Here is a 72,089-nt window from a genome sequence, read left to right as displayed (position 1 = left end):
GGAATCAACCTCAACCCTGTATAGCTAACTCCAACATTCACATATAGAGTGTCTATGGTTGTTCCGAAATATATATAGATGTGTCGACATGATAGGTCGAAACATTGTATACGTGTCTATGGTATCTCAAGATTACATAATATACAATACAAGTTGATTAAGTTATGGTTGGAATAGATTTGTTACCAATTTTCACGTAGCTAAAATGAGAAAAATTATCCAATCTTGTTTTACCCATAACTTCTTCATTTTAAATCCGTTTTGAGTGAATCAAATTGCTATGGTTTCATATTGAACTCTATTTTATGAATCTAAACAGAAAAAGTATAGGTTTATAGACGTAAAAATAAGTTACAAGTCGTTTTTGTAAAGGTAGTCATTTCAGTCGAAAGAACGACGTCTAGATGACCATTTTAGAAAACATACTTCCACTTTGAGTTTAACCATAATTTTTGGATATAGTTTCATGTTCATAATAAAAATCATTTTCTCAGAATAACAACTTTTAAATCAAAGTTTATCATAGCTTTTAATTAACTAACCCAAAACAGCCCACGGTGTTACTACGACGGCGTAAATTCGGTTTTACGGTGTTTTTCGTGTTTCCAGGTTTTAAATCATTAAGTTAGCATATCATATAGATATATAACATGTGTTTAGTTGATTTTAAAAGTCAAGTTAGAAGGATTAACTTTTGTTTGCGGACAAGTTTAGAATTAACTAAACTATGTTCTAGTGATTACAAGTTTAAACCTTCGAATAAGATAGCTTTATATGTATGAATCGAATGATGTTATGAACATCATTACTACCTTAAGTTCCTTGGATAAACCTACTGGAAAAGAGAAAAATGGATCTAGCTTCAACGGATCCTTGGTTGGCTCGAAGTTCTTGAAGCAGAATCATGACACGAAAACAAGTTCAAGTAAGATCATCACTTGAAATAAGATTGTTATAGTTATAGAAATTGAACCAAAGTTTAAATATGATTATTACCTTATATTAGAATGATAACCTACTATAAGAAACAAAGATTTCTTGAGGTTGGATGATCACCTTACAAGATTGGAAGTGAGCTAGCAAACTTGAAACTATTCTTGATTTTATGTAACTAGAACTTGTAGAATTTATGAAGAACACTTAGAACTTGAAGATAGAACTTGAGAGAGATCAATTAGATAAATAAAATTGAAGAATTAAAGTATTTGTAGGTGTTTTTTGTCGTTGGTGTATGGATTAGATATAAAGGATATGTAATTTTGTTTTCATGTAAATAAGTCATGAATGATTACTCATATTTTTGTAATTTTATGAGATATTTCATGCTAGTTGCCAAATGATGGTTCTCACATGTGTTAGGTGACTCACATGGGCTGCTAAGAGCTAATCATTGGAGTGAATATACCAATAGTACATACATCTAAAAGCTGTGTATTGTACGAGTACGAATACGGGTGCATACGAGTAGAATTGTTGATGAAACTGAACGAGGATGTAATTGTAAGAATTTTTGTTAAGTAGAAGTATTTTTATAAGTGTATTGAGGTCTTTCAAAAGTGTATAAATACATATTAAAACACTACATGTATATACATTTTAACTGAGTCGTTAAGTCATCGTTAGTCGTTACATGTAAGTGTTGTTTTGAAACCTTTAGGTTAACGATCTTGTTGAATGTTGTTAACCCAATGTTTATAATATCAAATGAGATTTTAAATTATTATATTATCATGATATTATCATTTATGAATATCTCTTAATATGATATATATACATTAAATGTCTTTACAACGATAATTGTTACATATATGTCTCGTTTAAAAATCATTAAGTTAGTAGTCTTGTTTTTACATATGTAGTTCATTGTTAATATACTTAATGATATGTTTACTTATCATAGTATCATGTTAACTATATATATATATCCATATATATGTCATCATATAGTTTTTACAAGTTTTAACGTTCGTGAATCACCGGTCAACTTGGGTGGTCAATTGTCTATATGAAACATATTTCAATTAATCAAGTCTTAACAAGTTTAATTGCTTAACATGTTGGAAACATTTAATCATGTAAATATCAATCTCAATTAATATATATAAACATGGAAAAGTTCGGGTCACTACACTATTTATATATAACGGTTCGTGAATCGTCGGAATTTGGTCGAGGTTATAATGAATGTATGAACACAATTTAAAATTCTTGAGATTTAACTTAACAAACTTTGCTTATCGTGTCTGAATAATATAAAGATTAAAGTTTAAATTTGGTTGGAAATTTCCGGGTCGTCACAATTGATTCGTAGACTGGGTGCTTTTCATAATTTCAGATATGAAGGTCAAAATTTCCAGGAGTTACACGTTATATGTATACATATAATTGTTGAAATGAAAATGCTACGAGATTCCAGATTGATGATTGATGATTCCCGGTAGTTGGTATGCCAATTATTGTTACAGGATGTAGGTGAGTACATGATGGGGTATCATGAATAATAATGATTTTTCGAAAAGTCAAAGATCAATGAAGTTGTTGGTGAGTTTACTGCTAATGTGGCGGAATATAAAATGTTCCCCGGTAATAATGATGGAAAGGGTAATCGTATATATCAGTGTTATAATAGAGTTACTCTGGAGGAAAAGTCGAAGTTGTCTTGTTGGAGCTGTGACAAAATTGGCTAATTTGGAAAGAGATTGCAAAGTTATTTTCGGTAATAACAACGCCAAGGAATTATAAATTTGTTTTAAACTTCTACTTAGGTTTCAAGAGTTTTCCAGGTGCATGCCCATATGCATCAGTTCTTCCTTTCGTAGATAATGTGTGGTTGGATCATCCTCTCGATTGAGGTGTTTTCAAGATTCATGAAAGGTTTGAACGCAAATTGGAATTGTCATGATACAAATGAGGTTTAAGATGAAATCAAGTGGCAAACTTGAAGAAATGTTTAGTTTCATATGTTATAATCAATATTTTAATTCATTTTAATTGTCCAATGTTAGTAATGCACAGTTAGTAGTTCAATAATTCATATATAATATTCGAATTAATTAATACGTATCGTGACCCATTGTATACATGTCTCAGACTCGATCACAACTCAAAGTATATATATTATTTTAGAATCAACCTCGACCCTTTATATGCTAACTCGAGCATTACCGCAATATAGAGTGACTTACGGTTATTCCAAATAATATATATAGATGACGTTGATATGATATTTCAAAACATTGTATATGTGTCCCGATTTATACGACGATATTTAAAGTGCGTAAAATAAATAACAGAAATTAAATGACGAATAATAAAATTGCGAGAATTAAAATTGCGATAAATAAATTGCGATAATTAAATTGCGATAATTAAATTGCGATAAATAAATGTAATAAGGAATTAACAGTTAGCTAGGAACAGTTAGCTAGGATTTTGTTAGCGTGGATTTTTAACAAAATTTCTCATAGTTAATTTGTTTGTTTCTAACAAATTTTTTCTTGTCCAATGTTTTCTTCATTATGCCACTTGTTGGATTCTGATAGGTCAAAATCTAAATATAAAATTGAATGAACATGGTTATTCTGTGGTGAACGGATACGTATATCTGTGGATGTAAGTAGGATAGTAAATGAATGTTGAATCAGATTCGAAGAATGTACAGTGTAACTTATTAATGAGAAATCTAAATTTTCTTCGGGTATTACCTACCCGTTAAAATATTTTCACCATTAACAGTTTGTACAAAAGAATTTTTAATTACAATCTTTATGAAAACATATATACATATATATTTTCTTCAGATGTAATCAAGGATTTAATGAGTTAATATGATATTAATCTCATTTGCTTTTCAGTTTGAGCTAGAATAAATAATCTCTAAGACTTTAGAGATTACATAATCGCCATGTTCAGTGAAGATAATGATATAGAACGATTATGTAGAACGAAGAAAATCGATGTAGAACCGATACGTAAAATACATAATCTCTAAGACTTTAGAGATTACATAATCACCGCCTAATAGTTCTCCAATGAAGTTATGAATCAATACTTCATCGTTGATTTTTATTAGTACTCCTTGGTATATATGGTGCGTACGACGTTGATGCTCGTGGGACAGATTATGAAGTTGAGGTTTGCGGTGCGGATGTGGTTGTTGATGGTACTGGTACTGATGTTGGTGGTGTTGCCGGTGTTGCCTGTGATGCCTGCAAGTTGTGCATCATATTCTCTAAAGTTACTATTCGTACGCGAAGCTCGTTGACTTCTTCTATTAATCCGGGATGATTGGCGGTTCGGGCGAGCGGATGAATAAGATCTAGAATCTGAGACAGTATATAATCAAGACTATATACTCTGGAAATGAAAGAGAAAATGGTGTCTCGAACAGGTTCGCCGGTAAGTGCTTCAGGTTCTTCGCCAAGAGGGTAATGTGGTGGATGAAAGGGATCACCTTCTTCTTGTCTCCATTGATTAAGTTGACTACGAACCCATCACCAATTCATCTAGAATTGATGATGGCTGATTGATTGATTCATTCCGGTGACGCTGCTTTTGGTGCTCAGGTGAATATCCATATCGGAATAACTGTCGGAATAACTATCGAAATAGTTATCGGAATCCGAGGGACTCGAACTAGTGATGAGTTCCATTTCGTACTTTCGAATAAAGGATTTTTCAATATGAAATGATTTTCAAATATTAGATAATATTCTAACTACATAGAATACTTATATATAGCATAAAGATTTCGCAGATTACGAAGAAAATTTCGAAAGCTGTCAGGCAAAGGTAACAGTAACAGATACGCTAAGATATGAATTTTATCTATACACTACCGATGCACTAACTGCAGTAAGACATGTCTAGACTAAGAATGATAAGCAGGTAATTTCTGACAAGAAATGATAAGCAAAACTTTTGACATGCAGACACGGTCGAAGTCCAGACTCATTAATGCATCTTAACAACTATCAGTTAGATACACTAATGCAAGACCTGGTTCGCTAAGACCACCACCCTGGTACCAACTGAAATGCCCCGTTCATATTGATTATAAACGTTACATAGTAATTGATTTCATCGCGAGGTATATGACCTCTAAATGATACATTTTACAAACATTGCATTCGTTTTTAAAAGACAAACTTTCATTACATCAAAAGTTGACAGGCATGCATACCATTTAATAATATATCAAAACATCAATGACTTAATAATAATCTTGATGAACTCAACGACTCGAATGCAACGTCTTTTGAAATATGCCATGAATGACTTCAAGTAATATCTCTAAAATGAGCAAATGCACAGCGAAAGATTTCTTTAATACCTGAGAATAAACATGCTTTAAAGTGTCAACCAAAATGTTGGTGAGTTCATAAGTTTATCATAAAACAATAAAATTCTGAAATTTTGATAGACCACAAGATTTAAATGTGCATGGTACAAATGGGCCCGAATCCTATACCCACCTGTAATGTACATAAGATTGCTTTTAAATACAGTACACATATCTCGTGTATGAAACCATTTTTCAACAATTCTTTATAACCGTACACATATCTCGTGTACAAAATATCATACACATAACCTTTATATAAAAATCATTCTCTCGATATATAACATTCACTTTGCTTTCTTTGCTTGGCTTGGTAACCGACCTTAATATTTAATACGCATCATAAATATCCCCAAAAAAATAGAACTTTAAGTCTGTAATAAATATATAAACCTCGAAGTACTAAACACCACACCCACTAGCTCTTCCGTCTAGTGAACATTCTGGGTGGGGGTGTTAAACCCGGTAGATAACTTTAGGATTCGCGTGAATTAGGGGCCATACCCGTTTCCTAATTCTTAGGTTACCAAGCTATAATAATCAAGAGGAAATATTCACATTAATTAGTGGCAATTATAACGTCCAACTAATTCAATAATAATCAACAGAACTTCTGTCTGTATAATAATTCATTCGAGGAATGTTTTGCTTGTGTCTATCTCGTCAAACATTTATAAAAGCATCTCATGTATTCTCAATCAAAAAATATAGATTTCAAAGGCATTTAATAAAACAGTTGTAAAAACAGCGCATGTATTCTCAGTTCCAAAAATATAAAGAGTAAAAGGGAATCAAATAAACTCACAATATTGTATTTTGTAGTAAAAATACATATGACAACATTGAACAAGTGTAGGGTTGGCCTCGGATTCACGAACCTCTATTATTTGTATATTCATTAATACATATAATCTTAATCAAATGAATATATATATATATATATATATATATATATATATATATATATATATATATATATATATATATATATTTATTAGTTACACTATTTTTATATTAAGAACATATATTTTTAATTTGTGTATACATTCAAAAATGGTTAATATTTTTATAGTTATATTAATATATATGTATATCTGTTTAATGTTATATTAAAAATACCAAAATTGTTATATATGAATATTTCTAAAATAATTTGTTAATATAGTTAATATATACTTATAATCTTAATAATAATATTTTTGAAACTTTTATTTTCATATTCATAATACTTTTAATAATAATGATATTGATATTACTAATAATAATAATACTTTTTGTTTTAATGATAACTTTAAATAAATTGTTAGTAATGATAATAGGTTTTAATAATAATAGCACTGATAATGATAATCTTAATAATAATAATAATAATAATAATAATAATAATAATAATAATAATAATAATAATAATAATAATAATAATAATAATAATAATAATAATAATAATAATAATAATAATAATAATAATAATAATAATAATAATAATAAGATAGTACTTATAACAATAATAATGATAATAATGATATTACAAATTTTAAATATGTTAATAATACTAATAGAAATGATACAATAATAATAATATAAATAATAATAATAGTGTTAATACTAATAATATTAATAAATGATAATAATTAGTAATATAATAATACTAGTAAGTAATAATAATAACATAACAATAATAATAATAATAATAATAATAATAATAATAATAATAATAATAATAATAATAATAATAATAATAATAATAATAATAATAATAATAATAATAATAATGATAATAATAATAATAAAGGTGATAATGCTAAAAATGAACATATATTTCATAGCATTATCCTTCAAGAAAGACAAGCTTTTAGTTGCAATTGTTCTATTTACAAGTGATATTCGTTTAAATAATAAAAAGGTGAAGACAAAAGACAGATCTGACGAATTGAAGACGCATATGACCAAAACGCTAAAAAGTACAAAGTACAATCCAAGAGGTTCAAATTATTGATGAGAAACATCTAAAAGTTACAAGAGTACGAGCCGCGAAACACAAAGTACAAGATATTAAATAGTACGCAAGGACGTTCGAAAATCTGGAAACAGAACATGAACTAACTATCAACGTGCGACACAACGGGCCTAAGATTACAAGTCAACAATGCACAAGAATATAATATAATATATATATAATTATATAAAATTATATATATTATATAATATATATTAAATAATACGAGCAGCCCACGTTTTGGAATCACATGTGACCAGTGGAAGGCGGCCATGCGATCGCATGGCTGTGATGAAGAAACTTCATGCGACCGCATGGAGTACTGTTGCTGAACACATCTATAAATTGAAACGAATTCTGGCCGAAATATACACACCATATATTATCTATCTCTCACTCTCTTAAATATATATTTATATTTATATTATAATTTTAATATTAAAGTTTAATAATAATAAGGTTATATTAGCGAATGTTTTATGTTTGTAAGTCGAAACTCTGTCCGTGTAACGCTACGCTATTATTAATCATTGTAAGTTATGTTCAACCTTTTTAAATTAATGTCTCATAGCTAAATTATTATTATGTTTATTTAAGCATAAGTAATTGTGATGTTGGGCTAAATATTAAGATTGGGTAATTGGGCTTTGTACCATAATTGGGGTTTGGACAAAAGAACGACACTTGTGGAAATTAGACTATGGGCTATTAATGGGCTTTATATTAACTAAACGATACCTCGTTAATTTAATATAATGGTTACAATTTGACATATCTATATATAACCACATACGCTTAATCGGGTACGGTGGGTGGGATATTTATAAATATAAATTATTGTTCATTTGACCAGACACGGGGATGGATTAATAGTTAATGGACTCATTAAAACAGGGGTGGATTACATTCAAGGGTAATTGGTGTAATTATTAACAAAGTAGTAAAACCTTGGACTACACGCAGTCGATAACCCGGTGTATTCATTAAACAAAGTATTAAGACTTTATTACAGTTCGAATCCCCAATTAGTTGGAATATTTGACTTCAGATATAAGGTTAATTTGACGAAGATCCTCGCACTTTATAATTATGACCGATGGACTATTATGGACAAAACCATATGGACATATCGAATAATCCAGGACAAAGGACAATTAACCCATGGTAATAAATTAAAATCAACATGTCAAACATCATGATTACAGAAGTTTAAATAAGCATAATTCCTTTATTTTATATCTCATCGCACTTTTATTTACTATCATTTTATTTATCGTACTTTAAATTATTGCACTTTTATTTATCGCACTTTTAATTATCGTCATTTACTTTACGCTTTAAATTAAGTTATATTTATTTTTAATATTTTACATTATGTTTTAATTGTGACTTAAGACATAAAATCGACAAACCGGTCACTAAACGGTAAAAACCCCCTTTTTATAATAATAATAATAATATTACTTATATATATATATATATATATATATATATATATATATATATATATATATATATATACACAAATATAGTTTTAAAAATATAGCGTTAAACTTAGCTAGCTCCCTGCGGAACGAACCGAACTTACTAAAAACTACACTACTCTACGATTAGGTACACTGCCTATAGTATTGTAGCAAGGTTTAGGTATATCCACTCTCTAAATAAATAAATAACTTGTGTAAAATTGTATCGTATTTAATAGTATTTCGCAATAAAAATATAACTATTTCGTATACACCTCTCATAACATCAAGTATTTTTGGCGCCGCTCTCGGGGACTTCATCAACGCCGAAAGCGAAACGCTATTAAAAAAATATTAGTTTTTAAGCTATTTTTGTAAAAATATAATTTTATATAAGTTTTAAAATACAAAAATATAAAAGAGAAAAATATATTTCTATATTTTTAAGTATTTAAATTAAAAAGTTTATATTTTTATTGTTAAAAGTTATAAAAACTAATAAGTAAATTATTGTTTTTATAAGTTTTATTTAAGTTATTTTATTTTTATTTTATAAAAAAAAACAATTAAAAGATTAAACGGGCCTGGTACTGTAGCAGCCCATAATCTGGCCTGGAACTCGACTCCATGCGATCGCATGGCCATAACAAGGAAACCTCATGCGATCGCATGAGGTGAAAAGACAGGTCTGATCATTAACTGAATCGAATTAGGGTTAGTTTTATTATATAATTAATTATAATTAGGGTTTAATTAAAATATTAATTAGTTTAAATTAGTTTTATTTTTAGTTTTAATTAGTATTATTAAGTTTTATAATAATTATTAAATATATAAAACAAATACTTTCATATAAATAATATAAAAATAATATTTTTATAAAAATTGCATTTTTATAACTTTAGTTTTATTTTTAAATTTTTTATCTTTTCAATTGTTTATTCGTATATTGTATATTTTATCGTTCATAATTAGTTATAAGCTAGTTTTTGCCATAGTTTATTTTTATTTCTAGATTTTTTGGCTTTGCCGTAAAATCCCTTAAGTGCTTTTTCTTTAGATTAAGATTTAGGCACTTTAGAATTCTACGACTTCGCTTATCGCTTTAGTATTTAATAGATTTTAGTGCCTAATTAAGTTATTACCGTTTTGGATATAGAATTCCTTTAAGTTTTAATTCCTTTAGACGCAACTTTTAATTCTTAGTTTTTAGGCTTTTAAGTTTCGACGCTGCATTTTATTATTTTTCGACGCTTATTTTTCGACCTTTTATTTTTCGACATTTTTCGACGCGCTCTTTTTCTTCCTTATTTCTCGACGCTCTAGTTCTTTAGGACATAGAATTTTCTTTATTTTCTTTAAACTTCGACAAAAAATTATTTTAAGTGGTTAAATTGATAGACATCCAAAATTTTCTGATTCGTAGTAATAGTTGGATTTGTTAGTGGCGAGTTGTGGGCTTCCGATTTAAAGGGTCCTAGCTACCTGCTGCATCTATTGGCTATTCAAAATGTGGGCAAAATCAGAAAAGTCTATTAATTTGATAGCTTTAATAATTTTTATCTTTATAACTAATAGGATATTCAGTGAATGCACCGAGCAAAATGTTCACCACCTTTCATAAGTTCACCACCTGTTACTCGATCAAGACATCTAGCCAATATTGTCGCCGTTGATTTTTCTTTAGAATCGTCATCCAGTCGACCAAGTACTCCAATTCAAATTTTCGATAATCCATTTTTTGAACCCGACCTCACAATTGAGAATCCGGAGGATATTCAGGGACAATTTAGAGATCCTGAACCACTAATCATTCCTCCTGAACCACAAATCACTCATCCAGAGATTGTCGAGGAAGAAACCATTAAGTCAGAATCCTCTAGTGATTCAGATTCAACAATTTCAATCATGGAAAATCTGGAACCTCTAAGTATGGAAGACCGAATGAGAGCTAAACGCACTGGCCAAGGTCATGCCATTACTCAAACAGACATTAATGCGCCAGATTATGAAATTAAAGGACAAATTCTACACATGGTAACTAATCAATGCCAATTTAGTGGTGCACCGAAGGAAGAACCAAATGAACATCTTCATACCTTTAATAGGATCTGTACTTTATTTAAAATCCGAGAAGTGGAGGATGAACAGATCTATCTCATGTTATTTCCCTGGACTTTAAAGGGAGAAGCCAAAGATTGGTTAGAATCGTTACCTGAAGGGGCGATTGATACATGGGATGTCTTAGTTGAAAATTTTCTTAAACAATTCTTTCCGGCATCTAAAGCCGTGAGACTTCAAGGAGAAATAGTTACGTTCACACAGAAGCCAAATGAAACTCTATATGAGGTGTGGACAAGATTTGGAAAGTTGTTGAGAGGATATCCTCAACATGGTTTAGAAACTTATCAAATAGTACAAATATTCTACCAAGGATGCGATATTACTACACGAAAAGACATCGATATAGCAGCTGGTGGTTCCATTACGAAGAAAACCACAACTGAATCTTACAAAATTATTGATAACACAGCTTCCCACTCACATGAGTGGCATCAAGAAAAAGACATCGTTAGATCATCTAAAGCTGCTAGAGCCGATTCTAGCCATGACTTTGATTCCATTTCTGCAAAGATAGATGCTTTCGAGAGATGAATGGAAAAGATGACTAAAGATATTCACAGAATGACTAAAGATATTCACGAATGGAAAATAGATGCTTTCCAATCAGGTTCCATGGGTGCATAATTTTCCATAGGAATGTAATAATAACATTCGCATGTTGAATGATAATCTCCACAGATTTCACAACCAGCTATTGTTTCGTCATTCGTGATCCAAGATTGACCGAATAAATTGTCATCAACACTCATTTGAGAATATTGATTTAATTGATTTTGGATTTCAAAAAGAGTTTCCATAGCCTTGTTTTCAAAATTTTCCATTTTATTGCAATGGCCAAATTTTAGCTACAATGTGGTGCATTCACTAATTATCCTATTAGATATAAAACTAAAAATTATATATAAGTTATCAAATTAATAGACTTTTCTGCTTTTGCCCACGTTTCGAATAGCCAAAAGATGTAGCAGGGAGCCAGGATCCTTTAAATCGGAAAATCCACAACTCAGCCACTAACAAATCCAACTATTACTACGAAGCAGAAAATTTTGGATGTCTATTAATTCAATCGCTTACAATAATTTTTTGTCAAAATTTAAAGAAATATAAAGAAAATTCTATGTCTTAAAAACTAGAGCGTAGAAATGAAAAAGAAAAAGAAACGCGTCGAAAAATGTCGAAAAATAAAAATAAGAAAGAAAAACATCAAAACTTAAAAGTCTAAAAATTAAATCTAAAAAGTTGTGCCTAAAGGTATTAAAGCTTAAAAGGAATTCTAAACGGGAAACGGCAATTACTTAAAAAGATACTAAAATTTATAAACTTAAAATAGCGTCGCAAAATTCTAAAGCGTCTAAATTCTAAATCTAAAGAAAAAGCACTTAAGGGATTTTACGGCAAAGTTTTAAAAGTTAAAAATCTACGACAAATCTATAACTATGAAACTAATATTACGAACGATAAATATACAACTTATGATTAAACGATAAAAAGACAAATTATAACTAAAATGATAAAAATACAAATTTTATAAAATAATATTTTTATATTATATTTTATAAAAGTATTAAACTATAAATATAAAAACTTAATTAAAACTAAATTTATTAAAACTAACACTAATTATTATTAAATTAAAACCCTAATTATAATTAATATTAAACTTACCCTAATTTCGCATTAAATGCGTTTAAGGTTTCCAGTCCGAAAGGCTCACGCGATCGCGTAGCTTATTGCTTGCTTTTCTCCACGATCGCGGAATAACACAGTACAGGGTTCGATTGTTAGGCTTAAACACTATGGCCCAACTTAATTTAGATATTATTTTGGGCTCCGAATTATTTTCTGGCCCAGTTACGAATTTATAATAATTTTTTTTTAGATTTTAAATTTTATAAAATAATAGATAGCTAAATTTTATAAAAATAAACTTATATTTTAAAAACTTAAAATAAAAATAATTTTATAAACTAAATCTTAAAAATGTAACTTTTTTTTTATCTTTTTTTAACACTTATTCAAAATATTTTTACTAAATAAGAAATTATATATTTTATAAAAATATAGTTTAAATAAAATATAGCGTTTTTCACCGAGTCCCCGATAACGGCGCCAAAAACTTAATGTGCGAGCAGAGGTGAATGAAATACTATATTTTTTTACTACAAAATACGACGCAATTTACACAAGTTTTAATTTATTTATTTACAAATGGGATATACCTAAACTCTGCTACAACACTATAGGCAGTGTACCTAATTGTAGAGTAGTATAGTTTTTAGTATGTCCGGTTCGTTCCACAGGGAGACGACTTATTTTACACTATATTTTTATACAATTATATTTGTACAAATTATATATAATTATTTATAGTAATAATATATAAAAGGGGGTTTACCGTTTAATGACCGGTTTGTCGATTTTATATTTTAAGCGTAACGTAAAGTAAATGACGATAGTTACCTAACGATAAAATAAATAACAATAAATAAAAGTACGAGGAAATATGAAATAAAATATATTATGCTTATTTAAACTTTCGTAATCATGATATTTGACATTTTATTTTTAATTTATTACTCTGGATTAATTGTCCTTTGTCCTGGTTTATTTAAAACCTATCTGGTTTTTGCCCATAATAGTCCATCGGTCATAATTATAAAATGCTCGTCAAATTAACCTTATTCCCGAAGTCAAATATTCCAACTAATTAGGGATTCGAACTGTAACAAGGTTTTAATACTTTGTTAATAATTACACTAGGTTATCGACTGCGTGTAATCTAAGGTTTTAATACTTTGTTAACAATTACACCAATTACCCTTGAATGTAATCCACCCCTATTTTAATGAGTCCATTGACTATTATTACATCCCCGTCTCTGGTCAAATGAACAATTATTAGTATTTATAAATATCCCGCCCACCGTACCCAGTCAAGCGTATGTGAATATTTATAAATACGTCAAAATGTAAATCTCTATATTAATCAAATATAAAGTCCATTAATAACCCATAGTCCCTTTTCCACAAGTGTTGGTCTTTTATCCAAACCTTAATTTTGGTACAAAATCCAATAACCCCGTCTTGATATTTAGTCCAACATCACGATTACTTCGATTCAAATAAGCATAATAATAACTAAAATATGAGACATTAATTTAAAAAGGAAGAACATAGCTTACAGTGGTTATTTATCGCGTAGTGTTACACGGACAGAACTTCGACTTTTTAACCCGTAAATAACCGTTACATTACCTAAACTAATCTAATATAAAACTAAACTAATAATAAATATATATTATATATATATATCGATAGAGAGATTGATGGATGGTGTGCAAAACTCGGCAGACTTCGTGGCTCTTCATAGGCAGAGTATGCTCCGTGATCGCGATGGAAATAGGCAGAAGTACTCCGCGATCACGAAGGTCAGGAATCCAGCTCATTCATTGAATTTTAAACGTGGGCGGCTTTGTATAATATATATATATATATATATATATATATATATATATATATATATATATATATATATATATATATATATATATATATATATACATATTATATAATATATATAATTAATAATTAAATATATATTATATTATATTCTTGTGCATAGTTGACTTGTAATTTTACCTCCGTTGACTTGCGCGTTGATGCTCGGTTCATGTCTCGGTTCCGGATTTTCGAATGCTTTTTCGTATGCTTAGATATCTTGTACTTTACGTTTCGCAATTTATACTTTTGTCATTTTTAGACGTCATTCATCAATAAATTGAACCACTTGGATTGTATCTTGTACATTTGAGCATTTTGGACGTTTTTGTCTTCAAATCTTCATTTTCATCTTCTGTCTTCGCACTTATTTATTTAAACGATTACAACTTAAAAATATAACAATTACAACTAAAAACTTTACATATTGGAATGATATTGCAACTAAATATATGATCATTTAGAACACTATCATAACCCTAAGAAGAAATTGAGCTGGTCAAGTTTCATGACCTGTCCTAATCCATCCGGACGAAGTCCATATCGATTGTAAACGATTCATAATAGTTGATTACATCGCGAGGTACTTGACCTCTATATGATACATTTTACAAACATTGCATTCGTTTTTAAAAGACAAACTTGCTTTACATCGAAAGTTGACGGCATGCATATCATTTCATAATATATCCAACTATAATTGACTAAATAATAATCTTGATGAACTCAATGACTCGAATGCAACGTCTTTTGAAATATGTCATGAATGACTTCAAGTAATATCTCTAAGATGAGCAAATGCACAGCGAAAGATTTTTTTCGTACCTGAGAATAAACATGCTTTCAAGTGTCAACCAAAAGGTTGGTGAGTTCATTAGTTTATCATAAATAATCATTTCATAGCTTTAATAGACCACAAGATTTCATATTTCCATTTCTCATAAACATACGTCCGATGCATAGAGACAAAAATATCATTCATATGGATTGAACACCTGGTAACCGACATTCACAATATATATATATATATATATATATATATATATATATATATATATATATATATATATATATATATATATATATATATATATATATATATATGAATATCCCCATCATTCCGGGATCCTCCTTCGGACATGATATAAATTTCAAAGTACTAAAGCATCCGGCACTTTGGATGGGGCTTGTTGGGCCCGATAGATCTATCTTTAGAGTTCGCGTCAATTAGGGTGTCTGTTCCCTAATTCTTAAATTACCAGACTTAATAAAAAGGGGCATATTCGATTTCGATAATTCAACCATATAATGTAGTCTCAATTACTTGTGTTCATTTCGTAAAACAGTTATGAAAGCAGCGCATGTATTCTCAGCCCAAAAATATAAAGGGTAAAAATGGCAAATGAAACTCACCATACTGTATTTTGTAGTAAAAATACATATGACGTCATTTAACAAGAGTAGGGTTGACCTCGGATTCACGAACCTATATCATTTGTATATTTATTAATACACATAATCGTAATCGAACAACTTAATTTATTATATCATAATTTATATATTATATATTTAATTTATATATATAATCAAAATGTTTACTATCCATATAGTTATATTAGTATATATATCTGATTTGTAATATATTAAAAATACTTAATTTGTTATTTATGAATATTTATATAAAATTGTTAATATGATTAGTACATACTTATAACTTTAATAATATCTTTAAAATTTTCATTTTTATAATAATTTTAATGTTAATAATATAAAATTTACTAATAATAATAATAATGATGGCTTTAGTGATAATAACATGATGTTTGCTAATAATGATTAAAATTTTTATTAATAGTTTTACTAATAGTGGCAATTATATTAATAATCATAATGTTAATATTTAATGATACTTATGTTTGTAATATAAATAATAATTCTAATAATTATGAAATGGTATTAATACTAATGAAAATAATAATACTTTTAATATTCATAATCATAGTGGTAATGGTAATATCTATATTGCTAATACTAGTGATTCTAATGTTTTAATAAAAATACTCTTATTGATTTTGATATAAATAATAATAATAATAATAATAATAATAATAATAATAATAATAATAATAATAATAATAATAATAATAATAATAATAATAATAATAATGTTAATGAATATATAATAATAATAATCTTAATCATAACCATAACTAACAATGATACTTATTCTATAAAAATAACTAAATTCAAAATACTCATAATAATAACATTAATAATAATAACAATAATAATAATAATAATAATAACAATAAAGACTACCTTAGAAGAAATTGTCCTAAAAAATTATGCTGCAGCTCCAGGGACTCGAACCCCCGACCTCTCGAAACCCGACACCATCACCTAACCATTAGGCTACTGCCTGTTTTCTGGTTATAATTACTAACCTAATAAATATAACCTGTCCTATTCTGTTTCTTGTTATCTCTTCTTCTCCAATTTATCAGTCGACTAGGAAACCCAAAATAAAATCAAACTAACGAAATTAATGTTGGAATTAAGGTTTGAAAATAATACAGATCATTTAGAGGTTTAGTATATAAATTAAAATATCAAAAAGTAAAAAAAAAAAAAATAGAACTCACTGTACAGGCCCGATATGAACTCCAATTCAAGTTCGAAGTTTAAATGGGTTTTAGACAAAACTTAAAACACCAAATCGGTTCTAAATTGGTTATATAAACTTTCTGGGTCTTCAATTTTAACAGAAATCATAATACGAATTCAAATTTTGCCCAAGAATCAAACATTTGACTTTTGACATTATATCTTTGACTCATAAATTCATGCTCGATATAATGAATTGGAAGCCAAAACTTTGCAAAAAGATTCACTAGATGTTTCCTAACAAAACCTCATTAACAATTTTTGAAATTTATTACGAAATCATACTGAATGAATTATGAAACGAAAACAGAGCTGTACCCGTTTGTTCATCAGTTTTTCCAATTAATCTCGATCAATTAGGAGCTGTTATAAAATCCTGTGACTTGTATTTGATAGTGTGAAGTTGTGTGATATCAGTTATCAACTAAAACGAATTTATCTGTAATAATTTGGCTGACAAGTTTAATAATAAAAAAAATAAAAAAACTAAAGAAATATAAAATATGGATCGAGTTATTCAACAGATTTTGTAATGTTGTGAATTAGATGGTATCAAAATCACAGAATGGAAACAAGAATCTGTACTATGTGATCGTGATGTAAAACCTACTCCAATTATAAAACTGATTTTATAATTTACATAATATATTTAGTATAAATAAATAAATAAGTGTAATAAGAATAATAATCCTAATTATAATAATTATACTAATAATAATAATTAGTAAAAAAAATAATAATAATAATATCACTAATGATAATAATATTATTAGTAATAATAATAATAATAATATGATATAATGACAAATAATAATGATTTAAAAAAAATATTAATAATTCTAATGATATTACTTATTATAATACTAGTTATAGAAATACTATTATTAATGATAAAGATAAGAATTCATTTATAACCAGTTTCTTATCTATAGATAATAATATTAATAGTAATAATATCGAAATACAAATAACTATAATACAAATAATTTTGTTAGTAGTAACATTAATGATAATTGTTAATGATTATGTAATAATAATGTCTACTGATAATATAATTAATAATTAAGTTATATTAAGTTGTATATATCCATTTTTATAAAACAATATTAGTAATAAATGTATTGATATTAGTAATAATAAAAGTAATGGTAATGATTTTATAACAATTATATTTTCAGTTCTAACGATTAAATCGTATATTATTATTTTTAGTTATTATATATACATAAAATTATATTTTTATTTATATCTATATTTATATTTTTATTTATATCTATATTTATATGTATACACATTTATTTACAATTAATGGTTCGTGAATCGTCGGAGATAGTCAAAGGTCGAATGAATTCATAATACAGTTCAAAGATTTTGAAACACAATATTACAGACTTTGCTTATCGTGTCGAATCATATAAAGATTAAGTTTAAATTTGGTTGGAAATTCTCGAGTCATCACAGTACCTACCCGTTAAAGAAATTTCATCCCGAAATTTGAGTGAGGTGGTCATGACTAACACCAAAAATGTTTTCATGACGAATATGAGTTGATAAGTAGAGTTTTATTACTGTTGAGTAATATGAATAACATAATTCGATTACTCGAAGAGTACGAGTGAAGCTATCACTAAATAGTGAAATGAGAAAGACATGTGTCATCATAACTTTTCACTAGTCATGGTTGAATTTAGAAAATAAGGTGCGTCTTAACTTTTGACGTAGAGGGTTGAATTCCGGAATTCAAGGGATTAAAGAAAATCTTCGAAATCTAAAAGATTTGATTCTTCAGCGAATAAGGAAATTAAGATCTCTATAATTAAATACGGTGATCCGCCTCGATTACTCTGTCTGATATTTCCCTTATAAATTAAGCTCTTCCGTTCCCTTATTCTCACCATTTCTATACAATCCACAAATTCAAAAGATTTTGAAAATGCTTAATCCAATTCTGATCCTTGTCCTTATCCTCACTATCGTAACAATTATTCTCCTTTTCTAATTACCATCGGAGGAATCTGTTTTCTTCCACTTCGCCCTCGGGGTTATAATGTTTTTAATTCTCCCGTGTCTTTATGTTGCGATAAACATTAATATACACGGTTTGTAATTCCTGTGTTTGTGATCGGCTTTATATTTTCCTTTATTTTTCAGAGTTCCATGTTCTTGTTTTCTCTTCCCGACTCCAAGTCAAGCGAACAATGATTCCAGAATTCGTAGATATAGAGTTTCAAATGATTATAATGTTCTAAGCATGGTGGAACGTGATAGCACGATTTGATTTTCAAATTTATCAAAATTACAGAAGATAGAACTATCAAGAATATATTCTTCTTGATATGTTCGGAGGTTATGTAGAATGAAAGAGTTATGTAACATGACGTATGATGACGTTATGGTCTGTGAATCATCACATTTCATTAGAAACTCAGCATGACTTACTGTAATATAATCACGTTGATCAAGTGTCATTATATTATGCTAACTCATGCATCAGTTCCCAACATTACTTCAATAACATTCATATTTTAAGCTTGAAAATTTACAGAATATAGAAACTAACAGTTTCTATATGATGTAACACTGATAGCACGAAGGGATTAATGATTTCAGATAAGAATAGTTATGAAAATATCTTCAGAAATATGGAGGATATTTATAATGAAAGATACGATGATATCTTTGAATATATAAGATCAGAGGATGATAGAAACTATTGTCTGCAAGGGTTTAGAGTAAGGAGCAAGATATTCACTAAAGACTTTAGCAGACATTGAATCATTTGGATTCTTTGAAGTCAAACTTATTCTTTGTGATTTTGTCCATGGCTTTCTTCATAGTTTCGCATAATCTGCTTTTCGGTACTAAATTTTCTATTGAATGTTTCCAATATAATGATACACAGGAAGCACGAAGAGGTATATAATCTCGAACGAGAATATTTATGAAAATATCCTCAGAAATATCGAATATATTGATGATGATATTTTGGAATTTCTAAGTTCGATGGTTGATGGAGAAAGATTTTCCGCAAGATTTTAACATGACTTCGGAGCAAGATATTCTCTAAAGATTTCAACGGATCCAGAATTACCTGAATCCTTTGAATATAGGGTTTGGTCCTTGTATTTGTCCTTGGTCTCCTTCATGGGTAGCTCAATCTGTTTTTTTCAATACCCAATTTTCTATCGAGCGTTCCTAACACTCCTTTCTTTATCATCAAACTTTTGGCCGTTTAGACCACCTATCATTTTTCTGTTTCCTCTGCATTTAATGCTATGATATCTGAATCATCGGTTATTAATCCAAGGTGGTTTCAGGAGAATTGTGTTTTTAGATGATTAAACGCTGATGGTAACATGGTGGAATATGAAAGGTTCTCTGGTGACAATAAAAGAGCACGCGTATATATCAACGTTATAATAAGGTTGTTTTGTACGAAAAGTCAAAGTTGTCTTGCTGAAGCTGTGACAAAATTGGCTATTTTGAAGAAGAACTGCAAAGTTATTTTGGGTGATAATAACACTAAAGAAATTAGCACAGCTATGTGTTAAACATTTACTCAGTTTCTGAGAGTTTTTCAAGTGCATAACTATATGCATCAATCTTTTCTTCCGTAGATGAAGTGCGGTTAGTTCGTCCTATCGATTGAAGTGTTTTCAAGAATCATGAAAGGTTTGAACGCAGATTGTAATCGTCAAGATACAAATGAGGTTTAAGGTGAAATCAAGTGGCAAACTTGAAGAATTGTTTAGTTTCATATATTATAGTCAATATTTTAATTCATTTTAATTATCCAATGTTATTAGTCTACAGTCGATAATCCACAGTTGACAGTCCAATAATTCATTTTCATATATAATTTAATATATAATATTCGAATTAATTAATACGTATCGTGACCCGTGTACATGTCTTAGACTCGATCACAACTCAAAGTATATATATTATTATAGAATCAACCTCAACCCTGTATAGAGAACTCGATCATTACTGCATATATAGTGTCTATGGTGATTCCAAATAATATATATAGATGTGTCGATATGATATGTCAAAACCTTGTATACGTGTCCCGATATTTAAAGTACGTAAAATAAATACAGAAATTAAATGACGATAAATAAGATGCGTAAAGTAAATAACAGAAATTAAATAACGATAAATAAAATTGCGAGAATTAAAATTGCGATAAAATAAATTGCGATAATTAAATTGCGATAAATAAAATGTAATATGGAATTAACAGTTAGCTAGGAACAGTTAGCTAGGATTTTGTTAGCGTGGTTTCTTAACAAAATTTCATATTGTCAATTAGTCTGTTTCTAATCAATTTTTATCGTGTCCATTATTTCTTCATTATGCCACTTGTTGAATTCTGATAAATCAAAATCCAAATATGAAATTGAATGAAAATGGTTATTAGGCGGTGAACGGATACGTATACATGTGGATGTAAGTAGGATAGTAAATGTCTGTTGAATCAGATTCGAAGAATGTACAGTGTAACTTATTAATGTGAAATTTAAATATTCCTCGGGTATTACTGAAAGGACCCGTTCATATACATTATAAACGATTCACAATAGTTGATTACATCGCTAGGTATTTGACCTCTATATGATACACTTTACAAACATTGCATTCGTTTTTAAAAGACAAACTTTCTTTACATCGAAAATTGACAGGCATGCATACCATTTCATAATATCCACTATCCAACTATAATTTAATTAATGATAATCTTGATGAACTCAATGACTCGAATGCAACATCTTTCGAAATATGCCATGAATGACTCCAGTAAGATCTCTAAAATGAGCTAATGCACAGCGGAAGATTTCTTTAATACCTGAGAATAAACATGCTTTAAAGTGTCAACCAAAAGGTTGGTGAGTTCATAAGTTTATCATCAATATTCATTTTCATCATTTTTATAGACCATAAGATTTTTATTTCCATTTCTCATAAATAAACATCCCATACATAGAGATAAAAATCATTCATATGGATTGAACACCTGGTAACCGACATTCACAAAATGCATATAAGAATATCGCCATCATTCCGGGATCCTCCATCGGACATGATATAAATTTCGAAGTACTAAAGCATCCGGTACTTTGGATGGGGCTTGTTGTGGCCGATAGATCTATCTTTAGGATTCGCGTCAATTAGGGTGAATGTTCCCTAATTCTTAGATTACCAGACTTAATAAAAAGGGGCATATTCGATTTCGATAATTCAACCATATAATGTAGTTTCGATTACTTGTGTCTATTTCGTAAAACATTTATAAAAATTGTGCATGTATTCTCAGCCCAAAAATATAAAGGGTAAAAAGGCAAATGAAAACTCACAATACTGTATTTCGTAGTGAAAATACATATGACGTCAATGAACAAGTGCAAGGTTGGCCTCGGATTCACGAACCTATATTAAGTATATATATTTATATGATGGTCAATATCTATCTAGCAATTTAGGTCAAACTGTAGTGTATCACAATCCTAATGCTCGAGACTAACATGCAAAAGTCAACTTGATCCAAAATGATTTCCAAAATCTATACATGATTATTATATAACTTAAATATAGTCATTTTATATATTTAAATATTTAGTAAATTTTATTAAAGTAAATAATATAAATCATTTGTTAATAAATAAAAATTGTATTAAAGTTTATATATTATAAAAATATACTTTTATGTCTTAAGTAATAAAATTTATAAAATTCACTTAATATCATAAAATTATAGTGGTATGTATTATTAATGTAATTATATTACGTGTGATCAAAATATCTTTGTATCACATATCTATTTGATAAAATAATATTGATAATAATAATAATAAGTAAAAGTAGTATTATTTTGTAATAATAATAAGTATTATTATAATAATAACAGTGTTTATATTTACTAATTATTATAATAAAATTGATAATTCTAATCATGATAATATTAGTAATAACAATACTTTTTAATATTAACTATATTAATAATAAGATAATAACTCTATTTTATCATAATAATACTAAAATGATAATAGTAATGATATTTCATGATATTTTAGTAAAAAATAATAGTTTTAATATAAATGATATTTTTAGAAATAATAATAATGATAAAAATAATGAAATCGATATTTTTGCTCTTAAATCAATATCTTACAATATTTTAATTTCATCATGATACCCATACTCATTATTTCCTGATCGATTTGTTCAATAGCTTTTAGTTCTCTTTTATATCGCATTCATAATAATGATAATAATAGTAATCATAATAATTAGGTGTTACTAATATTAGTTTTAATTATAATAATATTAGTGATAATAAATATTATGATGATAATACTAATAACTATTTTAATGATGATAATAATAATAATACTAATTGTAACTTTAACGATAATAACGATAGTAATAATAATAAAATAATAATTTTTAATGATAATACTTTTTATTGATAATGATAATAATAATAATAATAGTAATAATAATAATTAGATAAAAACTAGAACGACGATAATAACGACGATAATAATAATTATTTTTTAAATAATAATACAAACTTCAATTGACTATAACTTCTCATCCGTTCACCGAAACCGTTCGATATCTAAATGAAAAGTTCTTAATTTTTCGCTAGCTTTCCAATGACATGCATATCTTATACCTTATCTCAACCGCATATGTAACTAATTCAGGATTTAACATAACCTATCTAATGGCAATATCAAAAGTACAAGCATGCATAATCCTATATACTCGAGCACTAGTCAGGGATACACTATTAATATATAAAAGTTAATTTATGAGTACTCACGTATCAATATTGAGATTCAATATTGCAGGAAAGGTACGTAAACGCGACGGAGATGATAAACACTAGGTTGACCTTTGACTCATGATCATAACCCCAACAATACCCATAACCTCCATAGCTATAACCCATAATTTCCTTAGCTCTATCCCGCTCGAAAAACCCATTTTGAAATAACTCGCTCATGACATCGTCGTAGTATTTTTTGTATAATAATACTAATAATAATAATAATAATACTAATAATAATAATAAATATAATTATAGAGAGAGTGTGAGAGATAGGTAGTTAGAAAACAATTATGATCGATCATATATATATAGGTATATAAATAATATAATAATATAATATAATATTAAAATAAATAAAAAACATGTTATATAGTGAGCCGCCACAAAAATATGTCGACACAACATTACGCGTTTCGAGTAGATAGGTACGCGATCCGCGTATGGTGTCTTCATGAAAGTTGTAAATTTTTGAGTTACGGGCGTCTGGACAACAGAATCACCCTTTTTCGAGTCAGTATGATTTAGTTATGATTTTTCTCGTGAAAGTGCGCATGCTTAGTGCTTTCCATCATTTTAACTTGCGATCTTGAGATGAAATGTTATAGTCTTTTGGTGCCCATTAGAAATCTTTATTTTATCTTTATTTTTATTTTCATATCATAGAAAATCCATAAAAACATTTTATAATCAAATTCTATTATATCGAAAGAATAAAAATGTTTTCGTACATTTGAAACTAAATCAAATAATACTATAAGGTTTATTTTTTCCAAAACTACTTATATTCAATATCATTTTATTAAAAGGTTTAAATAATAGAAATTGTTATATCATAAAACATTTTCACTTCATAAAGTAATATCATATAATATATAAGTCATAATGGATTTCTAGTTTTTACTTACAGTTTATTCGTAAATCGCAGGGTTAAGTCCAATGGATAATTAAACGTATGAAATCGTTTTAAATCAACATATCCATTTCCTTACCTTGTCGACATCCATTTACATTTCATGTTCTTACTATTAATTTTATGAAAGTTAAATAATTAACTTATCAAGAGTCACGAGAAAGTTATTGTAAAGCATGCATTGAAAATTAAACAGGAATCTCTACTAACTTTTGTCCAGTTACCGTTAATTGACACTTTTGTTCTTACTTGTAAATCACTTTACCAATCATTTCGAATACCGTTAAAAGGAAAGGTTTTCTAAATCAAAGTGGACCTTTCAACAGAGACTCATAATCATACAATGTATCTGATAAATAAATCATTTGATATTATCTTTTAATTCTGTTGAAAAATATCTTGAAATAATTACGTTCATGTAAAGTATTATTCATCTAATACCTTGTTAACATTCTCAATTCATATAATAGATTTCGTAACTTATTTTCATATTAATCAAACCGTTTAATGTTTCATTAATATTTCTCAATTTAATAATCACACATATGTATATATTCATACATATCTATTTACACATAATTGTTCGTGAATCGTCGAGAGCAGTCGAAAGGTAAATGAATACATGAACATAGTTCAAAGTTTTTGAGATTTCAACATTACAGCCTTTGCTTATCGTGTCGAAAATATTAAATCATATGATGATAAAGTTTAAATTTGGTCGGAAATTTCCGGGTTGTCACAGTACCTACCCGTTAAAGAAATTTCATCCCGAAATTTGATTAGGATGGTCATGGCTAACAATAAGTAGGTTTTCATGACGCATATAAGCTAAAAATTAGAGTTTTATCATCATTGAGTAATATAGAAAAACCATTTGATTTTGTGTAGGGTACAAGTGAAACTATCACAAAAGAGCAAAATGAGTAAGTGTAGATTCGTCATACCTTTTGACACAGACCGGATTGATTTCCAGAGTTCAAGGGAATTGGAGAAAATCTTCGTAAAAAGATTTGATTCGGAAATCAAGGAAATTAGGATCCGCTTTAAATACGATCATCTGTTTTGATTGCTCTGTCGAATATTTTTTTTTTCTATACATCCACCCCTTTGTTTCCTTAGAACTCACACCTTCCATTCTTTCTCCCTCAACTCATATTGTAAAGTGTTCGTCAATATGTTTCATCAAGTGCTGATTCTTGATATACTCCTCACTTTCATATCTGTAGTTCTTCTTTTTCATCTGCCTCCAAAAGAATCTATTTACTTTTACTATACCCTTGGTTTTATAGTGTTTTTAGTTCTCCCATGTCTTTATATTGCTATATGCATCGATATATACGGTTTGTAATTTCTGGGTTGTTGTTGGGTTTTATATCTTCCCTTATATTTCGATGTCCCTGCTTCTGTCTTCTATAAGCATTGTCATCCCCAGTTAATGCTCTCTTTTATTTGCTACGATTTATACCCCAATTTCTATTTCTGAGTTTTGTCCTTTCGTTTCTTCTTCTTGCGATTAAGCACCTCTTGTAATGATCCAGAATTCGCAGATATGAATTTTGGAATGAACATTGTTAATGTTCTAATAAAGAAATATTAATGGCACGATTTTGATTTGTTAAATTACCAAAATACCCTGAAAAAGACCGAATCATCAAGAAAATATTTTCTTGATATTTTAGAGATTAAATAGAATACAAGAGTCGTGTAACATAGCACATGATGACGTTATGATCTGTGAATCATCATGTTCCATTTTAGAAACTCAGCATGACTTACTGTAATATAATAACGTTGATCAAGTGTCATTATATTATACTAACTCATGCTTCAGTTCCCAACACTACTTCAAAAATATTCCTATTTTAAACTCGAAAGTTTCATAATTTAGATACTAAACTAGTTTCTTTTATGATGTAATACAGACAGTGCGAAGAGGTAAATGATAAAAATAATTATGGAAATATCTCCAGAAATATGGAGGATATTTATAATAAAAGATACGATGATATCTTAGAATTTCTAATATCAGAGGATAATGAAAGATATTGTTCGCAAGGATTTAGAGTCAGAAGCAAGGTATTCATTAGTGACTTCAGCGTATACTGAATCATTTGGATTCTTTGAAGGCAGGTTTATTCTTTATGATTTATCCATAGCTTCCTTCATACTTTGCTCAATTCGTTTTCCAGTTCCAACCTTCTCTTTTTCTGAGCTTTGCCAACACATTACTCTTTTATCATCAAACTTTTTACTGTCATGGTTGTCTACGGTTTCTGCTGCTTCATTCAGTTTTTCCAAAAATTTGGAGAACTAAATCGTAGATTGGGGTGTTTTTCAGAAACCTCACATTCGAAATATATAAGTCCATGAGATAGACGTTATATATAACTGTTGGCGTAGGATCGTCGCGAGATTTCAAAATACTGATTGCTAATTCCTGATGATTTGTATGGCAATTCTCGTTACAAGATGCAGATGAGTAAATGATGGGGTTTTGATAAATATAAAGATTTTTCGGAAAATTAAAGATCAGTGAAGTTGTTAATAAGTTTACTACTAATGTGGCGAGATATGAAAGGTTCCCCAATAACGATGGCGAAAGGCAACGTATCTATCGAGGTTATAATAAGACTGTTTTGATTGAGAAGTCGAAGTTGACTTGCTGGAGCTGTGACAAAACTGTCTATTTTGAAAAGAAATTGAAAATTTATTTTAGCTAATAAATGCCAAAAGGTCTGACACATTTACGGGTTAAACTATGGCTTTGGGTTTCGAGAGTTTTTCAGGTGTATATCTGTGGGTAACATGTGGTTGGATCATCATCTCGATTGCTCATTATTTGAAGTGTCTTCAAGAATTTTGGAGGGTTTGAACGTATATTGTAATCGTATGATGTTCTAACACAGTTTTGAAGTCAAAGTATAACTTAGAAAGATATAGGAATCTAAGAGTGATGATACTGGTTATATTTTGAAATGATTTTTGCGATTTCAAAATCAGAATATGTAATTGAAATTGAATGAGTATGGTTGTTTTGATTTCTATAGAAGAATGTATATTGTTGTGAAAGTAGGGAGTATAATGAATGATCTGCTGAATCAGATTCGGAGAATGTAACATATTAATTGTGAATTTATATATCTCCCGGGTATTACCTACCCGAAAAAAAAAATTTACAATTAATATTTTGTACAACAGAATTTTTTTATTACAGTCTTTATGAAAATATATATGTGCATATTTTCTTCAGATGTAATATAAATTTAATGAGTTAATATAAAATTAAACTCATTTGATTTACGGTTGAAACTAGAATTGAGTAATCCCTAAAACTTTAGAAATTACATAACTTTTGCGGAGTATTTCTTCAATGAAATTGAAATTATGAATCAATACTTCGTTATTTGTTGATGCATAATGTTGGTTTTCGTGAAATCCTTGTGAACTTCGCAAGGTACGAATGATGTTATCTGGAAAGTTTCGAGTGCATTAATGATGGAAGTGTAAAATCAAACATATATTTGAATAATACACTTGATTTATTATGAATTGGAATTTATTGAATTGAGACAGAGATTGTAGTTAACGATGGTTAAGTTGTGGACGAAAGACGTACATCATTGCATATTTGTAATATGAATTAACCGAGTAGTTAAGATTCACACATAATAGCTTAGTACGGAAAGATTTATTATGGTTTAAAAATTTATATATATAAGATATACATATAAATCTTTCGGTGGAAATGAGTTAATACTTCATAACTCGTTGATACAATATACTCGTTGTTGATTCGTAATGATGTCTACAGTGATTCTTGAACTGACGGAGTTTGTGATGTTTAGGTGCTGCTGATTCTGAAGATGTTGACGGCACTGACTGTGCTGATGATGCTAACGGTACTGTTGATGTTGTTGGTAAGTCAAGTCTAGCTTGTAAATCACACACCATTCTTGTCAGGGTTTCTACTCTTCCTTCCATCATTTTGGTTCACTCAACTGATTTATGGTTACGGCTAGAATAGATAATCTCTAAGACTTTAGAGACTACATAATCATCTTAGAATGTTTCTCCAATGAAGTTATGAATCAACACTTCATCGTTCGTGTTTGTTGGTATTCCTTGGTATTTATAGAGCGTATGACATTGGTGTTCATGGGGCAGTTTGAAAAGTTGAGGTTTATGAGGCAGTTGTGGTTGGGGGTGGTAATGGTATTGTTGGAGTTGAGGACAGTGGTACTGGTTATGCTGCTGATTGTGCTGCTGGTGTTTGTAACCTTTGCACCATATTCTTCAAAGCCACTACCCGAGCACGAAGCTCGTTGACTTCATCTATTACACCGGGGTAATTGTCGGTTCGGACGAGTGGATAAATAAAATCTAGAATTTGATGTAGTATATAATCGTGACGAGATACTCTGGAAATTAGAGAGAAAATGGTGTTTTGGACAGGTTCGCCGGTAAGTGCTTCAGGTTCTTCGCCAAGAGGACAATGTAGTGGATAGAAAGGATCACCTTCTTCTTGTCTCCAATGATTAAGAAAGCTACGAACCCATCCCCAATTCATCCAGAATAGATGATGACTGATTGGTTGATCCATTCCAGTCACACCGCTTTCGGAGCTTGAGTGGGATTCTATTTCGGAATCCGAGGGACTTGAACTAATGACAAATTCCATTTCGTACGATTGAGTAAAGGATTTTTCGATATGAAATGATTTACCGGCTATCGGATGGTATTCTAATTATATAGAATATCTATATATATAGCGCAAAAGATTTCGTAGATTACGGAGGAATTTACGAGATATGTCAGGCAAAGTTTAGAGTAACAGATACGCTAAGATATGAATTTTGTCTATACACTATTCATGCAAATAATGCAGTAAGACGTGTCTAGACTAAGAATGATAAGCAGGCAATTTCCGACAAAAATGATAAGCAAACCTTTTGACATGCAGACACAGTCGAAGTCCAGACTCGCTAATGCATCCTAACGACTATCAGTTAGACACACTAATGCAGACCTGGTTCGCTAAGACCACCGCTCTGATACCAACTGAAAGGACCCATTCATATACATTATAAATGATTCACAATAGTTGATTACATCGCTAGGTATTTGACCTCTATATTATACACTTTACAAACATTGCATTCGTTTTTAAAAGACAAACTTTCTTTACATCGAAAATTGACAGGCATGCTTACCATTTTATAATATCCACTATCCAACTATAATTGACTTAATGATAATCTTGATGAACTCAATGACTCGAATGCAACATCTTTCGAAATATGCCATGAATGACTCAAATAAGATCTCTAAAATGAGCTAATGCACAGCGGAAGATTTCTTTAATACCTGAGAATAAACATGCTTTAAAGTGTCAACCAAAAGGTTGGTGAGTTCATAAGTTTATCATCAATATTCATTTTCATCATTTTTATAGACCACAAGATTTTTAGTTCCATTTCTCATAAATAAACATCCCATACATAGAGATAAAAATCATTCATATGGATTGAACACCTGGTAACCGACATTCACAAAATGCATATAAGAATATCGCCATTATTCCGGGATCCTCCATCGGTAATGATATAAATTTCGAAGGACTAAAGCATCTGGTACTTTGGATGGGGCTTGTTGTGCCCGATAGATCTATCTTTAGGATTCGCGTCAATTAGGGTGTCTGTTCCCTAATTCTTAGATTACCAGACTTAATAAAAAGGGGCATATTCGATTTCGATAATTCAACCATATAATGTAGTTTCAATTACTTGTGTCTATTTCGTAAAACATTTATAAAAATTGCGCATGTATTCTCAGCCCAAAAATATAAAGGGTAAAAAGGCAAATGAAAACTCACAATACTGTATTTCGTAGTGAAAATACATATGACGTCAATGAACAAGTGCAAGGTTGGCCTCGGATTCACGAACCTATATTAAGTATATATATTTATATGATGGTCAATATCTGTCTAGCAATTTAGGTCAAACTGTAGTGTATCACAATCCTAATGCTCGAGACTAACATGCAAAAGTCAACTTGATCCAAAATGATTTCTAAAATCTATACATGATTATTATATAACTTAAATATAGTCATTTTATATATTTAAATATTTAGTAAATTTTATTAAAGTAAATAATATAAATCATTTGTTAATAAATAAAAATTATATTAAAGTTTATATATTATAAAAATATACTTTTATGTCTTAAGTAATAAAATTTATAAAATTCACTTAATATCATAAAATTATAGTGGTATGTATTATTAATGTAATTATATTACGTGTGGTCAAAATATCTTTGTATCACATATCTATTTGATAAAATAATATTGATAATAATAATAATAAGTAAAAGTAGTATTATTTTGTAATAATAATAAGTATTATTATAATAATAACAATGTTTATATTTACTAATTATTATAATAAAAATGATAATTCTAATCATGATAATATTAGTAATAACAATACTTTTTAATATTAACTATATTAATAATAAGATAATAACTCTATTTTATCATAATAATACTAAAATGATAATAGTAATGATATTTCATGATATTTTAGTAAAAAATGATAGTTTTAATATAAATGATATTTTTAGAAATAATAATAATGATAAAAATAATGAAATCGATATTTTTTTTATCTTAAATCAATATCTTAAAATATTTTAATTTCATCATGATACCCATACTCATTATTTCCTGATCGATTTGTTCAATAGCTTTTAGTTCTCTTTTATATCGCATTCATAATAATGATAATAATAGTAATCATAATAATTAGGTGTTACTAATAGTAGTTTTAATTATAATAATATTAGTGATAATAAATATTATGATGATAATACTAATAACTATTTTAATGATGATAATAATAATAATATTAATTATAACTTTAACGATAATAACGATAGTAATAATAATAAAATAATAATTTTTAATGATAATACTTTTTATTGATAATGATAATAATAATAATAATAATAATAATAATAATTAGATAAAAACTAGAACGACGATAATAACGACGATAATAATAATCATTTTTTTAATAATAATACAAACTTCAATTGACTATAACTTCTCATCCGTTCATCGAAACCGTTCGATATCTAAATAAAAAGTTCTTAATTTTTCGCTAGCTTTCCAACGACATGCATATCTTATACCTTATCTCAACTGCATATGTAACTAATTCAGGATTTAACATAACCTATCTAATGGCAATATCAAAAGTACAAGCATGCATAATCCTATATACTCGAGCACTAGTCAGGGATACACTATTAATATATAAAAGTTAATTTATGAGTACTCACGTATCAATATTGAGATTCAATATTGCAGGAAAGGTACATAAACGCGACGGAGATGATAAACACTAGGTTGACCTTTGACTCATGATCATAACCCTCAAGCAATACCCATAACCTCCATAGCTATAACCCATAATTTCCTTAGCTCTATCCTGCTCGAAAAACCCATTTTGAAATAACTCGCTCATGACATCGTCGTAGTATTTTATGTATAATAATACTAATAATAATAATAAATATAATTATAGAGAGAGTGTGAGAGATAGGTAGTTAGAAAACAATTATGATCGATCATATATATATAGGTATATAAATAATATAATAATATAATATAATATTAAAATAAATAAAAAACATGTTAAATAGTGAGCCGCCACAAAAATATGTCAACACAACATTATACGTTTCGCATAGATAGGTACGCAATCAGCGTATTGTGTCTTCATGAAAGTTGTAGATATTTGAGTTACGGACGTCTGGACAACAGAATCACCCTTTTTCAAGTCAGTATGATTTAGTTATGATTTTTCTCGTGAAAGTGCGCATGCTTAGTGATTTCCATCATTTTAACTTGCGATCTTGAGATGAAATGTTATAGTCTTTTGGTGCCCATTAGAAATCTTTATTTTATCTTTATTTTTATTTTCATATCATTGAAAATCCATAAAAACATTTTATAATCAAATTCTATTATATCGAAAGAATAAAAATGTTTTCGTACGTTTGAAACTAAATCAAATAATACTATAAGGTTTAGTTTTTCCAAAACTACTTATATTCAATATCATTTTATTAAAAGGTTTAAATAATAGAAATTGTTATATCATAAAACATTTTCACTTCATAAAGTAAAATCATATAATATATAAGTCATAATGGATTTCTAGTTTTTACTTACAGTTTATTTGTAAATCGCAGGGTTAAGTCCGATGGACAATTAAACGTATGAAATTGTTTTAAATCAACATATCCATTTGCTTACCTTGTCGACATCCATTTACATTTCACGTTCTTACTATTAATTTTATGAAAGTTAAATAATTAACTTATCAAGAGTCACGAGAAAGTTATTGTAAAGCATGCATTGAAAATTAAACAGGAATCTCTACTAACTTTTGTCCAGTTACCGTTAATTGACACTTTTGTTCTTACTTGTAAATCACTTTACCAATCATTTTGAATACCGTTAAAAAGGAAAGGTTTTCTAAATCAAAGTGGACCTTTCAACAGAGACTCATAATCATACAATGTATCTGATAAATAAATCATTTGATATTATCTTTTAATTCTGTTGAAAAATATCTTGAAATAATTACATTCATGTAAAGTATTATTCATCTAATACATTGTTAACATTCTCAATTCATATAATAGATTTCGTAACTTATTTTCATATTAATCAAACCATTTAATGTTTCATTAATATTTCTCAATTTAATAATCACACATATGTATATATTCATACATATCTATTTACACATAATTGTTCGTGAATTGTCGAGAGCAGTCGAAAGGTAAATGAATACATGAACATAGTTCAAAGTTTTTGAGATTTCAACATTACAGCCTTTGCTTATCGTGTCGAAAATATTAAATCATATGAAGATAAAGTTTAAATTTGGTCAGAAATTTCCGGGTTGTCGCAATTACCTACCCGTTAAAATATTTTCACCATTAACAGTTTGTACGAAAGAATTTTTAATTACAATCTTTATGAAAAAACATATATACATATATATTTTCTTCAGACGTAATGATGGATTTAATGAGTCAATGTGATATTAAACTCATCAGATTTACGCCTAAAACTAGAGTACATAATCTCTAAAACACTAGAGATTACTTAATCGCCATGAAGGACCAAGATAATTGATGTAGAACGATTCGTAGAACGATGATTATACTCGAGGTACGAAATGAGATGTTGAGGCGTGTGATGTTGAAACTTAGGTTGTTGGTGATACTGGTGCTGTTACTGATGGTACTGTTGGTGCCGGTGATGTTGCTGAAGCTGGTACATTTTGCACAATATTCTCCGAATTGATTATTCGAGCGTGAAGTTCGTTGACTTATTACTCCAGGATGATTGTGGGTCGGAACGAGCGTATGAATAAGGTTCAGAATTGTGGATAGAATATAATCTTGTCGAGTTACCCTGGAAATGAGACTAAAAATGGTGTCTCGAACAAGTTCGCCGGTAAACGCTTCATGTTCATTGTCAAGAGGTGAATTCGGTTGGTGGAAGGGATTGCCTTCTGCGCGTTCCCATTAATTAAGTTAACTTCGAACCCATCTGACGAATTGATAATGGCTGATTGGTTGATTCATGCCGATGACGCTGTTTTTGGAGCTTAGGTGAACATCTATGTCGGAATAGCTGTCGGAATAACTATCGGAATAGCTATCGGAATCTGAGGGACTCGAACTGGTTGCAGGATTCATCTCGTACGATCAGATGAAGGATTTTTGATAAGAAATAGATTATAGGATGTAGATTAGTACCCTGCAATACATAATTTACATATGCATATATAATACTAAAATCCCATAAATTACGGAGGAATCCATGGAAACTGTCAGGCAAAGGTAACAATAACAGATAAGCTAAGATATGAATTTATCTATACACTGTCTATGCAATAGAGGCAGTAAGACGTGTCTAGACTTTAAGAAGGATAAGCAAATAATTTTTCGACACGAAATGATAAGCAACACTTTTGACATGCAGACACGGTCGAAGTCCAGACTCACTAATGCATCCTAACGACTTATCAGTTAGACACACTAATGTAGACCTGATTCGCTAAGACCACCGCTCTGATACCAACTTTCATGACTCGTTCTAATCCATTCGAACGAAGTCCATATCGATTATAAACGATTCATAATAGTTGATTACATCGCGAGGTACTTGACCTCTATATGATACATTTTACAAACATTGCATTCGTTTTTAAAAGACAAACTTGCTTTACGTAATATATCCAACTATAATTGACTAAATAATAATCTTGATGAACTCAATGACTCGAATGCAACGTCTTTTGAAATATGTCATGAATGACTTCAAGTAATATCTCTAAGATGAGCAAATGCACAGCGGAAGATTTCTTTCGTACCTGAGAATAAACATGCTTTCAAGTGTCAACCAAAAGGTTGGTGAGTTCATTAGTTTATCATAAATAATCATTTCATAGCTTTAATAGACCACAAGATTTCATATTTCCATTTCTCATAAACATACGTCCCATGCATAGAGACAAAAATATCATTCATATGGATTGAACACCTGGTAACCGACATTCATAATATATATATATATATATATATATATATATATATATATATATATATATATATATATATATATATATATATATATATATATATATATATATATATATATATATATATATATATATATATATATGAATATCCCCATCATTCCGGGATCCTCCTTCGGACATGATATAAATTTCGAAGTACTAAAGCATCCGGTACTTTGGATGGGGCTTGTTAGGCCCGATAGATCTATCTTTAGAGTTCGCGTCAATTAGGGTGTCTGTTCCCTAATTCTTAGATTACCAGACTTAATAAAAAGGGGCATATTTGATTTCAATAATTCAACCATATAATGTAGTTTCAATTACTTGTGTCTATTTCGTAAAACAGTTATAAAAGCAGCGCATGTATTCTCAGCCCAAATATATAAAGGGTAAAAAAGGCAAATGAAACTCACCATACTGTATTTTGTAGTAAAAATACATATGACATCATTTAACAAAAGTAGGGTTGACCTCGGATTCACGAACCTATATCATTTGTATATTTATTAATACACATAATCGTAATCGAACAACTTAATTTATTATATCATAATTTATATATTATATATTTAATTTGTATATATAATCAAAATGTTTACTATCCATATAGTTATATTAATATATATATCTGATTTGTAATATATTAAAAATACTTAATTTGTTATTTATAAATATTTATATAAAATTGTTAATATGATTAGTACTTACTTATAACTTTAATAATATCTTTAAAACTTTCATTTTTATAATAATTTTAATGTTAATAATATAAAATTTACTAATAATAATAATACTGATGGCTTTAGTGATAATAACATGATGTTTGCTAATAATGATTAAAATTTTTATTAATAGTTTTACTAATAGTGGCAATTATATTAATAATAATAATGTTAATATTTAATGATACTTATGTTTGTAATATAAATAATAATTCTAATAATTATGAAATGGTATTAATACTAATGAAAATAATAATACTTTTAATATTCATAATCATAGTGGTAATGGTAATATCTATATTGCTAATACTAGTGATTCTAATGTTTTAATAAAAATACTCTTATTGATTTTGATATAAATAATAATAATAATAATAATAATAATAATAATAATAATAATAATAATAATAATAATAATAATAATAATAATAATGTTAATGAATATATAATAATAATAATCTTAATCATAACCATAACTAACAATGATACTTATTCTATAAAAATAACTAAATTCAAAATACTCATAATAATAACATTAATAATAATAACAATAATAATAATAATAATAATAATAATAATAATAACAATAAAGACTACCTTAGAAGAAATTGTCTGAAAAAATTATGCTGCAGCTCCAGGGACTCGAACCCCCGACCTCTCGAAACCCGACACCATCACCTAACCATTCGGCTACTGCCTGTTTTCTGGTTATAATTACTAACCTAATAAATATAACCCGTCCTATTCTGTTTCCTGTTATCTCTTCTTCTCCAATTTATCAGTCGACTAGGAAACCCAAAATAAAATCAAACTAACGAAATTAATGTTGGAATTAAGGTTTGAAAATAATACAGATCATTTAGAGGTTTAGAAATACTATTATTAATGATAAAGATAAGACTTCATTTATAACCAGTTTCTTATCTGTAGATAATAATATTAATAGTAATAATATCGAAATACAAATAACTATAATACAAATAATTTTGTTAGTAGTAACATTAATGATAATTGTTAATGATTATGTAATAATAATGTCTACTGATAATATAATTAATAATTAAGTTATATTAAGTTGTATATATCCATTTTTATAAAACAATATTAGTAATAAAAGTATTGATATTAGTAATAATAAAAGTAATGGTAATGATTTTATAACAATTATATTTTCAGTTCTAACGATTAAATCGTATATTATTATTTTTAGTTATTATATATACATAAAATTATATTTTTATTTATATCTATATTTATATTTTTATTTATATCTATATTTATATGTATACACATTTATTTACAATTAATGGTTCGTGAATCGTCGGAGATAGTCAAAGGTCGAATGAATTCATAATACAGTTCAAAGATTTTGAAACTCAATATTACAGACTTTGCTTATCGTGTCGAATCATATAAAGATTAAGTTTAAATTTGGTCGGAAATTCTCGAGTCATCACATCAAGTATGCTCATTTTGAATTTGTTGGCCATAAGGTCACCAAATTCTTTGCATAGGGCCGGGGACGTGGAACCAAAAATAATATCATTAACGTAAATTTGAACTAAAAGGATGTGACCATGGTTTTTATGGATGAAGAGCCTTGTATCAATTATTTTACGAGAGAAGCCATTTTCCAGCAAATACTTTGTTAAGGTCTCGTACCATGCACACGGTTCTTGCTTTAGACAGTACAAAGCTTCCTCCAAGTAGTAGAAGTGGTTTGGATAAATAGGATCGACAAAGCTTTCTAGTTGATCAATGTAAACTTCCTCTTGAAGATTACCATTCAGAAAAGTACTTATGACATCCATTTGAAATACCATGAACTTCATGTGCGAAGCATAAGTAAAAAAAGACGAATAGCCTCAATCCTTGCAATCAGAGCAAATGTCTCATCATAGTCAATACCCTTTTTTTGTTGATATCCTTTGGCCACAAGACATGCCTTATTTCTAACCACAACCCCATCGGAATCTTTCTTGCTCTTGAAAATCCACTTAACCCCGATTGGTCGTTAACCCGTTGGTCTTGGAACTAACTGCCATACTTTCAAACATTTAAATTGGCCCACCTCTTCTTGCATAGCTATCACCCATTTAGGATCAAGTAAGACTTGAGCAACCGAAGTTGGTTCAATCTTACTAAGAAAGGATGTAAATAAACACATATTCTGAGTAGCCCTTATAGTTGAAACTCGAGCAGTAGCATCAATAAAAATATCAATTCAATGACTTTTAGTCCATTAGTTGGTATGTGGAAGAGGTTCAGGATATGTAGTATAAATGGAAACATCAATCATTGTTGAAGTTTGTGACGACCCGAAAATTTCCGATCAAATTTAAACTTAATCTTTATATGTTTCCGACACAATAAGCAAAGTCCGTAATGTTGAGTCTCGAAAATTTTGGAACTTGATGTGTGCAGCGGATTATACGAAATAATATTATTTTTATTACGAAATACGATACAATTTACACAAGTTTTATTTATTTATATAGATGGGATATACCTAAACCTTGCTACAAAACTATAGGCAGTGTACCTAATCGTAGAGTAATGTAGTTTTTAGTAAGTCCGGTTCGTTCCACAGGGAGCTAGCGATTACGTACTATATTTTTAACAACTATATTTGTATAAAATATATATAATTATATTTAGTAATATTATTATAAAAGGGGGTTTTTACCGTTTAATGACCGGTTTGTCGATTTTATATTTTAAGCGTAAAGATAAATGATGATAATATAAATGACAGAATTTAAATTGCGATAAATTAAATTGCAGTAATTAAAATGACAGTAAATAAAGGTACGATGAAATATGAAATAAAATTATTATGCTTATTTAAACTTCCGTAATCATGATGTTTGACGTTTTGATTTTAATTTATTTATCTGGGTTAATTGTCCTTTGTCCTGGATTTATTTGATACCTATCTGGTTTTTGTCCATAATAGTCCATCGGTCATAATTATAAAATGCTCGTCAAATTAACCTTATTCCCGAAGTCAAATATTCCAACTAATTAGGGATTTGAACTGTAACAAGGTTTTAATACTTTGTTAATAATTACACCAGGTTATCGACTGCGCGTAATCCAATGTTTTAATACTTTGTTAACAATTACACCAATTACCCTTGTATGTAATCCACCCCTGTTATAATGAGTTCATGATACATTAATTTATTCACTTGGCCAAAATGAATAATAAATTACCCAATCCAATTGATTAATTAAATGATTGTTAAAGATGCCGTATAAACGTCCCTAAATAGGACATTCATAATCATTTAATAATTATTAGATTAACTAATTTGAAGATAGGTTCGACAGATTCCAACGAGTTGTCATTCGATTAGACAATACCCCCCATCTATTAATAGTCCATAGTCCAATATCCAAAAGTGTCGGTCTTTTGTTTAAACATTAATTATGGTACAAATCCAATAACCCCGTCTTTAATATTTAGTCTAACATCACGATTACTTCGGCTCAAATAAGCATAATAATAACTTAGTTACGATACATTAATTTAAAAAGGAAGAACATAGCTTACAGTGATTATGTATCGCGTAGCGTTACACGGACAGAGTTCCGACTTAAAACCCGTAAAACATTCTTACAATAACCTTATTATTACTAACTTAAATTAAAATTATAATTATAATTATAAATAAATATACATACATATAGAGAGATTGAGGTTGGAAAAGGGGTAATGGATTCGGCAGAAGCTTGTGCCTTTTATAGGCAGATTTTGAATTTGGCTGCTCCGCGAGTGCGGTACTTTTGTGCCTTACAGCTCCGCGTGTGCGGAGCTTCAGATTCCAGCTCACCAAATTGAGTTAAACGTGGGCTGCTGAATATTATAATTTATAATATAATAATATATAATTTTATATAATTATATATATATTATATTATATTCTTGTGCATAGTTGACTTATAATTTTAGCTCCGTTGAGTTGTACGTTGATGCTCGGTTTATGTCTCAGTTCCGAATTTTCGAACGCCTTTTCGTACGCTTAGATATCTTGTACTTTGCGTTTCGCGGCTTGTACTCTTGTCATTTTTAGGCGTTTCTCATCAATAAATTGAACCACTTGGATTGTACTTTGTACTTTTTAGCTTTTTGGTCATTTGCATCTTCAAATCGTCATTTTCTTCTTTTGTCTTCGCACTTATTTATTTAAACGATTATTCCATAAAAATAGAATAATAGTAACTAAAAGCTTTACATATTGGAAGGATATTGATACTAAATATATGTTCCTTTTTAGCATTATCAAATATCCTGACACTTGAACGTTGCTTGTCCTCAAGCAATACAGAACTTGAAATTAAATCACACTTCACTCGAATCACTTTTTTTATTCTCACACTTTATACATCAGTGATTTTAATACGGCGGTATAAACAATGATAGTAATGATGTGGTTTACAGTCCCACATGACTATGAAAATGTAGATCCTTTAAGAAAATTGGATCTTTATGAAAATATTTGATATTTTGAAAATTCATTCTAGCTTTTACCCTAGATAAGTTTTCCTGACTAACCCTTCACCGGTGTTTGAAAAATGCTTTTGTGGATTTTGTGGGTTTCAGATTTAAAAATTTTAGCTCAAAACTTACGATTTTGTGTCACCCACTTGCTAACCTTGTATTAAGAAAACAAAACATCCAGTATACTTGCTCCGTATATTACCTTTCGATAAACTACCGTCCGGTTGTAAAGAAAAGCGTTGAACAAGTAACTGTTAAAGCAATGTCTAATGACATGCAAATGTTCATGGTCCACAACGTGTCGGATGCAATTACTATCCTTTGTAGGAGAAATAGTAAAGATCACCCTATAATTTTTCGGTCTGGCACAAGGTCCTGTCTTTAACCATGCTATGCAACCACCGTTCTTACGGTTAACACCCGATTTGGTTCAGGTGACCTAATGAATTCTGATGAATTCTCAGGATTTTACGTTCAATGGTAATGAACGCAATGAAAATAGGTTTTCAGAAAACAAATCGGTTTTAATTTTGATCAAAATATTTTCTCGTTCAAGCTCGAGTTTAGATATCATTGAATTCCATGAGTTTGTAATTCTCAATCTTTAAAGTCAATCTCAAGGATTGAGTAATATCAGGCTTAAATGCTGATTTTTAATCTTTAAGGAGATTATCCTTTTCTGGGGGTCTGATTCATTAGTCTTATCAAGCTAATTTGCACGGCGCCCTCCCCATTTTACGAGACAGATCCTCTCATGGTTAAAATAAGTCTGAACACATGGCGACCCTGTTTGATGCTGAGGTCCGTGGATTTCCTGTTGATTTTAGAGATCACTTTTCTAGATTTTTCGTCAACCTACAGCTGGTCTGGATGACAACTTCCTGACCTAAATCAAGAAGCGCGTGTCTTTTTCAGAAGACTTTACTTCCTTTTAATGATTGAATTGATTCATCGTGTAGATCCATCTTTCTTTCAAATATATTACAGTAAATCGGGTAAAACTGATTAGTTTAGTCCAAAGCAAAGTACCTGCAATAATCTTGTACAAATATATGTTGATATATGTGTTAAAAAACTTGGTAAATTCTTCTCACACTTAGATTTTATTTATTCTTTGCTTTGCCTTTTTATTCTCCTTTATTCCATTTTAAATGAATTCTAACGTTTAGGGTTGTTTCTCAATTTATGTCCTTTTTGAGGTAACAATAATTTCGGTATTATCACCTAGTTTTATCATTCATAAATATGTATAAACATGATTTTGAATTCATTTAGTTAAAAATTTTTCAAATTTTCACAAAATTTGGCAATTAAACTAAGTGTAAACCCGAGAGAATTTATAACCCTTCCCCACACTTGAGATCTTGCAATGCCCTCATTTGCAAGAAATCAGTAAAAATTTAAATTCATGAGGGTGATTAGTGTAGAAAAATGATTAAAAATACCGAGTTTGCAAGCATATTGTGTTATATCACATTTAATATTTTTCGTCTTGTCGTTAAAATTAGTAGCTTTTGCTAAACTTAATGTCAGTCTTTGAAAGTGCGCTGTTTTACCCTGTTTTGTACATAAGATAAACTACAAACATATATATAATATATATATATATATATATATATATTTTTATAAAACCTTTATTTATTAAAACAATTTAAATGAATAATTTTTTAAAATTTTATTTCCTTTTACTTTAGGTAGTTTCGGTACGTTTACCTAGTCCATCCCTCAACAAAATTTTAAATTTGTCGTTTTTAAAGCGATTGTTTTAAAAGCAAAGATTTTTGGGATTTTTAATTTTTTTGGTATACTTTAGATCAATAATATTAAAAATAATGATAACAAAATTTTTCGCCCCGCCATCGGGTAAAGCAATTTTGGTTCCATGACCTAGTCTTTAACTTACGACGAATTTTAGAAATCAATTTTTTAAACTTAATGAATTAAAGTAAAAATTTTTTTAAATTCACACAAAACTTAAATTTAAAAATGCATATAAATTTCATATAAAACCCGTAAAACAAAAAATTTAGAATGGGGGGAGAAAACTAGTTCTTTAGTGTCTGCTAGTGGAAAAGACCAATCAGATTCTATTCTCGGAACTACACGAGAACAGAACAACTAACTCTAGACAATGTTTTCTTTTTAGAACATTTGAATCTCCCCACACTTAGGTAGCTGTGGTGTCAAATTTGTGATTAACTTCATTGTCAATTTTTTTTGGACCATAATCAACTTGCATATCTGTGACTTTTGCTTTAAGCCATTGGTCGGATTCCTATGTAATATCCACAAATTCAACTAGTTTTTCCTTTTCTTTAGGCGATAGATTGGAAACTAACCGGTTACATAACTTAAAGTTCCCCTTGGGTCTAGCATCGCGAATCCATTTAATAAGTTTCTTCATTGAACTGTTAATAACGGGGTCATTTAATTTCGTATCAACAACGAGGTTCTTTGTTATCAGGTCATCATTAGGTGTTACTTCATCTTCCCCACACTTAGGCATTTTATTATTGCTAAGCACTACCGTTGGAGTTGGTAAAACAATATGGTTCTTATCAATCGTTTTTGTTGGTTCAACGGTTTTGGTTGGTGGGGATTTAGACTTTTGACTCATAAAGATGATCGATTTTTCATCATTACTAAGTGTCATTCTACCCTCTCTTACATCAAATAACGACCCGGTGGACGCTAAGAATGGTCGACCTAAAATTAGAGGAATGTTTGGGTCCTCTTCTATATCAATGACAATAAATTCGACTAAAAAGGTTAAATTACCCACTTGAATGGGTAGGTTGTCAGCAATTCCAACTAGGTGCCTAATGGTTTGATCAAAGAGTCGAACACTCATTTTCATTGGACTTAACTCACCTACTCCTAATCTCTTATATAATGAAAGAGGCATAACACTCACACTCGCACCTAAATCTGCTAGTGCATCATACATGACACAATCACTAAGTAGACAAGGAACAATAAATTCACCCGGATCTCCCAACCTTGGTGGAAGTTTTGGTGGAACTGTCTTCACCGGGTTTATTTTTACGGTTTTTGTTTCTTGTACTTTCTTATTCTTCTTCATCTTTCCAGAGGTATCACAAACTTTATTACCTATTACTTGCTCATACTCAACTCCTTTTCTTGGAAACGGGATTGGTGATCTGTATGGTGCAACTACTGGCTTTACATACTCGGGTGGTGGTGGTGGTGGTGTAACTTCTTCATTGTTACTTACATCTAAAACCTTCCCATCTTCTAGTGCAGGTTTTTCAGAATTTGTTGACACCATATTAACATTCTCATTCCGAGGATTTACTTCAGTATTACTCGGTAGCTTTCCTTGTTCCCTCTCACTCATCATGCTAGCAAGAGTACCTACGTGTATTTCTAGATTCAAAATGGAAGCTTGTTGAGTTCTTAATGACTGATCAAACCTCTCATTTATTTGGGTTTGAGATGTAATAAATTGTGTTTGAGATTCTATTAGCTTTGCCATCATTTCTTCTAGATTTAGATTTTTCTCTTCGCTTTGTTGTGGTGATTTATATAAGCCAGGTCTTTGTTGATTGAAAGTGTTGTTTTGAGTTGATTGGTTATTCGGACCTTGTTGGTTATACGAGTTATTGTTGGGTCTATTTGGATTGTAAAGAATATTTTGATATCGATTGAAGTTTGGCCTTGGCGATTGATAATTATTTTGATAATTATTTCCCTGCCTTTGGTTCATATAGGAAACATTCTCACGTTGTTCCATCATTTGCTCAACATTACAATCTTTTGTTAAATGTGGTCCACCGCATTGCTCACAACTGATTTGTGTTGCGTGAATATCTTTAGTCATCTTTTCCATTCGTCTTTCGCAAGTATCTATTTTTACAGAAATGGAATCAAATTCATGGCTAGAATCGGCTCTAGCCACTTTAGATGAACGAAAAATATCTTTTTCCTGGTGCCACTCATGTGAGTGAGAGGCTGTGTTATCAATAATTTTGTGAGCTTTGATTGCAGTTTTCTTCATAATAGAACCACCAGCTGCTGTGTCGATGTCTTTTCGTGTAGTAACATCGCAACCTTGGTAGAATATTTGTACTATTTGATAAGTGTCTAAACCGTGTTGAGGACATCCTCTCAACAACTTTCCGAATCTTGTCCACGCCACATATAGAGTTTCATTTGGCTTTTGCGTGAACGTAACAATTTCTCCTTGAAGTCTCACGACTTTAGATGCCGGAAAGAATCTTTTAAGAAATTTCTCAACCAAAACATCCCATGTGTCAATCGACCCTTCAGGTAACGATTCTAACCAATCTTTGGCTTCTCCCTTATATGTCCAGGGAAATAACATGAGATAGATCTGTTCATCCTCCACTTCTCGGATTTTAAATGAAGTATAGATCCTATTAAAGGTACGAAGATGTTCATTTGGATCTTCCTTCGGTGCACCACTAAATTGGCATTGATTAGTTACCATGTGTAGGATTTGTCCTTTAATTTCATAATCTGGCACATTAATGTCTGGTTGAGTAATGGCATGACCTTGGCCAGTGCGTTTAGCTCTCATTCGGTCTTCCATACTTAGAGGTTCCAGATTTTCCATGATTGAAATTGTTGAATCTGAATCACTAGAGGATTCTGACTTAATGGTTTCTTCCTCGACAATCTCTGGATGAGTGATTTGTGGTTCAGGAGGAATGATTAGTGGTTCAGGATCTTTAAATTGTCCCTGAATATCCTCCGGATTCTCAATTGTGAGGTCGGGTTCAAAAAATGGATTATCGGAAATTTGATTTGGAGGACTTGGTCGACTGGATGACGATTCTAAAGAAGAATCAACGGCGACAATATTGGCTAGATGTCTTGATCGAGTTACAGGAGGTGAACTTTTTGCTCGGTGCATTCTGTCATACCTAGGGATGGCAAAATGACCCGTACCCGATGGGGAAACCCGAAACCCATTATAATTGGGCCGGGTCTGACTCGAGTCCGTCGGGGCATGGGGATGGTTACAAAAAAAATTCCGGGTTCGGGTTCGGGTATGGTTTTGGATACAAACCCGTTTACCCGACCCGTATACACGACCCGAGAAATTTTAATAATAAGTTTTATGTAAAATTTTAGTATTAGTATTATATTGTTAATGTATGAAAGATTTCTCTTTTTTCTTTTAAAAACAAGTATAATTTTATTCAATATATTCATACAGAACAAGTTTTCGAGATGTTATATTTTATATACTTTGTGTATTTGAGTATTTTAGAAACTTTTCAATCAAATTTTTGTATGTGATATTTTATAATACTTTAAACATGAAGTAGTTTAAGTTATTTTTCGATAATTTAATTTGGTAACTTATTGAAAAATAGATATAGAATGACTAATCGGGTATACCCATTTACTCATGGGGAAACTCGAAACCCGATAGTATGTAAGTAAATGGAGACCCGAAGGGTTTCGGGCCAGGTTTGGGGCAGGGTTTCTTAATCGAGTTCGGGTCCGGGATTACCTAAACCCGACCCAAACCCGACCTGATGCCATCCCTAGTCATACCCCTCCCTAATCCATCTGGACGAAGTCACCAACATCTGGTCCCATTACGATGATCGACTCCAAATAATGTCTTTAAAATGTGCAAATGCACAGCGGAAGATTTCTTTCATACCTGAGAATAAACATGCTTTCAAGTGTCAACCAAAAGGTTGGTGAGTTCATAGGTTTATCATAAAACAATAAAATTCATCATTTTGATAGACCACAAGATTTAAATCCTACATGGTACAAATGGGCCCGAATCCTATACCCACCTGTAATGTACATGCGATATCTTTTAAATACAGTACATCTTTCTCGTGTACGAAATCATCTTTCATAAATCTTAGTAACCGTACACATATCTCGTGCACAAAAATAACATACACATAACCTGTATATAAAATCATTCTCTCGATACATAATATTCACTTTTCATTTGGTGGCAATTATCATGTCCACATAATTCAATGGTGGCAATTATCATATCCACATAATTCAATGGTGGCAATTATCATGTCCACATAATTCAATGGTGGCAATTATCATGTCCACATAATTCAATAATAATCCACAGAACTTCTGTCTGCATAATAATATAAAGTATTAACATAGTTAGGTTATATGTTTTAACTATATTTTTATAAAAATATTAATTCTTTGTTTGAATAATAAGTATAGTATTACTACAATAATGATAATAAAATAATATCACTAATGATAATAATAATAATAATTATAGTATCATCTATATAGTATCTTTTCGTCATCTTTTTATATTTTAGTCATATAATCATAATCATAATAAAAATATCACTAATGATAATAATAATAATAATTGTAATAATATTATTAATAATTAAATGAGTAAACTACCTTCAAGCTTTTCCTAAAAATAAAATGTCTTAGCCCGGGCTCGAACTTGAGACCTCTTCTTAAACACACAACACGCCTAACCATCCTTCCGCCATCTCCTTTCTGAATTATAATCCAAACTAAATTATCTAACTCGTGTGACCTCAACTTCATTAAACCCCTCAGGAATTAAGTCTCGGCCCAATCATTACCATAGTATGGTCCAACAATAACTTAATCAAATCTAATTGTCTTAATTTAATCGTCCCAAGTTGTAGTTCATTAAAGGTTTAAGTGGCCCAGCAAGAATTATTGTTTTGGTTTACTAGGTTATTACGACAGAAGCAGCTAAAGAAGGAGAAGAAAACAATACGATCGATTGGCTTGTGGTCTTGTGTGGTGTTCGATGATATTTGAACTAGAAACAATATCATTAGTAGCATAGTAACCGGAAGCAAAATTTAATGGTGATGTTTTGTTTTTCGTAGACAACATCAATCAACAATTGATGGTTCAGTTTGGGGTTTGATCAAGCCCAAACAGGAAATACACCGAAACAACAACAGTGAACACTGAATTGGTTCGAACAGGAATTAATAGAAGTGGAAAACGAGGATGGTGGTGGTTTTATGTGGCCGAACAAAAAAAAATGAAAAAAATAGCGGTTAATCGAGCAGCAATGGTTACAACAGCATTATCATCATCATTATTAACAGCACCACTATTATCGCTGTGAAATGAGTTGAAGCAAGATGGTAACTGCAGTAGGAGTACACGAACAACAGGAAGAAAAGAAAATAAAAATTATGACAATTGCAGTCGATCAAACCTCTTCTCCATTTTACTGTTCATCATCGTCATCGTTTGGTTCTAACAGAAACAGAAGTAATGAAGCGGCAGTGTTCATACAGAAAAACAATAACATCATCACATGATCATCACTCAACGTTCAGCCGTAAAACTGAAACCCAGTACTGTTCATCGTGATCTTCCTCATCATTATTAACTCGTTATTTTCTTCATCCAAACAGTAGTATCTGTAGCAAGAGAGACCGAACATTAGCAGTAGTCGAGTATGAGTAGTTTTCGAGCGTTTAAGGGTGGCGTGTGGTGGTGGTTTCTCGTGACAGAAGTAGTAAAGAAAGAGAGGTGATGAGGGTAGTGGTTATATCTTGATGGTGACGGGTTATGGTGGTGGTCTAGTGATGGTGTAGGGTGGTTCTAGTTTGCAGTGGTAGCCGGGGAGTGGTGGTGGTGGTTGATGAGAACGGTGGGTTTGGATGTTGTTTCAACAAAGAAGAAAAGGGAGAGAGAGGAAGAGAGAGAGAGGTGATGTTCGTCGTTGTTTAAAGATGGTAGGTCATGTTGTTAACTGGTGGTTGATCAAGGTGGCTCTAGGGTGACGGTTGAAGATGAAGAGTGATGGTTGGTTGTGTGTTCTTGTACAAGAACATAAAATGCAACTGGTTCGTTTTTTTTTTATTTATGATTCCATTCACAAACAAGTATTACATATTACATATGTACATAATTTAATATATTATAAAACTAATAATAATTAATCTTAATAATATCTATAATTATAATATATTAAATAAAACACATGAATCACACAAGTGTGCACAAACACAGCAGTATAGCAGCCTTTACTTTGGCTCTTTCTACCGACACTTTTAACGTGAAGGGTATATCGTTCTCCGTTGTTAATCAGTGGCGGATAAAAGTCTTCAGAAAAATTCCATATTTTTAAATTAACTTCCTTTATTTATTTCAGTAATTATGGTATAAAATTCGATCATTAATTTATTAAATAAAAATTACATCAACTGTCCCTCTCATTTATGGGTAAAATATTAAAAATGTTAAAATTAAATAATTAGATTCTAAATATACTTTTAATAAGCCTATAACTTATATAACTCATTTTCGGATCACCTTTTATTTTAAAATTACATAGGTTCGAATTTAACTTGCTTAATATCAATCGGAACATTAAACGAGTATTACAAGCATTTAATATTTATTTTTAATATACTTTATTTATATATAGAGATATATTTTAAATAATAATTATTATAATATCCTATTTTTATTTTATAAATTTTTAATAACAACAACATATAATACTTCAAATTATATTTCGAAATATTATTTATATATACATTCACACATATCTATTTACAATTAATTGTTCGTGAATCGTCGAGAGCAGTCAAATGTCATTTGAATATATGAACATCGTTTCAAAATTTTCTAGACTCAACATTACATACTTTGCTTATCGTGTCGAAAACATATAAAGATTAAGTTTAAATTTGGTCGGAAATTCCCGGGTCGTCACAGTACCTACCCCTTAAAGAAATTTCGTCCGGAAATTTGAGTGAGGTGGTCATGGCTAACAATAAAAATGTTTTCATGACGAATATGAGTTGATAAATAGAGTTTAATCATCATCGGGTAATACAGATAAAACAATTAGATTATTCGAAGAGTACGAATGAAGCTATTACTAATTAGTGAAATGAGTAATTGCAGATTTGATTTAACCGGTGACGTAGTCACGGTTGATTTATAAAAATAAGGTGCGTCTTAACTTTTGGCGTTGTCTAGGTTGAATTCCGAAATTCCAGGGATTTTAAAGAAAATCTTCGAAATCTAAAAGATTTGATTCTTCGGCGAATAATAAAATTAAGATCTCTATAATTAAATACGGTGATCTACCTTGATTACTCTGTCTAATATTTCCATTATAAATTAAACTTTTTTTTTCCATTCCATTATTTTCACCATTTCTATACCTTCTCTCTTAATTCTTACATCCAAAAGATTGTGAAAATGCTTAATCCAGTTCTAATCCTCAATATTTTCCTAATTATCATTTCTGTCATCTTTCTTTTCAATCTTCCTCCAGAAAAATCTGTTTACTTCTACTATTACCGTGGGTGATACTATTCTTAATTATACCCTGTCTTTATATTGCTATTCGTATTAATATCCACGGTTTGTAACTTCCCTGTTGTTACTGGGCTTTATATTTTCTCTTATATTTTGGAGCTCTTTTGCCTTTTTATTCTCTTCTCGACCTCTAGTAAAGCGAGTAATGGTCCAGAATTCGTAAGTATGGAGTTTTGAATGAACTTAATGTTCTAAGCGAGAAAAAAAACGTAATAGCACGATTTGATTTGTCAAATTACCAGAATCACTGAGAATAGAACTATCAAGAATATATTTTCTTGATATGTTCAGAAGTTAATCAGAATGAAAGAGTTATGTAACATGACACATGATGACGTTATAATCTATGAATCATCATGTTCCATTTAGAAACTCAGCATGACTTACTGTAATATAATCACATTAATCAAGTGTCATTATATTATACTAACTCATGCATCAGTTTCCAACATTATTTCAATAACATTCATATTTTAAGCTTGAAAGTTTACAGAATATAGAAACTAACAGTTTCTATATGATGTAACACTGATAGCACGAGGAGATTAATGATTTTAGATAAGAATAGTTATGAAAATATCTTCAGAAATATGGAAGATATTTATAATGAAAGATACGATGATATATTGGAATTTCTAATATCGAAGGATGGTGAAGAAAATTTGTCCGCAAGAGTTTGGAGTCAGAAGCAAGGTATTCGCTAAAGATTTCATCAGAAACAGAATTATCAAGATTCTTAATGTAAAAGTTTAGTCCTTGTGATTTGTTCAGACACTCCTTCGTAGTTTGCTCAATCAGTTTTTTAGTTTTAAACTTTTTCTGAGCTTTGCCATCATACAATTCTTTATCATCAACTTTTGGCTATTGAGGTCGTTTACAGTTTTTGTTGCTTCATTCAACTTTTCAAAATTAATTCATAGACTGGGTGCTTTTCAGAATTTCAGAATGGAAGACCATAGTTCTAAGAGATAAATGTTATATGGATACATATAACTGTTGATGTGGAAACGTTGCGAGACTCACAATACAGATTTGCTGATTCCCGGTAATTAGTATGGCAATTCTTGTTACAAGATGCGGATGAGTACATGATGAGACTTCAATAGATAAATATAGTGATTTGTCGGAGAGATTTAAGTCAAGGAGCAACGAGGTCGCTGGTACGTCTGCTGGTAATATGATGGAATATAAAAGGTTCCCCGGTAACAATAAAAGAGCACGCATATATATCAAGGTGTTAATAAGGTTGTTTCGAACGAAAAGTCGAAGTTGACTTGCTGGAGCTGTGACAAAATTCGCTACTTTGAAAAGGAATTGCAATGTTATTTTCGGTAATATCAATGCCAAAAGAGCTAGCACAGATACGGTTTAAATGTTTACTCAGGTTCCGAGTGTTTTCAGGTGCATAACAATATGCATCAATCTTTTCTTCCGTAGATGAAGTGCGGTTGGTTCATCCTCTCGATTGAGGTGTTTTCAAGAATCATGAAAGGTTTGAACGCAAATTGTAATCGTCAAGATACAATTGAGGTTTAAGATGAAATCAAGTGGCAAACTTGAAGAAATGTTTAGTTTCATATGTTGTAATTAATATTTTAATTCATTTTAATTGTCCAATGCCCTTAGTCCATAGTCGATAGTTCACAGTTAACAGTCCAATAATTCATATATAATTTAATATATAATATTCGAATTAATTAATACGTATCGTGACCCGTGTACATGTCTCAGACTCGATCACAACTCAATATATATATATTATTGTAGAATCAACCTCAACCCTGTATAGCTAACTCCGGCATTACTGCATATAGAGTGTCTATGGTTATTCTAAATAATATAGATAGATGCGTTGATATGATATGTCAAAACCTTGTATACGTGTCCCGATATTTAAAGTGCGTAAAATAAATAACAGAAATTAAATGACGATAAATAAAGTGCGTAAAGTAAATAACAGAAATTAAATGACGATAATAAAATTGCAAGAATGTAAATTGCGATCATTATGCCACTTGTTGGATTCTGATAGGTCAAAATCCAAATATGAAATTGAATGAAAATGGTTATTCTGTGGTTAACGGATTCGTATCTTTGTAGATGTAAGTAGGATAGTAAATGAATGTTGAATCAGATTCGAAGAATGTACAGTGTAATTTAATAATGTGAAAACTAAATATTCCTCGGGTATTACCTACCCATTAAAATATTTTCACCATTATTAGTTTGTACGAAAGAATTTTTTTTTAATTACAATCTTTATGAAAATATATATACATATATATTTTCTTCAGATGTAATCATGAATTTAATGAGTCAATATGATATTAAACTCATTTAATTTACCATTAAAATAAGATTATATAATCTCTAAACATTAGAGATTACATAATCGCCATGTCGAACGAAGATAAATGATGTAGAAGGATATGTAGAATGCTAATTATACTCGAGGTACAGGATGAGATGTTGAGGCATGGATTGTTGATGGTACTGGTGCTGTTACTGATGGTACTGTTGGTGTCGGTGATGTTGCTGAAGCTGGTACATTTTGCACCCTATTCTCTAAATTAATTACACAAGAGCGAAGTTCGTTGACTTCTTCTATTATTTCGGGATGATTGTTGGTCAGAATGAGTGAATGAATAAGGTTTAGCATTTTAGATAGAATGTAATCATGGCAAGGTATTCAGGAAATGAGAGTGAAAATGGTGTTTCAGACTGGTTCGCCGGTAAGTGCTTCAGGTTTTTCGCCAAGAGGTGAATTTGGTTGATGGAAAAGATCGCCTTCTTCGCGTCTCCATTGATTAAGTCGACTACGAACCCATATTCAATTCATCCAGAATAAATGGTGGCTAATTGGTTGATTCATTCTGGTTACACTGCTTTCAGAGCTCAAGTGGAAATCCATATCGGAATAGCTGTCGGAATAACTATCGGAATAGCTATCGAAATCTGAGGGACTCGAACTGGTTGAAGGATTCATCTCGTACGATCGAATGAAATATTTTCGATAAGAAATAAATTATAGGATGTAGATTAGTACCCTGCAATACATAATTTACATATGCATATATAATACTACAATCCCATAAGTTACGGAGGAATCTACGGAAGCTGTCAGGCAAAGGTAACAATAACAGATACGCTAAGATATGAATTTATCTATATACAGTCTATGCAATAGAGGCAGTAAGACGTGTCTAGAATTTAAGGATGATAAGCAAGTAATTTTCGACACTAAACGATAAGCAAAACTTTTGACATGCAGACACGGTCGAAGTCCAGACTCACTAATACATCTAAACAACTACGAGTTAGACACACAAATGCAATATCTGGTTCGCTAAGACCACCGCTCTGATACCACATGTCATACCCCGCCCTAATCCATCTGGACGAAGTCACCAACATCTGGTCCCATTGCGATGATCGACTCTAAATAATGTCTTTAAAATGAGCAAATGCACAGTGGAAGATTTCTTTCATACCTGAGAATAAACATTCTTTCAAGTGTCAACCAAAAGGTTGGTGAGTTCATAGGTTTATCATAAAACAATAAAATTCATCATTTTGATAGACTACAAGATTTAAATCCTGCATGGTACAAATGGGCCCGAATCCTATACCCACCTGTAATGTACATGCGATATCTTTTAAATACAGTACATCGTTCTCGTATATAAAATCATCTTTCATAAATCTTAGTAACCGTACACATATCTCGTGCACAAAAATAACATACACATAACCTGTGTATAAAATCATTCTCTCGATACATAATATTCACTTTTCATTTGGTGGCAATTATCATGTCCACATAATTCAATGGTGGTAATTATCATATACACATAATTCAATGGTGGCAATTATCGTGTCCACATAATTCAATAATAATCCACAGAACTTCTGTCTGCATAATAATTTATTTGAGGAATGTTTTGCTTGTGTCTATCTCGTCAAACATTTATAAAATCATTTCATGCATTCGCAGTTCAAAATATATTTCAAAAGCATTTAAGTAAAGCAATTGTAAAAGCATCGCATGTATTCTCAGTCCCAAAAATGTAAAGAGTAAAAGGGAATCAAATGAACTCACGATACGATATTTTGTAGTAAAAATATGCATACGGCAGAACTGAACAATGCAAGGATGGCCTCGGATTCACGAACCTATATCATTTATATATATATTAACAGATTGAAATCGAACAATTTATATACTATTATTATTAATGATATATTTATTATTTTAATGAATTATTTGTTTCATTAATTAATTAGTTAACTATATTTATTTTATAAATCCTTAATATAAAGTATTAACATAGTTAGGTTATATGTTTTAACTATATTTTTATAAAAATATTAATTCTTTGTTAGAATAATAAGTATAGCATTACTACAATAATGATAATAAAATAATATAACTAATGATAATAATAATAATAATAATTATAGTATCATCTATATAGTATCTTTTCGTCATCTTTTTATATTTTAGTCATATAATCATAATCATAATAATAATATCACTAATGATAATAATAATAATAATTGTAATAATATTATTAATAATTAAAATGAGTAAACTACCTTCAAGCTTTTCCTAAAAATAAAATGTCTAAGCCCGGGCTCGAACTTGAGACCTCTTCTTAAACACACAACACGCCTAACCATCCTTCCGCCATCTCCTTTTTGAATTATAATCCAAACTAAACTATCTAACTCGTGTGACCTCAACTTCATTAAACCCCTCAGGAATCAAGTCTCGGCCCAATCATCACCATAGTATGGCCCAACAATAACTTAATCAAATCCAATTGTCTTAATTTAATTGGCCCAAGTTGTAGTTCATTAAAGGTTTAAGTGGCCCAGCAAGAATTATTGTTTTGGTTTACTAGGTTATTACGACAGAAGCAGCCAAAGAAGGAGAAGAACACAATACGATCGATTGGCTTGTGGTCTTGTGTGGTGTTCGATGATATTTGAACTAGAAACAATATCATTAGTAGCATAGTAACCAGAAGCAAAATTTAATGGTGATGTTTTGTTTTTCGTAGACAACATCAATAAACAATTGATGGTTCAGTTTGGGGTTTGATCAAACCCAAACAGGAAATACACCGAAACAACAACAGTGAACACTGAATTGGTTCGAACAGGAATTAATAGAAGTGGAAAACGAGGATGGTGGTGGTTTTATGTGGCTGAATAAAAAAAAAATGAAAAAAATAGCGATTAATCGAGCAGCAATGGTTACAACAGTATTATCATCATCATTATTAACAGCACCACTATTATCGCTGTGAAATGAGTTGAAGCAAGATGGTAACTGCAGTAGGAGTACACGAACAACAGGAAGAAAAGAAAATAAAAATTATGAAAATTGCAGTCAATCAAACCTCTTCTCCAATTTACTGTTCATCATCGTCCTCGTTTGGTTCTAACAGAAACAAAAGTAATGAAGCGGCAGTGTTCATACAAAAAAACAATAACATCATCACATGATCATCACTCAACGTTCAGCCGTAAAACCGAAACCCAGCACTGTTCATCGTGATCTTCCTCATCATTATTAACTCGTTATTTTCTTCATCCAAACAGAAGTATCTGCAGCAAGAGAGACCGAACAGTAGCAGTAGTCGAGCAGGAGTAGTTTTCGAGCGTTTAAGGGTGGCGTGTGGTGGTGGTTTCTCGCAACAGAAGTACTAAAGAAAGAGAGGTGATGAGGGTGGTGGTTATATCTTGGTGGTGACGGGTTATGGTGGTGGTCTAGTGGTGGTGTAGGGTGGTTCTAGTTTGCAGTGGTAGCCGGGGAGTGGTGGTGGTGGTTGATGAGAACGGTGGGTGTGGATGTTGTTTCAACAAAGAAGAAAAGGGAGAGAGAGAGGAAGAGAGAGAGAGAGAGGTGATGTTCGTCATTGTTTGAAGATGGTAGGTCATGGTGTTAACCGGTGGTTGTTCAAGGTGGCTCTAGGGTGACAGTTGAAGATGAAGAGTGATGGTTGGTTGTGTGTTCTTGTACAAGAACATAAAATGCAACTGGTTCTTTTTTTTTTTTTTTTATGATTCCATTCACAAACAACTATTACATATTACATATGTACATAATTTAATATATTATAAAACTAATAATAATTAATCGTAATAATATTTATAATTATAATATATTAAATAAAACACATGAATCACACAAGTGTGCACAAACACAGCAGTATAGCAGCCTTTACTTTGGCTCTTTCTACCGACACTTTTAACGCGAAGGGTATATCGTTCTCCGTTGTTAATCAGTGGCGGATAAAAGCTTCAGAAAAATCCCATATTTTTAAATTAACTTCCTTTATTTATTTCAGTAATTATGGTATAAAATTCGATCATTAATTTATTAAATAAAAATTACATCAACTGTCCCTCTCATTTATGGGTAAAATTTTAAAAATGTTAAAATTAAATAATTAGATTCTAAATATACTTTTAATAAGCCTATAACTTATATAACTCATTTTCGGATCACCTTTTATTTTAAAATTACATATGTTCGAATTTAACTTGCTTAATATCAATCGGAACATTAAACGAGTATTACAAGCATTTAATATTTATTTTTAATATACTTTATTTATATATAGAGATATATTTTAAATAATAATTATTATAATATCCTATTTTTATTTTATAAATTTTTAATAACAACAACATATAATACTTCAAATTATATTTCGAAATATTATTTATATATACATTCACACATATCTATTTACAATTAATTGTTCATGAATCGTCGAGAGCAGTCGAATGTCAATTGAATATATGAACATCGTTTCAAAATTTTCTAGACTCAACATTACATACTTTACTTATCGTGTCGAAAACATATAAAGATTAAGTTTAAATTTGGTCGGAAATTCCCGGGTCGTCACAGTACCTACCCCTTAAAGAAATTTCATCCCGAAATTTGAGTGAGGTGGTCATGGCTAACAATAAAAATGTTTTCATGATGAATATGAGTTGATAAATAGAGTTTTATCATCATCGGGTAATACAGATAAAACAATTAGATTATTCGAAGAGTACGAATGAAGCTATTACTAAATAGTGAAATGAGTAATTGCATATTTGATTTAACCGGTGACGTAGTCACGGTTGATTTAGAAAAATAAGGTGCGTCTTAACTTTTGGCGTTGTCTAGGTTGAATTCCGAAATTCCAGGGATTTTAAAGAAAATCTTCGAAATCTAAAAGATTTGATTCTTCGGCGAATAAGAAAATTAAGATCTCTATAATTAAATACGGTGATCTACCTTGATTACTCTGTATGATATTTCCATTATAAATTAAACTTTTTTTTCCGTTCCATTATTTTCACCATTTCTATACCTTCTTTCTTAATTCTTACATCCAAAAGATTGTGAAAATGCTTAATCCAGTTCTAATCCTCAATATTTTCCTAATTATCATTTCTGTCATCTTTCTTTTCAATCTTCCTCCAGAAAAATCTGTTTACTTCTACTATTACCGTGGGTGATACTATTCTTAATTATACCATGTCTTTAAGCGTCGAAACTTAAAAGTCTAAAAATTATAATCTAAAAAGTTGCGCCTAAAGGTATTAAAACTTAAAAGGAATTATATATCCAAAACAGAAATAACTTAATTAGGCACTAAAATCTAAAAACTGCGTCGCAAAATTCTAAAGCGCTTAAATCTTAATCTAAAGAAAAAGCACTTAAGGGATTTTACGGCAAAACCTAAAAATTAGAAATATAAAATAACTAAGGCAAAAACTAAGTTTAAAACTGATTACGAATGATAAATATAAACTACGTACTAAATAATAAAAAGATACAAAAATGATAAAATTACTTAATTTTATAAAAAAATTATTTTTATATTATTATTTTAAAAAAGATATTAATTTATATAATTAATAATAAAATTACACTTAATATTACTAATTAAAGTTAAACTTGAAAACTAATTAATTAATTACAACCCTAATTAGGTTAAATATTAATAATAATTAATTTAAAACCTAACCCGTAATAAATGCTGTACTAGGTTTGGGCGTGTCAGACAGCTCCGCGAGTGCGGATTCTTGATGCCCAAATGTCTCCGCGAGTGCGGAGTTTGCAGATTCAGATTTCGTGCAGGCCAAATTTGTGCAGGTTCATTATATATATATATATATATATATATATATATATATATATATATATATATATATATATATATATATATATATATATATATATATATATATATATATATATATATATATATATGTATTTTAATATATTTTTTTAAAAATATAGCATTTTACCACTCCCCGGCAGCAGCGCCAAAAACTTGATGTGTGCAGCGGATTATACGAAATACTATTATTTTTATTACGAAATACGATACAATTTACACAAGTTTTATTTATTTATATAGATGGGATATACCTAAACCTTGCTACAACACTATAGGCAGTGTACATAATCGTAGAGTAGTGTAGTTTTTAGTAAGTCTGGTTTATTCCACAGGGAGCTAGCGATTACGTACTATATTTTTAACAACTATATTTGTATAAAATATATATAATTATATTTAGTAATATTATTATAAAAGGGGGTTTTTACCGTTTAATGACCGGTTTGTCGATTTTATATTTTAAGCGTAAAGATAAATGACGATAATATAAATGACAGAATTTAAATTTCGATAAAGTAAATTGCAGTAATTAAAATGACAGTAAATAAAGGTACGATGAAATATGAAATAAAAGTATTATGCTTATTTAAACTTCCGTAATCATGATGTTTGAAGTTTTCATTTTAATTTATTTATCTGGGTTAATTGTCCTTTGTCCTGGATTTATTTGATACCTATCTGGTTTTTGTCCATAATAGTCCATCGGTCATAATTATAAAATGCTCGTCAAATTAACCTTATTCCCGAAGTCAAATATTCCAACTAATTAGGGATTCGAACTGTAACAAGGTTTTAATACTTTGTTAATAATTACACCAAGTTATCAGCTGCGTGTAATCCAATGTTTTAATACTTTGTTAACAATTACACCAATTACCCTTGTATGTAATCCACCCCTGTTATAATGAGTCCATGATACATTAATTTTTTCACTTGGACAAAATGAATAATAAATTACCCAATACAATTGATTAATTAAATGATTGTTAAAGATGCCGTATAAACATCACTAAATAGGACATTCATAATCATTTAATAATTATTAGATTAACTAATTTGAAGATAGGTTCGATAGATTCCAACGAGTTTTCATTCGATTAGACAATACCCCCATCTATTAATAGTCGATAGTCCAATATCTACAAGTGTCGGTCTTTTGTTCAAACATTAATTATGGTACAAAATCCAATAACCCCGTCTTTAATATTTAGTCTAACATCACGATTACTTCGGATCAAATAAGTATAATAATCACTTAGTTACGATACATTAATTTAAAAAGGAAGAACATAACTTACAGTGATTATTTATCGCGTAGCGTTACACGGACAGAGTTTCGACTTAAAACCCGTAAAACATTCTTACAATAACCTTATTATTATTAACTTAAATTAAAAGTATAATTATAATTATAAATAAATATAAATACATATAGAGAGATTGAGGTTGGAAAAGGGGTAATGGATTCGGCAGAAGCTTGTGCCTTTTATAGGCATATTTTGAATTTGGCTGCTCCGCGAGTGCGGTACCTTTGTGCCTTACAGCTCCGCGAGTGCAGAGCTTCGAATTCCAGCTCACCAAATTGAGTTAAACGTGGGCTGCTGAATATTATAATATATAATTTTATATAATAATATATAATTTTATATAATTATATATATATTATATTATATTTTTGTGCATAGTTGACTTGTAATTTTAGCTCCGTTGAGTTGTACGTTGATGCTCGGTTTATGTCTCAGTTCCGAATTTTCGAACGCCTTTTCGTACGCTTAGATATCTTGTACTTTGCGTTTCGCGGCTTGTACTCTTGTCATTTTTAGGCGTTTCTCATCAATAAATTGAACCACTTGGATTGTACTTTATACTTTTTTGCTTTTTGGTCATTTGCGTCTTCAAATCGTCATTTTCTTCTTTTGTCTTTGCACTTATTTATTTAAACGATTATTACATAAAAATAGAACAATAGCAACTAAAAGCTTTACATATTGGAAGGATATTGATACTAAATATATGTTCCTTTTTAGCATTATCAGAACTATGTTCATATATGCAATTACCCTTCGACTGTTCTCGACGATTCACGAACAACTATTTGTAAATAGATACATATAGATTTAAATATATTTTTATATATATATATATATATATATATATATATATATATATATATATATATATATATATATATATATATATGTATATATATAATAATTGGAAATATAAATTGAAATAATATAAGATTTAATTATTAGAAATAAATACCTAAAATAAAATAAGATATAATAAAATTTATTATTTAAGATTAATCTATATATACATATACATATATAAAGTATATATGAAACATTATTATTAATTAATTTTAACACTCGTTTGTCATCTCGTTTAATATTAAACAAGTTAAAAATACGAAATTAATAAGAGAATAATTATATATAAACAATTGTATGTATGTATATGTATATATACATATATATATATATATATATATATATATATATATATATATATATATATATATATATATATATATATATATATATATAAGTTCTATACATAATTATTACATGTATATTGTAATTTATAAAAATGGTATGTAAAAATTTATAATATCTATTTTTTTATGAAAATATTTATAAGTCATTATATAATTATTATATAAATATAATTATTATTATTATTATTATTATTATTATTATTATTATTATTATTATTATTATTATTATTATTATTATTATTATTATTATTATTACTACTACTACTATTAATGTAATTATAATTATTATTAATATTAATATATTATATTATATATAATAGAAATAGATAACTGATATATATATATATATATATATATATATATATATATATATATATATATATATATATATATATATATATATATATATATTAGGTAACCAGTTATTATCCAACTCCATTACATCCCTATCTCCTTTCTCTTTTTGTTTTCTGTTAAGCTCGTGACCCTCAATCACTATCTTCATGTCTGTTACAAACAATCAGTCGAATGTCATTATCAATTTCATCTATTTATTGTCATTCGTTGCTATTATTAAGAGAAGAGAGAAATCAAATGAAAAAAATCATATTCTTCATTTTTTTTATATAAACCCGAACCCATTTAACCTCCGAACTAATTCGGAACAAATTGAAGAAATGTAAAATTGCAGATATCTTGTAATTCATCTCGTGAACGTGTGTGAAAAATCTCAGATCCCAATTTGCTAAATTATGAACGAATTTTCGAGTCAAAGTTCGAAATTAAAAAGTCAACCGTATGAACAAAGATCAAATCCGAATCATTAAGGGTGTTTCAGGATTGATGGATGATTATCGAGTGTTCCTGGTGATATTCTAAGCATGTTTCGTGTTGAGATCGTGATCTGACAACATCTATAACGGATTCTCAATTTTCAAGTTCATCAATGGCAGTTTGGAGGTTCTTCATTGATTTTGATATTTTGATTTTGTTTTGGAAATTAAATCTCCAAAAATGTTGTATATTGCAAACCACCGCTTGTGACTCCTAATTTATGTATTGCTTACTGCTTGTTTCCAGTCGCCATTAAAACACCACCTTCATCACCATTATGAAACCATCACATACGCTCACTGCTGCATTTTTCTTTCTATTTTGGATCAAGCAAAACAACCATCGAAAACCACCAAGTACTAGCTAAATTCTGTTTGCTTTTCTATTTAATTAAAACCTGATCAACAGTTCAAAATATATGTATATATGCTACTGTGGTTGTTATTATTTCGGTTTAATACCACAACAACATTATTCTATGAATTGTTCCTGTTTCTGGTAGCTATGAACCAACCCATAAACCATAAACCACCACAACACCTTCAGTTCTCTTGATCAACCATAATCTCCCCCACTATCTCACCATCCTTTTTGAACTAAAACCTATTTAAAACTGCTCGTTATCTGTTTCATTCATGGCTCATCATCAACCTTAACCTATCAAGAACCCCAAAATAGTTCTTATGTGTTTTCTGCTCAAAACCAAAACTGAACTATTTTGCTCTACTGCTACAGTGTGAAAACCGCCACGTAAACTAACCACCATCAATCACTAAACCACCGCTACTATCACTGCTGCTTATTTTTTTCTTTCCTTTTTATTTCTGTTATGGCTGAGCAACACCACAACACAAGCACTTTACACCAAGTTCATGTTTACTGCTGCCCATCTTTTTGATCAAATTCATGAAACCCACTTGTTAAACTGATCGAATACTATTGCTTTTCCTGTTACTAATCGAAACCCATAACCAATGACTTACTGCTCCTATTCGTCTGCTTTTGCTTTTGCTTCTTTTAAACAATGAGTTAAATGATGCAAGTGGATAGTGATGTCACAATGATGCTGCTACTACAGCTGCATTTTTCATTCAATTGACTTATTAATGGGTTGCAATATAGTTAACTGTTGGGCTGTGTAACTATTGCATTTTTGGGCTATGCTAGTCGGGGTTGATTAAATGGGTTTATTATTATCGCTATTGGGTTTATTCTGTTTAGTGGGTTGAATATATGGATTGGGCTCAATATTAGAAACACTTGATTCACTTTGTAACTTAAGGTTGATTCGATATAGATGATATATTGATGATAAGAAAGATAAGGTAGAGATGATTACGGATTGATATTGATATTGATATTGATATTGATATCGATATTGATATATATTGATGATGACATATAAAAATGATGTTAAGGATTAAGGTGTCGGTGATTTTTAGATATTATTATGACAAATGGATACGTAAAATAACGATAATAATTGATGATGGTAATGTATGATTGAAATGATGTTAAGGATGTTATTGGGTTAGCGGGAGGTCGCGGGTTCAAACCCGGACTTTGGCATTTTTTTAAGTGCTACTTCTTTGAGGTAGTATTACTTTTACCATTATTATTATTATTATTATTATTATTATTATTATTATTATTATTATTATTATTATTATTATTATTATTATTATTATTATTATTATTATTATTATTATTGTTATTATTATTATTATTATTATTATTATTATTATTATTATTATTATTATTATTATTATTATTATTACTACACTAATAAAAATATTATACTCATTATTATTATTATCATTAAAATGAGCATTAGGATTATTAATACCGTTATTATTATTATTAATATTATTATTAGTATTATCCTTAAAATTTTCATTTTTGAAATTATTATTATTAACAAAAGTATTTTTATTAAAATTATCATTTTCATTATCATTTTCATTATCATTATAAGTATTATTATTTTTATTATCATTACTAACATTATTATTATTATTATCATTAATATTATTTTTATCATTTTTATTATTATTATTATTATTATTATTATTATTATTATTATTATTATTATTATTATTATTATTATTATTATTATTATCATTATTAACATATAACATTTTTATCATTTTATTATTAGTATTATCATTATTATTAAAAGTATTATCATTTTTATCATTATCATTACTATTATTATTTTTAGTATTATTATAATTATTATTTTTAACAAACAAATGTTATCTATATAAAAAATATATTACAAGTCAACTAATATTACATACTAATATGTTTTTAACTAATATATTACCATTTATATTGATAAAATTTTAATTAAATTATATATCATATATTTATTATAACTATAATTATATTTAAAAATACTAATTTGAATAAATTATAAAATATAAGTAAACTTAGTTGATTAAATGGGATATGTATTAATATATATGCAACTGATATAGGTTCGTGAATCCAAGGACAACCCTGCATAGTTTAGTTCAGTCGTATGCATATTTTTACTACAAAATATCGTATTGTGAGTTTCATTTGCTCCCTTTTTAAATGCTTTTGCAATATATATTTTTGGGACTGAGAATACATGCGCTGCTTTATAAATGTTTGACGATATAGCACAAGTACTTAAAACTACATTCTATGGCTGGATTATTAAACCGAATATGCCCCTTTTTAGTCTGGTAATCTGAGAATTAGGGAACAGACACCCTAATTGACGCGAATCCTAAAGATAGATCTATTGGGCCCAACAAGCCCCATCCAAAGTACCAGATGCTTTAGTACTTTGAATTTATCATGTTCGAAGGGAGTCCCGGAATGATGGGGATATTCTATATGCATCTTGTTAAGGTCGGTTACCAGGTGTTCACCATATGAATGATTTTTTTCTCTATGCAGTTTGCGAAATGCCTGATATGAGATGATGTTTATGATAAATGAAATAAAAATCTTGTGGTCTATTAAATTAATGGAAATGATTGTTTATGATAAACTAATGAACTCACCAACCTTTTGGTTGACACTTGAAAGCATGTTTATTCTCAGGTATTAAAGAAATCTTCCGCTGTACATTTGTTCATTTTAGAGATATTACTTGAAATCATTCATGACATATTTCAAAAGACGTTGCATTCAAGTCGTTGAGTTCATCAAGATTATTATTAAGTCAATTATAGTTGAATATATTATGAAATGGTATGCATGCCATCAACATTCGATGTAATGAAAGTTTGTCTTTTAAAAACGAATGCAATGTTTGTAAAATGTATCATATAGAGGTCAAGTACCTCGCGATGTAACCAAATATAATGTATTCGTCCAGATGGATTAGGATGGGTCTTTACAGGTGGTATCAGAGCAGTGGTCTTAGTGAACCAGGTCTTGCATTAGTGTGTCTAACTGATAGTTGTTTAGATGCATTAGTGGGTCTGGACTTCGACTGTGTCTGCATGTCAAAAGTTTTGCTTATCATTTCGTGTCAAAAATTACTTGCTTATCATCCTTAAAGTCTTGACACGTTTTACTGCCTCTATTGCATAGATAGTGTATAGATAAATTCGTATCTTAGCGTATCTGTTACTATAAACTTTGCCTGACAAGTTCCGAAAATTCCTCCATAATCTACGGGATCTTCTATACTATATATAGGTATTAGATCTTCTATGTAATTAGAATAATATCCGATATCCGAAAATCATTTCATATCGAAAACCCTTTACCTAACCGTACAAGATGGAATTCGTAACTAGTTCAAGTTCCTCGGATTCCGACAGCTATTCCGACATGGATATTCACCTATGCTCCGAAAGCAGTGTAAATGAAATGGATCAACCAACTAGGCATCTTCAATTCTGGATGAATTGGGGATGGGTTCGTAGCCTACTTAATCATTGAAGACAAGAAGAAGGTGATCCTTTTCATCAATCAAATTCACCTCTTGGCGAAGAACCTGAAGCACTTACCCGTGAACCTGTTCGTAATACCGATTTCTCTCTCATTTCCAGAGTATCTCATCATGATTATATACTATCTCAAATTCTAGATCTTATTCATCCACTCGTCCGAACCGCCAATCATTCCGGAGTAATAGAAGAAGTTAACGAGCTTCGCGCTCGAGTAGTAACTTTGGAAAATGTGATGCACAACTTGCAGGCATCACAGACAGCACCATCCGTACCAGCAGCACCACCAGCATCAGCACCAGTACCATTAACAACAACATCCGCACTGCAAACCTCAACTTCACAATCTGTCCCAAGAGCATCAACGTCGTACGCACCATAGATACCAAGGAGTACTAATAAAAATCAACGATGAAATATGTATTCTACATATCTGTTCTACATCGATTATCTTTGTTCTACATAATCATTTATCTTCACTGAACATGGCAATTATGTAATCTCTAAAGTCTTAGAGATTAATTATTCTAGCTCAAACCGAAAAGTAAATGAGATTAATATCATATTAACTCATTAAATCCATGATTACATCTGAAGAAAATATATATGTATATGTGTTTTCATAAAAATTGTAATTAAAAAAAATCTTTTGTATAAACTGTTAATGATGAGAATATTTTAACGGGTAGGTAATACCCGAGAAATATTTAGATTTCACATTAATAAGTTACACTGTATATTCTTCGAATCTGAATCAACAGTCATTTACTATCCTACTTACATCCACAGATATACGTATCCATTCACCGCAGAATAACCATTTTCATTCAATTTCATATTTGGATTTTGACATATCAGAATCCAACAAGTGGCATAATGAAGAAAACATTGGATAAAAAATAAAATTTGTTAGAAACAAACAAATTAACTATGAGAAATTGTTTTAAGAATCCACGCTAACAAAATCCTAGCTAACTGTTCCTAGCTAACTATTAATCCCTTATTACATTTATTTATCGCAATTTATTTATCGTAATTTATTTATCGCAATTTTAGTTCTCGCAATTTTATTTAAAAGTTGAGCCAATATCCTCTTGTTTGTATGTAACATTATCGAATGGGTCTGTTTGAGTTTCTGGAGAAACAACTGGAATAGAATCAAGTGATGCATCTTGAAGCGGGTCAAGAGTAACATCAGGAGATGGGAGGGAGGATGTAGAAACAAAAGGTGAATCAGTTGGTGTTGTATCTTCATCATAGAGACTAGTTTGTGTCTACATAGTAATTGATTTTGTTGGTGTATCCGGTACGCCATGAACATTTGAGTTTCATTGAGGAGAGTAAAGAGTATAAAACAAGATATCCAGTTCCTCTGTAGTTACCATAGGAACACCCTTCTTCGAGAAAATTAAGTTACGTGCAGAAGAAGTAGTAGCCATGTTCGAATCAGGTTTTGAACTGAGTTGTTCAAAAGCTATTCCTAATAACTCATCAAAACGAACATTTATGCTTTCCTTCATTGTTCTTGTTCTTTTGTGAAAAACAAGATAAGGAACGTTTTTGACGAGTATCCGAGAAATATGGCATGATCGCCACTAGCATCAAACTTTTTGAGGCTGTCAAAGTCGTTAAGAACATATCATATACAACCAAATACACAGAAATATTTAACGTTCGGGCGTCTACCATATAACAACTCATAAGGAGTTTTATCAAAATGTTTGTTTAGGATATAGCGATTTTGGGTATAACATGCAGTCAAAATGGCCTCACCCCACATTTTTGGAGGTAGTTTGTAGTAGGTAAGCATCGTTCATGCTGCCTCGCATAATGTACGATTACATCGTTCGACTACTCTATTCTGTTGAGGGGTTCTTGCAGCAGAGAATTGGTGTTCAATACCTTGGTCTCTTAAGAAACTATCAAGTGGTCATTCTTAAATTTCGTCCCATTATCAGTTCGGATGCTCTTAACACGTTTGTTAAAAGAGCGTTGAGTTTTCTTGATGAACTCAATGATAATGGCGGGTGTCTCAGATTTAGTCCACAAAAGTAAAATCCATGTAAATCGGGTATAGTCATCAACAATGACAAGCATATGTTTCCGGCCACCGAGGCTAGAAACCCTCATGGGTCCACATAAGTCCATATGAAATATTGCAAAGAAGTTGAAGTACTTGGGACTTGCTTAAGCGGGAGATTAGTCCGGTTAAGTTTACCCATTGCACATGATGGACATACATGATGCTTATCATATTGAAATCTAAGAATTCCATCAACCAAGTCTTTAGAGACTAGTCGATTGAGTCCCTTGTAATTCAGGTGTGACATCCAGTGATGCCATAACCACGAATTTTCTTTGGTAGAATGTGCAGCCAAACAAAAGTTACCATTTGTTGGCGCATTATCAAGGTCAATAGTATATAGTGAAGCACTACTTTTACCAACAAGGAGATCGTGTCCATCGGTGGATTGCACCGAACACTGAAGATGCTCGAATATGATTTTGAGATCTCCATCGCCGAATTGGCTTACACTAAACAAACTACAACCCATACCTTCAACGTATTAGACCCGTTTGATCGTTATGCCATTTTTCATATAATCTCCATAACCCATAATTGCCATAATTTCATCATTACCAAAAGTAACCATTCCTAGGAATTTGTCAACGAAATTGACAAGCAAGGATTATCGCCCGTCATGTGTCGCGGACTCGATGTACAACACACAAATGTCAAAACCCTGTAAAAGTTAAGTTTCCTAGAGTTTAGGTACCCAAAATTGCTTGGGTCCTCTATGGTTAGTATCGGCAGAAAACTTTGGATCGCATAAATATGTAACACGTAAGGCATCATGCAATTTAGACTTTAAAGCATCATTCAAAAGTACATTACATGTAGCATCATCATAAGCAATATCAAGTTTTACACAATTATCAGAAGTCTTAACACACAACTTATTCCAAGAAGATGTTTTGTTCAGAGAAGTAAACTGAAATACATGAGGTGGTTTCCTAGGTCGACTAGTAGATTTCTTGGTTTTGCTTACTACGTGCTTAGAGCATGACTTAGGTACCCATTTGAACTTGTAATTTAAGTTTAGATTATAACCCGTGACACGAAAAACATCTTTGTTAGTTAGACGTCCAAACTTTTCAGTTGACATGCTAGATGATTAACTTTCCAAAATTTCCATTTTGATTTTATGTTCTTTTTCATCATTCTCACTCAAATCAGGTTTTGAACTCGTGGGTTGTATTAAAGACTTCACTGGTTTCTTTAAAACACTTTGCCTCGCTTGTTTTGACATTAAAATTGTGGGAATGTTTTTAATAGAATGAGAACCACTTGGATGATTAATCTTCTGAACAACGAATTGTTTCGAAGAAAAATCATTTGAAATACTTTTCTCCTTTTGAGATCACAAAGGAATTTAAAGAATGGTAATGGGTTTTAGATCTGAGTTAGTTTTACCCTTAACCCTTTTTCGAATCCCAGTAAGACGTGTAGAAACAGGTTCGGATACAGATTTACACACATTCATACAATCTATTTGCTCTTTGTTTACTATCGAAGAGGTATTCTTATGTGTGTTAGACTTTCTAAGTAGATCTATCTTGCTATTTAAACTCTTAATTTCAAGGCATAAGTCTTCCATGTACACTAAGACTTCACCAGCTCTAAAAGAATAAGTAGATTCTACCTTAAGAAGTGGTGATAATTTATCACACATGTCAAGCATTTATTTAAGAGACTTACATCTAAGTTGCAATTCAATATTATCTTTCTTAGTTGGTCAACTAGATGTTGTAAGGTCTTTTTCTAAGGCTTTGTATCTGGTTCGTCACAAGGTTATACCTTAGGTTCAACTTTTGGTTCTAACTGACGTTATACCTTTACATCAAAAGTCTTGTGATCTAGTGATTTTAACTTAGCAAGTTTCAACTTTTTTCCATGTTATCTAATTTAGTTACAAACTTGCTGGTTAAGTCATTTAGTTCATGTGCTAGGTCTTCACTGATTTAAAACTTTGGAACAGGACATGCAGTTAAGGCATAGAACTGGTTTTGAATCAATAGCAGGTTGGTCAAACACCTCATCTATGGTAATGCTAGAACTAGATTTTCCAAAAACTTCATTCTCAAGCATTAAAATGTACTTCTGTAGCATGAGTGTAGGAATGTAAACCAATCTATGTGTAGGCACATAATCAACATTTTCATATTTTTGTTCATGTTCAACTAGCTCTTGTAAGAAACTAGGATTAGGTTTTCCCATTTTAGCATTAATCTTATCATACATCAGGCTAATTTGATAATATTTCTTAGATGAACGATTAGCAATAATGTAGTGACCCGAACTTTTCCATGTTTATATATATATATATATATATATATTAAATGAAATTGTTATTTACATGATTAAGTGTTTCCAACATGTTAAGCAATCAAACTTGTTAAGACTTGATTAATTGAAATAGGTTTCATATAGACAATTGACCACCCAAATTGACCGGTGATTCACGAACGTTAAAACTTGTAAAAACTATATGATGACATATATATGGTTATATATATAGTTAACATGATATTATGATAAGTAAATATATCATTAAGTATATTAACAATGAACTTCATTTGTAAAAACAAGACTACTAACTTAATGATTTTGAAACGAGACATATATGTAACGATTATCGTTGTAACGACATTTAATGTATATATATCATATTAAGAGATATTCATACATCATAATATCATGATAATATAATAATTTAAAATCTCATTTTATATTATAAACATTGGGTTAACAACATTTAACAAGATCGTTAACCTAAAGGTTTCAAAACAACACTTACATGTAACGACTAACGATGACTTAACGACTCAGTTAAAATGTATATACATGTAGTTTTTTAATATGTATTCATACACTTTTAAAAGACTTCAAGACACTTATCAAAATACTTCTACTTAACAAAAATGCTTACAATTACATCCTCGTTCAGTTTCATCAACAATTCTACTCGTATGCACCCGTATTCGTACTCGTACAATACACAACTTTTAGATGTATGTACTATTAGTATATACACTCCAATGATCAGCTCTTAGCAGCCCATGTGAGTCACCTAACACATGTGGGAACCATCATTTGGCAACTAGCATGAAATATCTCATAAAATTATAAAAATATGAGTAATCATTCATGACTTATTTAAATGAAAACAAAATTACATATCCTTTATATCTAATCCATACACCAACGACCAAAAACACCTACAAATACTTTCATTCTTCAATTTTATTCATCTAATTGATCTCTCTCAAGTTCTATCTTCAAGTTCTAAGTGTTCTTCATAAATTCTACAAGTTCTAGTTTCATAAAATCAAGAATACTTCCAAGTTTGCTAGCTTACTTCCAATCTTGTAGAGTGATCATCTAACCTCAAGAAATCTTTCTTATTTACAGTAAGATATCTTTCTAATATAAGGTAATACTCATATTCAAACTTTGATTCAATTTCTATAACTATAACAATCTTATTTCGAGTGGAAATCTTACTTGAATTTGTTTTCGTGTCATGATTCTACTTCAAGAACTTTCAAGCCATCCAAGATCCTTTGAAGCTAGATCCATTTGTCTCTTTTCCAGTAGGTTTATCCACAAAACTTGAGGTAGTAATGATATTCATAACATCATTCGATTCATACATATAAAGCTATCTTATTCGAAGGTTTAAACTTGAAATCACTAGAACATAGTTTAGTTAATTCTAAACTTGTTCGCAAACAAAAGTTAATCCTTCTAACTTGACTTTTAAAATCAACTAAACACATGTTCTATATCTATATGATATGCTAACTTAATGATTTAAAACCTGGAAACACGAAAAACATCGTAAAACTGGACATACGCCGTCGTAGTAACACCGCGGGCTGTTTTGGGTTTGATAATTAAAAATATGATAAAATTTGATTTAAAAGTTGTTCTTCTGGGAAAATGATTTTTCTTATGAACATGAAACTATATCCAAAAATCATGGTTAAACTCAAAGTGGAAGTATGTTTTTCAAAATGGTCATCATGACGTCGTTCTTTCGACTAAAATGACTACCTCTTACAAAAATGACTTGTAACTTATATTTCCGACTATAAACCTATACTTTTTCTATTTAGATTCATAAAATAGAGTTCAATATGAAACCATAGCAATTTGATTCACTAAAAACGGATTTAAAATGAAGAAGTTATGGGTAAAACAAGATTGGATATTTTTGATCTTTTTAGCTACGGGAAATGTTTAACAAATTTATACAAATCATATCCTAGCTAACTTATATTGTATTATACATGTATTTTAATATATTATGTAATCTTGGGATACCATAGACACGTATACAAATGTTTTGACATATCATATCGATCCATGTATATATATTATTTGGAATAACCATAGACGATCCATGTGATCTAGCCTGAGACGTGTATACACTGGGTCGTGGATTGATTCAAGATAATATATATCGATTTATTTCTGTACATCTAACTGTAGAC

The sequence above is a fragment of the Rutidosis leptorrhynchoides genome, chromosome 6, assembly GCF_046630445.1.
Source record: "Rutidosis leptorrhynchoides isolate AG116_Rl617_1_P2 chromosome 6, CSIRO_AGI_Rlap_v1, whole genome shotgun sequence".
Taxonomy (NCBI): Eukaryota; Viridiplantae; Streptophyta; class Magnoliopsida; order Asterales; family Asteraceae; genus Rutidosis; species Rutidosis leptorrhynchoides.
This window is presented reverse-complemented; position numbering follows the sequence as displayed.